At 45.6% G+C, this 69,952-nt stretch overlaps 1 protein-coding gene and 2 pseudogenes across 13 annotated transcripts; all 3 read right to left on the bottom strand.

Annotated features, from left to right (window-relative positions):
• Nucleotides 1-9,419: 9,419 nt before the first annotated feature.
• Nucleotides 9,420-26,511, bottom strand: LOC123387572 (HLA class I histocompatibility antigen, A alpha chain-like). Of its 13 annotated transcripts, none has more exons than XM_045065179.1 (8): nucleotides 26,356-26,496; nucleotides 25,869-26,144; nucleotides 24,954-25,580; nucleotides 24,403-24,678; nucleotides 24,182-24,286; nucleotides 21,144-21,377; nucleotides 19,877-20,045; nucleotides 19,654-19,787 (listed from the first exon to the last, which is right to left on the bottom strand). In XM_045065179.1, the coding sequence occupies exons 1-7, from the start codon at nucleotides 26,417-26,419 to the stop codon at nucleotides 19,900-19,902; spliced, it is 1,728 nt and encodes a 575-aa protein (XP_044921114.1). In that variant the 5' UTR covers nucleotides 26,420-26,496; the 3' UTR covers nucleotides 19,654-19,787; nucleotides 19,877-19,899. The 13 variants fall into 13 exon arrangements, with proteins under 13 accessions (XP_044921126.1, XP_044921114.1, XP_044921119.1 ...); XM_045065184.1 differs by having other exon boundaries at nucleotides 19,770-20,045; nucleotides 24,954-25,082; nucleotides 25,305-25,580; XM_045065185.1 differs by having other exon boundaries at nucleotides 19,770-20,045; nucleotides 24,954-25,082; nucleotides 25,401-25,580.
• On the bottom strand, nucleotides 9,570-11,150 carry LOC123387578 (annotated as a pseudogene).
• A 10,282-nt stretch (nucleotides 26,512-36,793) lies between the features above and the next one.
• Nucleotides 36,794-40,843, bottom strand: LOC123387587 (annotated as a pseudogene).
• Between the last annotated feature and the right edge of the window lie 29,109 nt (nucleotides 40,844-69,952).

Below are 69,952 nucleotides of genomic sequence, written 5' to 3'. Positions count from 1 at the left end.
TAGAGAAACAGTTTGTAAACTTTCAGTTTGCAAAAACTACTTCAGAAAAAACCAAACCAAAACAAAAAAACAACCTATTTCAGAAGATCTCTTTGAATGTTCTGGAAAGAACTAAGTAAATGTTCATTTCTTTTCTTCTAAGTTTTGGACCCAAAGAAGAAAGCTCAGAATCCCAACTCTGTCTCCCAGTCCTCCACACCTTACCACACCCCCAGAGTGTGAGGCCCCTGTAGTCCACACTTCTTCATTTTTCTTGGTCTTGTCCTCTTCATTCTGGCTTCTGCTTAGATTTCCTCAGGAACTCTGCGCTGGTCAGGATCACGAACTTACATACCTAGTATTGTCACTTCAAATGGCATCCTCTTCAGTGGCTTTAACTGCACTCACAACTCTTTCATTTTACTTATTTTGCTTAATTCCTTTGGATTTACTTCAAAAGTTTTATTACAAAGTTGTTCTAGCTGTAAGAAAATTGTAAAGAATTCTAAGAAAGATTTATGGAGTCACCAATCAGGTTTGTCAATTTTTAACATTTTTATGTTATGTCCTCTATGTAGAATACATAGTGAGTAATAGAGATATATGTCCTCATTTTGCATGGTTGTAATATGCATGTGCTTTGTTAACACTGCATAGGCAAGGGCTGCCTGGTGTGTGTGTGTGTTTGGTATATATCTATGGTTTTGGTTTTTTTTTTTAAAAGATTTTATTTATTTATTTGACAGAGATAGAGATCACAAGTAGGCAGAGAGGCAGGCAAAGGCGGGGGTAGGGGAGTGGGGGTGGGGGGGGGAAGCAGGCCCCCTGCTGAGCAGAGAGCCTGATGCAGGGCTCAATTCCAGGACCCTGAGATCATGACCTGAGCCAAAGACAGAGGCTTAACCCACTGAGCCACCCAGGCACTCCTATATCTATGATTTTATGAAGACTTTCATTCTATTTTATTCCTTAAAAGTAAACTCTAGGGACACATGTTTGGCTCAGTCAGTTAAGGGACTGCTTTGGGCTCAGATAAACCCCGGTGGGGCTTCCTGCTCAGCAGGGAGTCTGCTTCTCCCTCTCTGTCTGTGTCCCCACCCCTTGTGTTCTAGCTCTTGCTCTTGGTTAAATAAAATTTTTATTTTTTATTTTTTAAGTATTTTATTTACTTATTTATTATTATTTTTAGATGACTTTATTTGTTTATTTATTTGTCAGAGAGAGAGTGTGAATGAGAGTGGCTGCAGAAGGAGAAGTAGGAGCCCCCTGCTGAGCAAGGAGCCCAATGTGGCACTGGACCCAGGACTCTGGGATCATGATCTGAGCCGAAGGCAGACACTTTACTGACTGAGGCACCCAGGCGCCCCATAAACAAAATCTTTAAAAAATAAAAATAAAAGAAAATAAACTCTATGCCCATTGTGGTGCTCAAACTTATGACTCTGAAATCAAGAGTTGGCATGCTCTACCCACTGAGCCAGCCAGAAACCCCTTTACCAAGCCTTTTAAAAAAAATTTTTTTTTAAGATTATTTATTTATTTAATTGACAGAGGAAGAGAGAGAGAGAGGGAAGAGAAGCAAGGGGAGTGGGAGGGCAGGGAGCCCCCTGCTGAGCAGGGAGCCCAATGGCGAGGGAGCCTCAATCCCAGGACCCTGGGATCATGACCTGAGCTGAAGGCGGACACTTAACAACTGAGCCACCCAGACACCCTTACCAAGACTTTTTTTTTTTAAGATTTTTATTTATTTATTTGTTTGTTTGTTTGAGAGCGAGTGAGAGAGCATGAGAGGGAAGAAGGTCAGAAGGAGAAGCAACTCCTATTGGAGCTGGGAGCCCCATGTGGGACTCCACTGAGGGACTTCAGGAGCCAAAGGCAGTGGCTTAACCAACTAGCCTCCCAAGTGCCCCGCCTTACCCAGACCTTTTTTTTTTTTTTTAAAAGATTTTATTTATTTATTTGAGAGAGAGACAGTGAGAGAGAGCATGAGAGAGCAGACGGTCAGAGGGAGAAGCAGACTCCTCATGGAGCTGGGAGCCAGATGTGGGACTCGATGCCAGGACTCCAGGATCATGACCTGAGCAAAAGGCAGTTGCTTAACCCGGCCACCGAGGCACCCCTTACCAAGATTTTTTAAAGAATTCCTTTATTTAGCATGTTTTAAGACTTTGTATAAATTGTTTCTCTCTGAATGTATCATTCTATACCTTGCTTTTTCAGTTAACATTATATATGAGATGAATCCATGTTTGCACAAATAGTTCATGTATTTTCACTGTGAGAAGGGATCCATGCTATGCATATGCTACAGTTTATCCCCTCCACGGACCTTTAGTTTTTTCTATAATGAATGTTCTGGGGCTTCTCTGGTGTCTTGTGGGAGTTCCCCTAGGATATATTTATAGGAGTGGAATTACTGCACATTGCTACCTCATGATGCTAAATTGTTCTCTGAAGTGGCCCTATTATTGTAGAGTTCTGCTTCCCCGCCCCCCAGTCCAAACCCGTGTGCCTTATACAGCGCTAGTTTTCTTTGACTCCCTTTGCTGACTCACTTTCCTCTGAATACTGGCATGTTTAAGAACTGTATCTTGGCTGCTTGCTCTGTTTTTTTTTTTTGTTGTTGTTGTTCTGTTTTGTTTTTTTAAGATTTTATTTATTTGACAGAGAGAGATCACAAGTAGGCAGAGACTCAGGCAGAGAGAAAGGGGGAAGCAGGCTCCCCCCGGAGCAGAGAGCCCAATGCAGGGCTCTATCCCAGGACCCTGAGATCACGACCTGAGCCAAAGGCAGAGGCCTAATCCACTGAGCCACCCAGGCACCCCTGCTTGCTCTATTTTCACTGCCTTCTTAATCACTCTAGTTTCAATCTCATCCCAGGATTTCAAATATCATCGGTACACAAATAACCCCAAACATGCATCGACATATTTTCATCATTTAAAAAATAGCATACCCAGACAGGTACTCAGATACATTGCAGATGGAACTGCAAAACTGGTCATATTTTTCAGAAGGGTAATATGGCAATTTTTGTCCAAATTAAAAATGTGTATATCCAGGGGTACCTGGTTGGCTTGGTCAGTGGATCAAGCATCTCTTGATCTCAGGGTTTAAGTTCTCATGCTCTCTCTCAAATAAACAAATAAAATTGTTCCTGGTCTCACTCAGGTGGTAATCTCATGGGGCAAGGGATCCCACCCTTCAGAGGGCAGTCTGCTTGAAGACTCTCTCTGTCTGTCCCACCCCCACACACTTACATGAGTACTCTCTCTCTTAAATAAATAAATCTTTAAAAAAAAAAATACACACACACACACACACCCTGCAGTCCCACTTCTAGGAAGGTGTCCAAAAATAACTTGCATACCTATAAGATTGCTATATTCAAAATTATGTAGTGCAGCATCTATTTTTTTTTTTAAAGATTTATTTATTTGACAGAGAGAAATCACAAGTAGACAGAGAGGCAGCCAGAGAGAGAGAGAAAGAGGAAAGCAGGCTCCCTGCTGAGCAGAGAGCCCGATGCGGGACTTGATCCCAGGACCCTGAGATCATGACCTGAGCCGAAGGCAGCGGCTTAATCCACTGAGCCACCCAGGCGCCCCTGCAGCATCTATTTTAAAAACAGAAAAACATAAATAATCTCAGTAGGGAACTGGTTAAGAAGCACTGTGTGTTGGGGCACCTGGGCGGCTCAGTCAGTTAAGTGGTTAAGTGTCTGCTCTCAGCTCAGGTCATCATCCCAGGGTCCTGGAATGGAGCCCACATTGGGCTTCCTGCTCAGTGGGGAACCTGCTTGTGCATGCTCTCTCTCTCTTTCAGTCAAATAAATAAACAAAATCTTAAAAAAAAAAAAAAAAAGAAGCATTGTCTATCTATACAATGGAGTACCATTAAAAAATAAAGACACGAGGCTCCTGGGTGGCTGATTTAGTTTGGCATCCAGTTCTTGCTTTGGGCTCAGGTCTGATGGTCCTGAGATCTGGTAGGGCTGCACACTCAGGGAGAAGTCTGCTTGAGTTTTTTTTCTCCCTCTCCCTCCACCCTCCCCTCTGCTTTCTCTCTCTCAAAAAAATAAATAAATCTTTAAAATGAACAATAGAAAAGACACAGAAAACTCTTAAGATGTCCTTATGGGAGGGTATCCATGGTACATGGTTAAGTGTAAAAAAGCAAGGTGTGGGGAAGCAAATGTCAAAATTTGTGTAAAAGGGAAAATGTATATATTAGACATTATTATATTAATTAATGTTTGCTTGCATAAGCATAATGTGTCTTTGGAAAAATAAGCAAGGAACTAATATCAGTGGTTGCTTGTCAGGAATGGGAGAAGGGTAAGAGAGAGACTACTTACCTTTTTGAAGCTCTTGAATTTTGAACTAAATCAAAACATAAAACAAAAATAAGAACAAAAAAACCCCATAAAACAAATAATAATTCCAAATGAGACAAAACAAATGAAATTGGAAAACTTAAAATAAAAAAACTGGAAAATACATGACAGGAATAATTCCTTCACCTTTGTTAAGATAAACAATTGAAAATTATATCAGTCCTTGAATAAGGGTGTTTACTACCATTTTAACTCAGCATGTTCTTTTATTTTCTTTCTTTTTAAAAAAGTTTTATTGATTTATTTGACAGAGAGATATCACAAGTAGGCAGAGAGGCAGACAGAGAAGCAGGTTACCTGCTGAGCAGAGAGCCCGATGCAGGACTCAATTCCAGCACCCTGGGATCATGACTTGAGCCAAAGGCAGAGGCTTTAACCCACTGAGCCACCCAGGCACCCCCTCGTTATTTTCTTTTTAAACGCTTTATCTTTCTTTATATATTTTTCTTTCATTCTTTAAAATAAAGTAAAATAAGGACATAATTACTCGATAAATGTAATTTGGTTAAATAAGTTGACCAAATCTTGGTTTAAGCAGGAAAGCCCAATCTCCAAGACTTTTTTGGTGGTTAGACACAATCGCTTGTTGCTTTATAAATCTCAGGATGTCCATATGGGTTCAAAGTCTGACAGAATGGGAGAGGATGCTTGCATATGACGTGTCAGATAAATGGATAACATCCAAAATCCATCAAGAATTTATGAAATTCGGGCCCCTGGGTGGCTCAGTGGGTTAAGCCTCTGCCTTTGGCTCAGGTCATGATCTCAAGGTCCTGGGATTGAGTCCTGCATCAGGCTCTCTGCTTGGCAGGGAGCCTGCTTCCTCCTCTCTCTTTCTGCCTGCCTCTCTGCCTACTTGTGCTCTCTCTCTGTCAAATAAATAAATAAAAATCTTAAAAAAAAAGAATTAACGAAATTCAACATTCAAGGAACAAACAGTCTAATCAACAAATGGGTAGAAGACATGAACAGACATTGCTGCAAAGAAGACATCCAAATGGCCAACAAACACGTGAAAAAGGGCCGTAACTTGGCATCAGGGAAATAAAAATCAAAACCTCAATGAGATAACACCTCACACCAGTGAGAATGGCTAAAATTAACAAGTCAAGAAGCGACAGATGTTGGCAAAGGTGCAGAGAAAGGGAAACCTCTGGGGCGCCTGGGTGGTTCAGTGGGTTAAGCTTCTGCCTTCAGCTCATGATCGCAGGGTCCTGGGATCAAGTCCTGCATCAGGCTGTCTGCTAGGCAGGAAGCCTGCTTCCTCCTCTCTCTCTCTCTCCCTCTGCCTGCCTCTCTGCCTACTTGTGATCTCTCTTTGTCAAATACATAAAATCTTTAAAAAAAAAAAAAAAAGAAAAAAGAAAGGGAAACCTCCTATACTGCTGGTGGGAAGCTGGTGCAACCACTCTGGAAAACAGTATGGAGGTTCCTCAAAAAAAAGTTGAAATTTAGAGCTACTCTACCACCACACCAGCAATTGAGCAGCTGGCTATCTACCCCCAAAATGCAAATGTAGTGATGCAAAGGGGCACATGCACCCCAATGATTATAGCAGCAATGTCCACAATAGCCAAACTATGAAAAGAGCCCAGATGTCCATCAACAGATGAATGGATAAAGAAAAAGTGGCATATATATACAATGGACTATTAAGCAGCCACTAAAAATTGAAACCTTGCCAGTTGCAATGACGGGGATGGAACTAGAGGATATTATGCTAAGTGAAATAAGTCAATCAGAGAAAGACAATTATCACATGATCTCACTGATATATGGTATTTGAGAAACAAGGCAGAGGATTATAGGGGAAAGGAGGAAAAAAATGAAACAAGGTGAAGCCAGAGAGGGAGACAAACCACAAGAGACTCTTAATATCAGGAAACAAACCAAGGGTTGCTGGAGTGGAGGGGGTGGGAGGAATGGGGTGGCTGGGTGATGGGCATTGGGGAGGGCAGCATATGTGGTGGGGAGTGCTGCATATTTTATAAGACCGATGAATCACAGATCTGTGCCCCTGAAACAAATAATACATTATATGTTAATAATAAAAAAATTAAATTAAAATTTATACATTATCTAAAAAAAATTGTCTTTCATTCATAAAAGGGTAAAATAAGGGCATGATTACTCAATAAATGCAATTTGTTTGGTCAAGGAAGTGGACCAAATCTTGGTTTAAGCAGGAAAGCCCAATCTCCAAGACTTTTTTGGTAGACACAACCCTTGTAGCTTTATAAATCTCAGGACGCCCTCTAGTGTCCAAGTGGGTTGAAAGTCCCAGTGACTCAAAAATAAATCACTTCGGTGGTTTTAGTCTAGGACATCTTACTGAAGCCCTTTGCCAAAATATCAAGACCATCATTGTTAGCCCATTCTTTTATCTTTGTTAGCTGTCTTATAATTGTCAGGCTATGAAAAAGAAAAAAAATTATCAGGCTACTTTACCCTATATTTGGATTGGAAAGTATGCTCAGTGTTCCTCCAGTCACATCATAGGTCCCAGCAGCTGAGGTATGATAGAGCAAGGCCTGGAGGTCAATGTTGTGAGGGCAGGGAAGGGTCTGAGGGGCAGGAGCCCATCTGTAGAGTCCTAGGAAGCCCCAGGTGCTGTGTGTAAAGCACTGCTTCTGGATGACACTCTTAGACCTCTGCATCTGGGTGTGACCTGGGTGCCTGCCCTTCCTGGAACCCAAGGCAATCCACACTGGATATCTGCGGTGCGAGTAGGGTTCTTGAGGGAGGGGCAGGTATGGTTTAGTTTATCCTACACCTCTGCCCCAGTCCTTTTCCAGACCTCTTCTGATACTAGAAACCAAACCAGACAGGCTTAGGACTAAGGTTCTCAAAGTGGGCAAGCTGGGAAGCTCCCAAACTGGGAATTTGTGAGAAATGCAGATTTCAGGCCCTATAGAATCAGAAAGTCCAGGGGTCAGGGCCCAGCACTCTGCTTTTTAACATGCCTTTTAGCAGGATTTTGCTTTTCAGAAAAAATCAGACTCTTTCACGTTTCAACATGTAGTAGCTGTGACTTCTGAATAGTCAGAATTCAGGACACTTTCTTAACCCGAAAGCACCTGGCACCTCGGTCGGCTTCATCTGAATCCAGGCCTGGTCCAGGCAAAGACACTTCTGAACAGCATTCACTTGTGCTGGGTGTCCTTTGGGTTTCTACTCATGCCTCAAATGCGGCTCACATGTTATCTCTTTTATGAGGTTTTGGGACTCTTGGTTAGAGCTTGTGGTCTATGTATCTGTCCATCAAGCATGCATACATGTTGTACTTACCAATTTGTTGTTTCCTTACCCATCAAAATGCAAATCAAAACCACTTTGAGATGTTATGTCATACCAGTCAGAATAGCCAGTACCAAAAACACAAGAGGGAGCCTGACTGGCTCAGTCGGTAGAGCATGCCACTCTTGATCTTGGGGTTGTAAGTTTGAGCCCCCTTTAGTTATAGAGTTTGCTTTAAAAAAAAAAAAGGATAAGAAATAACAAGAAGAAATAACAAGTGTTGGGGATGATGTGGAGAGAAGTGAACCCTCATGCACTATTTTTTTTTTAAGATTTTATTTATTTGACAGACAGAGATCACAAGTAGGCAGAGAGGCAGGCAGATTCAGAGAGGGGGAAGCAGGCTCCCCACTGAGCAGAGAGCCTGATGTGGGGCTCAATCCCAGGACCCTGAGATCATGACCTGAGCTGAAGGCAGAGGCTTAACCCATTGAGCCACCCAGATACCCCTCTCATGCATTATAGCAGAAATGTAAATCAGTACAGCCACCATGGAAAACAGTATGGAGATTCCTCAAAAAATTAAAATAGAACTATCAGTAATTCCACTGCCTTTTTTTTTTTAAAGATTTTAATTTATTTATTTGACACACAGAGAGAGATCACAAGTAGGTAGAGAGGCAGGCAGGGGAAGGGTAAGCAGGTTCCCTGCTGAGCAGAGAGCCCGATGCAGGGCTCAATCCCAGGACCTGGGATCATGATCTGAGCAGAAGGCAGAGGCTTAACCAGTGAGCCACCCATATGCCCCTCACTGCTGAGTATTTTTGCTGAATAGTATTTTTTTTTTTAAAGATTTTATTTATTTATTTATTTGACAGAGAGAGAGAGATCACAAGTACGCAGAGAGGCAGGCAGAGAGAGGGGGAAGCAGGCTCCCTGCTAAGCAGAGAGCTTGATGCAGGACTCGATCCCAGGACCCTGAGATCATGACCTGAGCTGAAGGCAGAGGGTTAACCCACTGAGCTACCAAGGCGCTCTATTTGTTTTTTCTTTTCTTTTCTTCTTCTTCTTCTTCTTTTTTTTTTTTTAATATTTTATGTATTTGACAGACAGAGATCACAAGTAGGCAGAGAGGCAGGCAGAGAGAGAGAGGAAGGGAAGCAGGTTCCCTGCCGAGCAGAGAGCCCAATGCGGGGCTAGATCCCAAGACCCTGGGTTCATGACCTGAGCTGAAGGCAGAGGCTTTAACCCACTGAGCCACCCAGGCGCCCCTATTTGTTGTTTTTTTTTAATATTTTATTTATTTGAGAGAGTGAGAGAGAGAGCACGAACAGGGGGAGGGGCAGAGAGAGAAGGAGAGGCAGACTCCCTGCTTAGCAAGGAGCCTGGTATCGGGCTGGTACTTTTCCTCTGGTGGGAAGAAAATATCATGTTAGAGGCTGAGGACAGGGAGAGGCCATGAGATCCTAGAGGAAACTCCTAGTCCTGGTTGAAGTTGAAGTTTCCAGAATTGTGCCTGAAGACCCAGGACAGGATCAGGAAACACGAAGAATGAGGTGTGGGGTCACTGGGTTACCTAACTTGCTGGAGGTCTGTTCTCAGCAGGATCCTTCCTCTCTGTCCTGTGACTGCTGGGAGTCAGGTCCCCATCACCAGAACTGTCAAGATGAAAATGTATCCTTCATTGTCACAAGTGTTTGCTACAGAGTCAGTGTTAGTGATTGGCTCCAGAGTGGGCAAGTACATGTGCAAGGGATGGTACTTTCCAGTTACAAGGCAGGACGGTCTGCTATCTAGGAAACCCCCAGTGGGATAAGAAACCTCAGATCCTTCCACTCCATTCCCTACCTGAGCATTTCTTCCTCCAGATCACAGCTCCAAATACCACAGCGACCACAAGGAGAGCCGGACCAGCAATGATCCACATGATGGGGATGGTGGGACGAGGCAGCTCTGGAAAGGGAAGGGACAGTGGGGGTTCCAGACCTCTGGTTTGAATCCTGACCCTGCTGGAATTCTCCAGAAGGCCTTCTGCTTTCCCTGAGAAGAGGCTCGACCCCAAACCCTCCTTACCCCATCTCTCGGTGATGGGATCGGGCAGCCCCTCATGCTGCACATGGCATGTTTATCTGTTCTGCTCCATAAGGCACCACCTCAACCGCCCACTTCCTGGAAAGTTCCATCTCCTGCTGACCTGGTCTCCACAAGCTCTGTTTCCTGGGTCAGGTCCTCTCCCTCACTGCTGTCAGATCAGGGTGATCTCTGCAGGGTAGAAGCCCAGGGCCCAGCACCTCAGGGTGGCATCACGGTCAGAGATGGGGTGGTGGGTGTCACATGTGTTGGGGGCTTCTGAGGAAGAGAATCAGAAAATCCACCACACTCGGGCTTACCTTTATGGGCCACTGAAAGGGCATTCATGTGACCAGGGCCACTGTTTTTGGAAGGCAGCTATGCTCACCACTATACCACCAACGCTGGGCCACTGTTTTGGATTGAAGAAGCACAAAAGCCCAGTCATCAACCTAACTTTTGGGATCTCCTAATCTAGGAATTCTAGAATCATGGAGAGAACCCAGGGTAGGAGGTCTAAGAGGGAGACCACACTAGTAGTCCTGACTGTGGTGCAGGGTGAATGAGTCAGGAAACCCAGAGTCGGAACACCAAAGATGCTATCATTGGAGAAAAAGGCATTGAGAGGGGAAAGTCATGATTTCCAAGGTAGCTGCCAGGGTTAAAGGGAAAAGGCTGATGGGTTATTTCAGGAATGGCCTCCACCTGCCTCCTGGGAGAGACTGGTTTCCTCAATTGTCCTTTAGAGAAAAGCAGCCCTCTGGGTGAGTCACTCTCCAGTAGGAACCTGAACACCCAGGCGGACCTCCCTCTCCCCACCCGTGGGAGGGTGGTGTTCTGACATTGAGTCCATTTCCTCTCCCTGGAGGGAAGCCAGCCCCAGGGGAGGGGAGATCAGGGAGGCCCCCGTGGCCCCTCGTACCTGCTCGCTGCAAGGTCTCCTTTGGGTTCTCCAGGTACCTTGGGAGCCACTCTACGCCCCTGCCCTCCACGTAGTTCCTATAGTTCCTATAGAGCTCCGCGTCACCAGCGGAGTGTGGTTCAGGAGCGCAGGTCCTGGCTCACGACGATTTAATCCGCGCGGTGGTAGGAGTCCTGATTGTACCCGCGGAGTAGGCGCCCCTCCGGCTCCACGTCACAGCCGTACATGCACTGGTAGGTGTGAGACCCTCCCCGCCCCAACAGGCAGGGTTTTAAGTCCAAACACAAGTAAAACTGCCTAAACGTTACCGCTGGCTCGGGGAGGGCCAGAGTTCCCGGTAGGGTTCTCTCAATTCCCGGTGACGCTTGGAACTCGGAACCGTGTACGTGGGTGGGGAATGGGGGTCGTGATCTGCACCCGACCCTGTCGCTCACTGGCCTCGCTCTGGTTGTAGTAGCCCCGCAGGGTGTTCAGGTGTTCAGGTGTTGTTGTACAGATTCTGTACAAATTTTAAGATTGTTTTTTCCAGCTGTGTGAAAAATGTTGATGGCATTTTGATAGGGATTGCATTGAATGTGTAGATTGTTCTGGACAGCACATTTTAACAATGTTTATTCTTCCAATTCATAAGCATGGAAGCTTTTTCCATCTCTTTGTGTCTTCCTCTATTTCTTTTATATTTATTCTGTAGTTTCTGGAGTACAGGTCCTTTACTATTTTGGTTAGGTTTATTCCTAGTTATCTTATGGTTTTTGGTGCAATTGTAAATGGGATCAATTCCTTAATTTCTTTCTTTAGTCACATTGTTAGTGTGTAGAAATGCAACTGATTTCTTTTCTTTCTTTCTTTCTTTTTTTTAAAGATTTTATTTATTTATTTGTCAGATAGAGATCACAAGCAGGCAGAGAGGCAGGCAGAGAGAAAGGAAGAGAAGTAGGCTTTCTGCTGAGCAGAGAGCCTGATGTGGGGCTGGATCCCAGTGACCTGAGCCAAACACAGAGGCTTTAACCCACTGAGCCACCCAGGTGCCCCTGCAACTGATTTCTGTGCATTGATTTTGTATCCTGCCATGTTGCTGAATTGCTGTATGAGTTTTAGCAATTGGGGTAGGTTTTGGGTTTTTCACATAAAGTATCCTGTCATGTGTGAAGAGTGAGAGTTTGACTTCTTCTTTGCCAATTTGAATGCCTTTATTTCTTCTTGTTGTTGGGTTGCTGAGGCTGGGACTTCTAGTACGATGTTGAACAATAGTGGTGAGAGTGGGCATCCCTGTAATTTTCCTAACCTTGAGGAAAAGCACTCATCCCCACTGAAAATGATATTCGCTGTAAGGTTTTCATAGATGGCTTTTATGACATTGAGGTATGTTCCATCTACCGCTACACTTTGAAGAGTTTTAATTAAGAAAGGATGCTGTATTTTGTCAAATGCTTTTTCTTTTTCAAAAAATTTTAAAAGATTTTATTTATTTTATTTGACAGGCAGAGATTACAAGTAGGCAGAGAGGCAGGCAGAGAGAGGAGGAAGCAGGTTCCCTGCTGAGCAGAGAGCCCAACATGGGGCTCGATCCCAGGACCCTGGGATCATGACCTGAGCCGAAGGCAGAGGCTTTAACCCACTGAGCCACCCAGGCGCCCCTCAAATGCTTTTTCTGTATCATTGAGAGGATCATATGGTGCTTGTCTTTTCTTTTATTAATGTGACCTATCATACTGATTGATTTACAGATGTTGCAGCCCAGGAATAAATTCTACTTGGTCCTGGTGGATAATCCTTTTAATGTTCTGCTGGATTCTATTGGCTAGTATCTTGGTGAGTATTTTGGCATCCATGTTTATAAGGGATATTGATCTGTAATTCTCCTTTCTGATGGGGTCTTTGTCTGGTTTTGGGGTCAAGGTAATTCCGGCCTCATAGAATGTACTTCCCTCATAGGATCACCTTTGCTGTATCCCAAAGGTTATGATCCAGTTTGCTTTCATTCTCATTAATTTCGAGGAGTTTTTAAAATTCCTTTTTTTTTTAAAAAAGATTTTATTTATTTATTTATTTTATTATTATTTTTTTTAAAGATTTTATTTCTTTGACAGACAGAGATCACAAGTAGGCAGAGAAGCAGACAGAGAGAGAGGGAGAAGCAGGCTCCCCGCTGAGCAGAGAGCCCGATGTGGGGCTTGATCCCAGGACCCTGGGATCATGACCTGAGCCGAAGGCAGAAGCTTTAACCCACTGAGCCACCCAGGCGCCCCAAGATTTTATTTATTTATTTGACAGAGAGAGATCACCAGTAGGCAGAGAGGCAGGCAGAGAGAGAGAGGAGGAAGCAGGCTCCCTGCTGAGCAGAGAGCCCGATGCGGGACTCAATCCCAGGACCCTGAGATCATGACCTGAGCCGAAGGCAGCAGCCTAACCCACTGAGCCACCCAGGTGCCCCTAAAATTCCTCTTTAATTTCTTGGTTGACCCATTTATTCTTCAGTAAGGAGCACTTCAACCTCCAAGTGTTTGCGTTCCTTCCAAATTTCTTCTTGTGATTGAGTTCCAGTTTCAAAGCATTGTGGTCTGAAGACATGCAGAGAATAATCCCAATCTTTTGGTATTGGCTGAGACCCAGTTTGTGAACCAGTATGTGATCTTTTCCATGTGCACTTGAGAAGAACCAGTATTTTGTTGTTTTAGGATGGAATGCTCTGTATATATCCGTGAGGTCCATCTGGTCCATTGTGTCATTCAAAGCCCGTATTTCTTTGTTCATTTTCTGCTTAGATGATCCGTCCTTTGCTCTAAGTGGGTGTGTTGAAGTCCCCTACTATTATTGTATTCTTATCAATGTGTTTACTTTGGTTATTAATTGGTTTATATAACTGCTCCCATGTTGGGGGCATAAACATTTATAATTTTTAGATCTTCTTGTTGGATAGACCCTTTAAATGTGATATAATGCTGCTCTTCCTCTTTTACTACAGTCTTTGGTTTAAATGCAATTTGTCTGATACAAGGATTGCTACCCTGGCTTTCTTTTGAGTTCCATTAATGTGGCAAACTGTTCTCCACCCCTCAGTTTCAGTTTGGAGGTGTCTTTAGGTCTAAATGAGTCTCTTGTAGACAGCATATGGATGGATCTTGTTTTTTAAAACAATCTGATAACCCATGTCCTTTGATTGGAGCATTTAGTCCATTTACATTCAGAGTAACTATTGAAATATATGAATTTAATGTCATATTATGTGAAAAGTCCCTGTTCCTATAGATTGTTTCTGTTTCTTTTTAGTCTATGTTACTCGTGAGCTTTCTCTTCACTTACAAGGATCCCATTAATATTTTTGCAGGGCTGGCTTGGAGGTCACATATTCTTTCAGTTTCTGTCTCTCCTGGAACCTCTTTATCTCTCCTTCCATTCTCAATGACAGCCTTGCTTGGTAAAGAACTCTTGGCTAGGGGCGCCTGGGTGGCTCAGTGGGTTAAGCCGCTGCCTTCAGCTCAGGTCATGATCTCAGAGTCCTGGGATCGAGTCCCGCATCGGGCTCTCTGCTCAGCAGAGAGCCTGCTTCCCTCTCTCTCTCTGCCTGCCTCTCCATCTACTTGTGATTTCTCTCTGTCAAATAAATAAATGAAATCTTTAAAAAAAAAAAAAAAAGAACTCTTGGCTAAATGTTCTTCTCATTTAGTACCCTGAATATATTTTGCCAGCCCTTTCTGGGCTGCCAGGTTTCTGTGGATAGGTCTGATGTTAGTGTATGTTCTTGCATACACAGGAGGAGACTCCTGTTGAGTTGCTCTCAGGATTTTCTCTTTGTCTCTGAAATTTGCAAGCTTCACTATTATATGTTGGGCTGTTGATATATTTTTATTGATTTTGAGAGGGGTCCTCTCTGCTTCTTGGACATAAATGCTTGTTTCCTTTCCCAGATTAGAGAAGTTCTCATTTATGATTTGCTCAAATATACCTTCTGGCCCTCTCTTTCTCTCTTCATTTTCTATTACCCCAGTAACTCTGACATTGGCATGTTTCATGGCATCGGTTTCTCGATGCCATGAAACCCTTCATGGGTTATTAGATGTTTTTCTCTTTTTTCCTCAACTTTCTTCCTTTCCATCAGCATCTCTTTTAGATCATTTACTCTCTCTTCTGTCTCATTCACCATAGCTGTTAGAGCTTCCAATTAAAAAAAATATATTTTATTTATTTGAGAGAGAATGAGCAGGAGCAGAGGGAGGAGCAGAGGAAGAGGGGGAAGCAGGCTCTCCACTGAGCAGGGAGCCTGATGCAGGGCTTGATCCCAGGACCTTGAGATCATGACCTGTGCTAAAGACAGACATTTTTTTTTTTTTAATTTGACAGACAGTGATCACAAGTAGGCAGAGAGGCAGGCAGAGAGAGAGAGAGAGGAGGAGGAAGCAGGCTCCCTGCCAAGCAGAGAGCCCAATGTGGGGCTCGATCCCAGGACCCTGAGATCATGACCTGAGCCGAAGGCAGAGGCTTTAACCCACCGAGCCATCCAGGCGCCCCTGAAGGCAGACATTTAACCAATGAGCCACCTAGGGCACCCTTAGAGCATCCAATTTAGACTGCATTTCAGTTACAGCATTTAAAAAATACATATTTTATTTATTTGACAGAGATCACAGGTAGGCAGAGAGAAGGAGGGGGAAGCAGGCTCTCTGCTCAGCAGAGAGCCAGATGCAGGGCTTGATCCCAGGACCCTGAGATCATGACTTGAGCTGAAGGCAGAGGCTTAACCCACTGAGCCACCCGGGCACCCCTTAGTTACAGCATTTTTAAGTTGGCCTGATTAGTTCTCATTTCTTCCCTATGAGATCTTCTACTGTCTTTTATTCTTTATTCAAGCCCAGCTATTAACTTTATAATTGCTACCCTGAATTCCATCTCTGACATTTTACTTATACCCATCTCAATTAGATCTGTGGCAGAAAACCTTACTCTTGCTTTTTTCTTTCATTGTGAAAGAATGAATGCCCAGAGAAGAATGGGTGAGTGAGTGAGCAGAAGCAAAAATATCAACCACAACTCAAGCACAATGCACACTAGACAAATCCAAAGAGGTCAGAAACAAGAATAGAAAAGCAAACCAAACCAAACCAAAACAAAAAAGAGTAGAAGAAGAGAATATAATCTCATAAGGTGGACAAAGCAAGGTGATCCACTTGTTCCTGAGTGAATTTTGGTCTGTATGTTAGAAGACACTAAGTCCCAAAATTACAAAGAAAACAAAACCTATATATACAAAAATAAAATTGAATAGAGTAAAAAAAGACCAAAAATGAAGCTTTTATCTATAAAGTGTAAATGTAAAAAATAAAAGCTAAACGTGACTTAAAAACAAAGAGTAGTTAAAATAAGAAACTAGTTCAAGTGGGAAAAAAGAAAAAAAAAAGAAATGGAAAATTTTAGACTGAAAGATATAGGAATTGTAAGAAAAAACCTTGAGTTATGTATATTATTTCCCCCCAGTGCTGCAGTTTTACAGTCCTGTAGACTGTAAACCATCTATGCACCTGTTCTTTCCAATTGGTCTAGGGAAGGGGCCTGCTGCTGTGCTGCTTTTCAGGTGTCTTTACCCTGGGTGGTGATGCACCACTCCTTGCCAGGGCCCTGGGCCTCAGTGTAAGCTGGTCCTATGTGTGGCTTTTGTTCCCCTGAAGGCTCTCCATGCCTCTTTAGAGGATCAGAATGAAAATGGCTGGGTCCCAGTCTCCAGCCCTAGAACAGAAAGATCACCGTCCCCCCATCTCTTCAGTAAACTTTCTGGGGACAAATAGTCTTCACCTTTGTGTGGGCCCAAATCTGCAGACTCCTGTGGTGCATGCCCACAGCAGTCCCTCCCCAGGGGAGTCTGAGGGTCTCATGTTACTGCCTTTTGTAGTGCCCTGAGGCTGAGAGCGATTGGGGGCTTGAGGGCTTACCTGCTCCGATGCTCCCCAGGGACAGCTGGGTTTGCCCTGCTGTCCTTTATGGGGTTGCCACACTGTGAGCTGTTGCACAGTTTATAGGGGCCCCTTTTCCACCCCTCTTGGGGAATGGCAGATGGTCCAAGTGTTTCAGTCCTTTTCTGGGTGTGCAGGTGGAGTGGTCACCCGATCAGGCCTGGCTCCCGATTTATGGCGACCCAAGCTGAGAGTTCCCTCCTGGCTCACTGAACATAAACATTTCACTGCTTCACTGTTTGGGCACTCTAATGGCTTAGGCACCCCTGTTAGTTCTGTGACTCCTGGGAACTTGAGACCACACGGCCACCTAGAATTATGCCCTTTTCATCCCCTGAGTCCCTTTCAGACAGAGATTTCTCTCATTAGAGCAGATTTCTAAGGGTTCCCATTTTGCCCTCTGGGACTCCCAAAATGCATATGTTGATTCCCTTTATGGTGTCTTAGTGATCCCTTAGGGTCTCTTCACTTTCTTCAGTTTTTTTTTTTTTTTTAAGATTTTATTTATTTATTTGACAGAAATCACAAGCAGACGGAGAGGCAGGCAGAGAGAGAGAGAGAGAGCAGGAAGCAGGCTCCCCGCTGAGCAGAGAGCCTGATGCAGGAGAGGCTTTAACCTGCTGAGCCACCCAGGCGCCCCCTACCTTTTTTTTTTCATTCTCTCCTCAGACTTGATAATTTCAATTATCAGCAGTGCTACCTGTCTATACTGCCCATGTATTTGAAATATGAGTGCAGGAGTTACTCTTCATATTCCTGGTTCCTTGTTCAGGCAGCCAAGACCCAATATGTACATACTAAACTCACAAAGGAACTCATGCAGGTGCGTGCACACATACATACACAAATCATAAGAAACTCCTCATGCCAAATGCCCACAAACTTTCCTCTTTACAGCCCCAAAGCCAACTTTAAGGAATTCTGCCTACAACAATTCATCCTTACTCCCTCCCTCCCTTCCTTCCTTTAAGTATACTCCAGGAATGCCTCTGGGCCAGTGTTTGTGTTAGGCCTGGTAATCATTTAAGGAAACAGACAAAATACATATTGTCTTAATGCTTCCCATCTGACAGGAAAGACAGACAATAAATAAAATGTAATAATAGTAGTACATTAGACATTGCTGTTACCTATTGCTAAATAACAAAAAAAAAAAATCTCCAAATGGTACAACCACGTTTTATTCTCTCTCATTGTGTGAGTCAGCTAGGCCCAACAGCAGCTCTTCTGCTCTGTGTGATATGGGTTGGGGCTAGAGTCATCTTTGAGATCTGAATGGTCTAGAATATTCCAGAATATGTTGCCTCTCAGTGGGGATGCCCTGAGGTTGTCAAATGCTATTTGCTGCCATTATGGCCTGTTGGTGCCATCTGGTGTTAACCCAGGTCTTGAAGGCTAACAAGCTCATCGAGAAAAGAGAAACCAATAGAAGCCTATCTGGTGCCAAATATTGCCTTGTGTGCTTTGTGTGACTTCTCCTTCAGTTGTCCAAATTCAGCCTTGCCTTTATCTGAAGGAGCATAACACCCTCACTGTTTTCTCTCTCACACCCCTTTCCTCAGCCTTTGCTGGTCCCCCCCAACCCCGTCCCCACACCCCACCATGATCCCTCAGCATTGTCACCTGGGCCTGCTTCTACCAACTACCAGACAGGAACAAGAAAGTGCCCCACGGCCAAGGACAACACCCTGGAGCATAAACTCAATGCTTTCCCTCCTCTCAAGCCCTGACCCATCCAACTACAGAGCACAGGGCATGCCTGAAAGACAGGTATCTGTTACCTCTTCCTCCAGGCCAGGTAGTGGTCACATAGCATCTTCTCTCCGTAGCTGTCTGGATCCCCACCTGCATAAGCACCTGTGTACCTCCAGGCTGTTGTCTGCTTGTTGGCCACGCTCAGCCACAGGCACAGACCCCACCTACAGCTCAGCTTCATCCCTCCCCTGGTCCTGAGCCAGCAGCTCCTAACCAGAAGGGACATCAGAAAGCTCAGGAGACCAACAGGCCCAGTGTAGAAAAAGTGGCTTCCAGTGGAGTCTGTACTTAACCTGACTCAGAGCACTACATGCTCTCAGAGGCCTGGCCTTGTCCTCCATCCTCACCCCTGGCCCAGGCTCCCAAGCTGCATTTGGCCTTCCCTGCTCCTTCTTGGCCCACTTACACCTGGAATCACAGGTCCTCCCCAAATGCTGCTTGGTTGAGGCTGCCAGGGCCTTCCTGCCTCTTTCCTCATAGGGACTCCCCCAGGCAATTCAGGCAGTGCTTGTTGCAACCTTCTTGTAAATGAGGTGTAGGAAATTCTTGAGACCCCAGCCTGAGGCTGTCTGTCCACCCTTTGCATCCCGAAGCTGCCCTTGCCACCACCTCTCCACCACCTACCACATGGAAACATCCCTGGAAGAGCCCTGCTTAGCCTGAGAATAGAGACAGGGAAGGACAAGCTCAGAGCAGGGAGTCCCAGCCCCACTGTCCAACCCTCACTCAGAGCAAGGAGAGGCCATACTCACCACTCAAGGGCCCTGGTGTCCCTGGCTGTGAGCAGGGCTAAGGGTGGGGATGCAGACATGGCTCCCAACCCCTCTCAGAAATCTGACTTCCGGCTCCTGTTACAGAAGTTGTCTTTCCCTACAGTCTATGCAGAGGGAGACATGAGGGGCCCACATCCATGAGAGCCCCTCCCATCCACCCCCACTCCCCAGATTTCTCACTTGGGCTCCCATAACTGCTATTGATTTCTTGTTCTTGGAGAAAGAACACACACAATGGTGATAAAAGCAGCAGCAGCAGCAGCAGCAGCAGCAGCAGCAGCAGCAGCCAGGCAACTGTCTGTCCATACTGCACTAGGGCCTTTCCAGGAAAAGGGCCATATATCAACTGGGGCTCCCCAGGACCACAGGTCTGCTCTCTTCTCTTCACCCTGGCTCCTGACCCAACCAGAGTCAGAGCCCCCTCCATGATCACCCGAGGCCCACCGGAGTGCACAGGGTGTGCAGTGTTGTTCCCTGTGGCTTCCATGCAGCAAGTGAAACTCTGCTCCTTTCCCTGGGGCACCCTTATGGTCCTCCATGTCCAGTAGGTCCCATTTCCACTAGGCAGGACTAGGCATCCTGGCTCAGGGGTTCCTGATCCTGAAGTCAGGTCAGGGAGATATTCCCAGGAGAGAAATGGAAAGCCCAGCATATTAGGCTGACCAAGCCCTCCAAGGGCTGGCTGCAGAACACGTTCTCTGTTTGGGGCACTGGGGAGAAAGCACAGAGCCAGTGAGGCACATGGCTGAGCCCTGCGCCCCTCTAAGGGAAACAGAGAGAAGAGGGCTGCTTCTCCCACCTTTTCATCTCTTGCTGAGGCCTTCATTGACCCCAGACCTTCTCCAAGTTTGTTCTGCACCCTGGGGTCCAGTTCCTTTGGACTGGTGGAAGACCCTGGGATCCAGGCCTCACTTTCTTGGATCCACATGTTGATGCTGAGGAGGGGGCATGATGGGTGGGTTCTTGGGCTGAGGAGAATATAATGGAACTCTTTGTGACATGGAGGCTAGGCTTCCTCTCCTGCCTGACACCCACCTTCCTGGTTCAGTTTTCTGTAGCAGAGTCCACTGTCTCCCTGGACTATTAACACTGACAGGATTCAGATTTTTTTTTAAGATTTTATCTATCTATCTATCTATCTATCATCTATCTATCTATCATCTATTTAATCTATTTATAGAGTGCATGAGCAGGGAGGGTCATTGGGAGGGGGATAGAGAGAATCCCAAGCAGACTCTGTGCTGAGATCATGACCCGAGTTAAAAATCAAGAATTCGACATCAACCAGTTGGGCCACCCAGGTGCTCCTGAGAGAATTCACTTCTGGCCCCACATGATTGGTATCTCTATCCTTTATCCAGAGGCTTTAAGAGTTTAGGCCGATCACAATACAATGGGCCAAGAGAACATATGTGCATTCCATAGGACAGGGAGGGTTTCCTTGGTCAGGGTTTTGCAGGAGGAGGTTCAATGGGTCTAGGGGAGAGGAAGGCCTCTGCCCCAGGGCTGAACCTTTTTTTTCCCAAGAAGCCCATCCAGGACTCCAGATATTTCTGATGCTTCCACAAAGCTCTCCCTGCACATGGCTAAGGAATCCTGGCTTTGAGAGCCATCTACATCCCAGGTTTCTTGATTTCCATAATCAAGGTCAGTGTGGAAGAGCAGGGAACTGTCCATCCATGGGTATTCAAGTCATAGTAGAGGGAGGGCTCCCCATCACAGTGGAAATGCCTGAAGACCCTGATGCAGTTGTCTTCTTGGATCTCCCAGTCCCAGATCTCCTGGAGGAAATGCAAGCCGGCCACATCCAGCAGTGAATTTCCCAACCTGTGTCCCTCTGCCCTCCCCGCCCCAGTGACAAACTCCAGCCAGAGGAGGCCCTGTCTGCTCTTCTCCACATCTTCCCTGTGTTGGCTCAGTAATGGTCCCTGTAGGCTGAAGTCCGCAGACCCTCAGACCTCACCCCCACCCTCAGCCAATCCAGGGTAAGAGATAGGTCTCTGTTCTCTGCCCTGAACTTCCCTGGGAAAGGTTTCCTATCCTTTTTGCTCTGACCCCACTCTCACCTCTTCTTGGTGCCTGCAGGGTCAGGAGGTCTTCCAGACTCATTCTGAGTTCCTCGCCGGGGTCTCTCAAGCCCTTGGTCTCTGTTGCCCATGTCTCAGGTCCCCGGATTGCTTCGGCCCCTAATCTCTGTGACTCTGCCACATCTTTCTTGTTGTCATGGTGCAGGAAGGCCTGACCATCCCAGTATCTTTCAGCAAAAATTCTCCGATGCACAGATTCATCCTGGGACACCCCTGTGAGGTTATAACAAAGACCATGGGATCCTGGGCAGGGAGGATAACATGGATGAAACTGTCTTCTGGAAGTAACTGCATGTCTTATGTTTCTCAGAAAAGCTCAGCTGTCCTGACCTGCTTGAAGTATTGGGCATGCAGAAAATGCATCTGTACAAGGCACAGGAAGAAGGCTTTCTAATGCAGGAAGAGAGGAAAGGGGGCAGGAAGGAGAGGGGAGAAGGAATGGTAGAGGGGGCTGGAAATGGGTAGACATGCAGGACAGGAGCCAGGAGAGGGAGTCACAGGTCTCTGTGGGTAGGTGAAAGTAGGAGGTCAAGGGGAAAGGCTGGCCTGTAGGGAACAAGGGAGGGACAAGAAAGCCATGGTGAAGGAGTGGTCTTCTTGCCAGCTGGGAGGGAGGAGCAGTGGAGAGGCAAAGGTTGATTAATCCATGGCCAGAGCTGCCATGAAGCCCGGGGGCGGGGGCTTATGGTGGAGTGGAGAGCCAGAGGCTGCTGCCTGTGGTGAAGGCTCATCAGGGAGGAGATAGGGCGAAGGGAGGGAGAGACTCTGAGGCAGAGGACTCTGTTGTGGGAGGAGGTGGATTGTGGGCACAAGGGAGCTTAATGTGGGCCAGTGCCCATGGAGGAGGGCAAGGGTTAGGTCCAAGTGGAATAGTGGCAGGGTGAGTCCCCAGGTGGGGATGGGCTGGACCTGTCCGGGTCCCCTGGGGAGAGGCAGTAGGCAGGGGTTTTAGAGAGGCAGAGCAGGGAGCCCAAAGGGTAGTTTATATGAGAAAGGAGGGGAATGAAAGAGAAAATAGAATCAAAACACCGTGGTGAACTCCTTGGAGAAGGACCTGCATGGTGGGGGTGATACTGGGAAGGGAGACACGTCAGATCCCCAGAGAGGTTTAGGGGGGACATCCAGCCCAGGTCAGGCAGGCTGGGAGAATGCTGGCTGTACGGAAAGGCTGGAGCTGACCACGTGGTGGAAAGAGCCAGTTTGGGAACTAGGTGTCAGGAGTGAGGCCCACTGGGGTCAAGGAACCAAAGGAGGGATAAGGGCCAAGGATCTGGGCAGTTGGACCTGGAGCAATTTTCTGGTCTTTGGGGGAGAGGGGATGGCAAGTACCTAGGAATAAACATAACCAAAGAATTAAAAAATCTATACACTGAAAACTAGAAAACACTGATGAAAGAAATTGAAGATGGCACAAACAAACGGGAAGACAATCCATGCTCATGGATTGGAAGAACAATATTGTTAAGATGTCTATACTACCCAAAATCTACATATTTGATGTAATACCTATCAAAATACCAATAACACTTCTCACAGAACTAGAACAAATAATCCTAAAATTTGTATGGAACCACAAAAGAGCCTGAATAGCCAAACAACCTTAAAAAAGGAAAGCAAATCTGGAGGTATCAAGTTCCAGACTTCAAGTTATACTACAAAGTTGTACTAAGGGGTGCCTTCATGACTCAGTCGTTAAGCTTCTGTCTTTGGCTCAGGTCATGATCCCAGGATCCTGGGATCAAGTCCCACATCAGGCTTCCTGCTCCGAGGGAAGCTTCCTTCTCCTTTTCCCTCTCCCACTTCCCCTGCTTGTGCTCCCTCTCTTGCTGTGTGTCTCTCTGTCATATAAATAAATAAAATCTTAAAAAAAAAAAAACCTACAAAAAACTCACAAAGCTGCAGCAATCAACAGCATGTTACTGGTACAAAATTACATGTATAGATCAATGAGACAGAGTAGAAAATCCAGAAGTAAACTCACAGTTATATGATCAATTTGTCTTTGAGAAAACAGGAAAGAATATGCAATGGAAAAAAGACTATCCAAAAATGATGTTGAGAAAACTGGACAGCAACATGTAAAAGAATGAAACTGGACCATCTCCTTAAACCATACACAAAAGTGAATTCAAAACACATTAAAGAGTTAAATGTGAGGAAACCATATAAATCCTAGAATAGAGCTCGGGCAGTAATTTCTTGGACATCAAGCACAATAACTTTTATCTAGGTATGACTCCTGAGGCAAGGAAAACAAAAACAAAAATAAAAATAAACTATTTGGATCAAAATAAAAAGCTTCGATACAGTGAAGGAGGAGCCGACAGAATGGGAGAAAATATTTGCAGATAACATATCTGATAAAGGGTTAGTATCTAAAATGACAAAGAACTTACACAATTAAACAAAGAAAAAACAAATATTCCAATTAAAAAATAACAGAAGACATGAACAGACATGTTTCCAAGAAGACATCTAAGTGTCCAACAGACACAGGAAAAGATGCTCAACATCACTCATCATCAGGGAAATACAAATCAAAACCACAATGAGATATCACCTTTCACCCGGTCCTTTTCATCCCAGGGGAAGAAAATATCATGTTAGAGGCCGGGGACAGGGTGAGGCCAGGAGATCATAGAGGAAATTCCTAGTCTTGGTTGAAAATGAAGTTTCCAGAATTGTTCCTGAAGACCAAGGTAGGATCAGAAAACACGAAGAACAAGGTGTGGGGTCACTGGGTCACCTGACATGCTGGAGGTCTGTTCTCAGCAGGATCCTTCCTCTCTGTCCTGTGACTGCTGGGAATCAGGTCCCCATCACCAGGCTTAACAAGATGAAAATGTGTCCTTCATTGTCACAAATGTTTGCTACACACTGCGTGTTAGTGATCAGCTCCAGAGTGGGCAAGTACATGTGCAAGGATGGTACTTTCCAGTTACAAGGCAGGACGGTCTGCTACCTAGGAAACCCCCAAAGGGACAAGAAACCTCAGATCCTTCCACTCCATTCCCTACCTGAGCACTTCTTCCTCCAGATCACAGCTCCAATCACCACAGTGACCACAAGGAGAGCCGGACCAGCAATGATCCATGTGATGAGGACGATGGGAAGAGGAGGCTCTAGAAAGGAAGGGTGAGGGGTTCAGACCTCTGGTTTGAATCTTGACCCTGTTGAAATTCTCCAGAAGGCCTTCTGCTTTCCCTGAGAAGAGGCTCGACCCCAAAACCCTCCTTACCCCATCTCAAGGTAATGGGCTCAGACAGTCCCTCATGCTGCACATGGCATGTGTATCTCTGCTCCTCTCCAGAAGGCACCACCAGGGCAGCCCACTTCTGGAAGGTCCCATCTCCTGCAGGCCTGGTCTCCACAAGCTCTGTGTCCTGGGTCAGGTCCTCTCCTTCACGCTGCCAGGTCAGGGTGATCTCCACAGGGTAGAAGCCCAGGGCCCAGCACCTCAGGATGACATCATGGTCAGAGATGGGGTGGTGGGTCACGTGTGTGTTGGGGGGTTCTGAAGAAAAAGAATCAGAAATTCCACCCTTTGGTTTACCATTAAGGGCCACTGAAAGGGCATTCATGTGACCATCCTGAGGTGGATAGGGCCACTGATTTGAATGGAAGAAGCACAAAACCCAGAAACCAATGTAGTCTAAAGGATCTCCTAATCCTGGAAAGTTCTAGAATCGGGGAGAGAGTCCAGGGTAGGAGGCTGTAGGTCTGAGAGAGCACTCTAATCTGTGCTGACTGGGTGGGAAGGTGAATGAGTCACAAAACCTGGAGTCAGACCTCCAAAGATGTTCTCAGAGAACAAGGCCTTGAGAGGGAAAGCCACAGTTGCCAAGGTGGCTGCCAAGGTCATTATTTCAGGAATGGTCTCCACCTGCCTCCTGGGAGAGACTGGATTCCTCAATTGCCCTTTAGAGAAAAGCGGCCCTCTGGGTGAGTCACTCTCCAGTAGGAACCTGAACACCCAGGCGGAGGTCTCGGTCTCCCCACCCGCGGATCTCCCATGGGAGATCCCACCGATCTCCCCACCCGTGGGAAGGCGGTGTTCTGCCACTGAGTCCATTTTCCCTTCCTGGTGGGAAGCCAGCCCCAGGGGAGGGGAGATCAGGGAGGCCCTGTTGGCCCTGGTACTTGAGCGCAGCAGCGTCTCCTTCCCGTTCTCCAGGTGCCTCCGGAGCCACTCCACGCACGTGACCTCCAGGTAGTTCCTGTAGCGCTTTGCCTCACCCGCCGCCTCCCACTTGCGGCGGGTGATCTGCGCCGCCGTGTCCGCCGCGGTCCAGGAACGCAGGTCCTCGTTCAGGGCGATGTAATCCGCGCCGTCGTACGCCCACTGCTGGTACCCGCGGAGGAGACGCCCGTGGGCCCCCACGTCGCAGGCAGAAGTCCACTGGAAAGTGTGAGACCCTGGCCCCGCCCCCAGCCCGGCAGCAGCGGTCAGCCCCCAAAACCCTCCCCGCCCCTACCGGCGAGCGACTAAGTCCAAACACAAAGTAAACCCCATAGAGGTTCCCGCGCGCTCTTCCCGGGTCTGGGCACAAGTGGGTCCCGCAGCCTCACGGTGGCGCTCATACCCGGACACTCGGGGGCGACACCCTCCCATCGGTGGGGATGGGGGTCGTGACCTGGACCCAGGCCCTGTCGCTCACCGGCCTCGCTCTGGTTGTAGTAGCCCCGCAGGGTGTTCAGGCTCACTTGGAAAGCCTGCGCGTTGTGCTTGACCCTCCGCGTCTCCTGGTCCCAATACTCCGGCCCCTCCTGCTCCACCCACGGCGCCCGCGGCTCCATCCTCCGACTGGCAGAGTCGCTGTCGAACCGCGCGAACTGCGTGTCGTCCACGTAGCCGACTTCCCAGTACCGGGGCTCCCCGCGGCCGGGCCGGGACACCGCGGTGGAGAAATACCTCAGGTAGTGGGAGCCTGCGGGCGCGGAGGGCTGAAAACCCGCCCGACACTCCTCCCCGCGCTGGGCCTGGGGCCCAGGAGGAGGGTGGGGAGGGCCGGGGGAGGGGAAGCATCAAGTCTGGGAGAGCAGGGCGGAGGCGGGGAGGGACCGAGGAGCACAGGCCGGGGCGGGGGTGGGGGCGGCGGAGAGGCGCCTTCCCCGGGGGTCCCGCGTCCCCGCCCGGCGGTCCCCCCGCTCCCGCCCGGCAGAGGCCCTTTCCTCCCGTCCCCGCACTCACCCGCCCAGGTCTCGGCCACTGCCAAGGCCCCCGACAGCAACAATGCGAGGGCTCGGGGGCCCATGCCCCAGACCCTTAGGGTCTGAGGAGGAGAACTGAGTCCCAAGGTCTGGTAAAGACTTCAGAAGCTGGATCCGCGGTGCCGCTGATTGGCTTCTCTAGAAACCCGATGCCCAATGGGAGTGTGCACTGGGTTCGCGTCACGAGTATCCAGGTAGGAGGACATGATGCAGGTTGTGAGAGGAAGGGAAACCCGAGGAGATGGGGACTCCCTGGCACTCGGCTTCCTCGCCCCAGACACTGCCCTGGGATCTGAGACCCTGAGAGGCAGGTCCGGGGACCTGGGCCTTTGACCCGACCCCTCACATACTGCACGGCGCGCTCCTCGTGACTCTGTCTCCCTGAATTATGGCGCTGGAGCTGTTTGAATAAGTGATTCTAAAACATTTTGTTCACAGGGTATCTATATAGTTTTTACAAATTACCGAGGATCCCAAGAATATTTTTGTGTATGTCAATTTTGTGTTTGTGTGTGATGTTTACCATAGTAGGAATAAAACAGGGTTAAACATTTATTATTAATAAATTTATTAATTTATTTAGAATTATATTAAAAGCAGCTGACATGAAAACAGAAATACTGTTTTTATGAAAAATAACCAGTTCCCCAAATAAATAGGATAGCTAGAAGAGTGGATTTTCTTACATATTCCATTTTTACAAGTCTCTATCTTTCCTGTCTGTTTCCTTAGAATACCATTGGATGTTCAGATTTGCTTCTGCATTTATGGAGTTGTTTTTGGTTGAAGTATATGAACAAATTTACAGCCTTGCTGTAAATGAACAAATATTGAGAATATCATGTTTTATAGCCTTTTCAGAGAATTATTGCTATTCATCTTTGATACTATATTCAAACTACACAAGGTATTCATTCTCTAAGGTTACTTTTGAAGTGGAACCTGAAACAGTATCATTGACTATGTCCTTGTCTGTTACATTAAAATCCACAGGCCCAACTTGCACACCAGATGGATCTTGTACTAATGCATGATTAAAAAAAAATTTCTTTTTAAAATTTAAAATTTAAATTTTATATTTTTTTAAGATTTTATTTATTTATTTGACAGAGAGAGACAGCGAGAGGGGGAACACAAGCAAGGGGATTGGGAGAGGGAGAAGCAGGCTTCTCATAGAGTAGGGAGCCTGATGGGGGGCTGGATTCTAAGACTGCTGTGGGGCATTATCCCAGAACCCCAGGATCATGATCTGAGCCTAGGGCAGTTGCCTCAGATGCCTAATGACTGAGCCACCCAGGAGCCCCTGTTTTTTTTTTTTTTTTTTTTTTTTAAGAAATATGGAGGCGCCTGGGTGGCTCAGTGGGTTAAGCCTCTGCTTTCCACTCAGGTCATGATCACAGGGTTCTGGGATCGAGTCCTGCATTGAGCTCTTTGCTTGGCAGGGAGCCTGCTTCCTCCTCTCTCTCTCTCTGCTTGCCTCTCTGCCTACTTGTGATCTCTCTTTGTCAAATAAATAAAGTCTTAAAAAAAAAAGAAACCCACCATAAAAGATAAATATTAATAAAAGAAATATGTTGTTTCACTTTATTTAGTTATATATATGTTCCAGTATTGATGAGAGTGAATCGAATTATCAAAAATTCATGTTTGTTTCAATATTACCACCAATCCCAAGGAGAAAGTTTGTGGGTACTGAGAAGCTGTCAAGCTTATTAGTGGATCATAAGTTTTCCAAAATTCTGATTTTCTGTTGGGAGATTACATTTTATCAAGGCAGAAAGTACTGTCAGCTATCATATGTGAGCTGATTTTCGTGAAGTGATAGGTTTGTGTTCATTTTCAAGAAACTGCCTGTGGGGACGCCTGGGTGGCTCAGTTGGTTGAGCAGCTGCCTTCGGCTCGGGTCATGATCCCAGCGTCCTGGGATCGAGTCCCACATCGGGATCCTTGCTCGGCGGGGAGCCTGCTTCTCCCTCTGCCTCTGCCCGCCATTCTGTCTGCCTGTGCTTGCTCTCTCCCCCCCCCCCTCTCTCTGATAAATAAAATAAAAAAAAAAAGAAACTGCCTGTGAAATATCCTAGTCTAAAAAATCCAAGTTTCTCTGTCATCATTCATTTCTTCAAGCAAAAATGGCATTCCATAAAAAAAAAAAAGAGAGGCCAGTTATGTTCACACCCAATTATTTTCCTTGGGGCTTAGGGATGTAGCAGAAGTGCTATACATCCCATGTTACAAATAAGATGTTACATATGGGGATTTGAGAATAATTTAGTAAAAATAATAATTTTTATTTTTTTTTATATATTTTATTTTATTTTTTTTAAAGATTTTACTTATTTATTTGACAGAGAGAGATCACAAGTAGGCAGAGAGGCAGGCAGAGAGAGAGGAAGGGAAGCAGGCTCTCCGCTGAGCAGAGAGCCCGATGCGGGACTCGATCCCAGGACCCTGAGATCATGACTTGAGCCGAAGGCAGCGGCTTAACCCACTGAGCCACTCAGGCGCCCTATTTATATATTAAAAAAAAAATATTTTATTTATTTATTTGACAGAGAGAGATCTAAAGTAGACAGGCAGGCAGAGAGAGAGAGGTGGAAGCAGGCTCCCCGCTGAGCAGGGAGCCCAATGCAGGGCTCGATCCCCAGGACCCTGGGATCATGACCTGAGCTGAAGGCAGAGGCTTAACCCACTGAACCACCTAGGTGCCCCCCAAATAATAAATTTTAATACTTCAGCCCAGGTATTTTTGTTCTTGTGTGTTTTCATCTTGCTTTTTCATGGTCCATGATGCCAGCTGAGATTGACAGTACATTGAAGCCAAATTGGAGGGATCATTCTGCCATTTTTCTAGGTCTTTGAGTTGTATATCAAATCTGGGGATGCTTGGGGTGCCTGGGTGGCTCAGTTGTTAAGCGTCTGCCTTTGGCTCGGTCATGATTCCAGAGTTCTGGGATTGAACCCTGCATCAGGCTCCTTGTTCAATAGGAAGCCTGCTTCTCCCTCTCCCACTCCCCCTGTTTATACTCCCTCTCTTGCTCTCTCTCTCTTTTTCTATCAAATAAATAAAATCTTAAAAAAATATGTAGTTTGATATAGGAATTGTTTCTCCAGTTTTTGTTTTGATGTCCATTAGCATGGGAAGTTGTTCTCTACCACCTTGCTTTGAATCTGGAGGTGTCTTTGAGTCCTCTGGTAGGGGATGGGTCTTTTATGCTGAGTGAAATAAGTCAAGCAGAGAAAATCAATTATCATATGGTTTCACTTACTTGTGGAACATAGGGAATAACATGGAAGACATTAGGAGAAAGGAAGGAAAAGTGAATTGGCGCAAATTAGAGGGGGAGACAAACCACGGGAGACTGTGGACTCTGAGGAACAAACTGAGGGTTTTAGAGAGGAGGGGTGTGGGTGGAGGGTGAGCCTGGTGGTGGATATTAAGGAGGGCACGTATTGCATGGAGTGCTGGGTGTGGTACATGAACAATGAATCTTGGAACACTGCATCAGAAACTAATGATGTATTTTATGGTGACTAACATAACACACACAAAAAAATCCATTCTGATACCCTATGTCTTTTGATTGGAGCAGTTAGTCCTTTTCCATTCACAGTAATTATTGAGAGATATGAAGCTAGTGCCATTGTATTACCTAGAAATTTGGTTTTTCTGTATATTGTCTGTATTCCTTTCTGGTCCTTGTTTACTTTTGGGCTCTCTACACTCAAAGGATCCCCTTTAAAATTTCTTGCAGGGCTGGTTTATTGCTCACAAATTCCTTTAGTTTGTTGTTGTTGTTATCTGTTTTTTTCCTGGACAGTCTTAATCTCTCCTGTTCTGGATGACAGCCTTGCTAGATAAAGTATTCTTGGCTGCATACTTGTCCCATTTAGCACATTGTATATACCCTGCCTATCCTTTCTGGCTTGCCAGTTCTCTGTGGACAGATTTGCTGCTTAACCATCTGAGCCACCCAAGAGCCCCATGACCAAGCTTTTTTATCTCAGCCTGTGACTGACTTTCAAGTCTTCAAATTTTACATACTCCTGAAGCGTGGACTTGCACCGTTCCTCCTGGGGGAGGGAGAGGGGTCTTGCCTTGTTTTTCCTTTTGCTGAGCTTTTGAGAGCAGTGTAGGAAAGACATAGTGGTTCACAGTTTATGGCAACACTGGACAGAAAGTTGGCACCTAAGCTCGCTCTTTTCAATCAGCTTCCCTGTTCTGATGCCCTGGGAACTCTGCCACCCTCAGGCACCCCTATTCTTCTTGTGACCCCAGGATCCTGAGACCACATCGTCCCACCTAGCATTCTGCCCTGCCTTGCCACATGAGCACCTTTAAGCCAGGGACATCTTTCATTGCAGCATACTTCTGGAAGTTCTTCTGCTTCTATGTTCTGCTGCTTATAATACTTTGCAGTAGGCTCCTTAAGGAAGCTTTCTCCCCCCTCTGCCATGTCCTTTGATATATGGTCCCGATTCCTGTCTCCGCACCTCCTACCCTGCAAATAGTGGTTGCTTTTCTATTTGCTGAATTGCAGCAATTCTTTTCTCAGATCTCTGATTGATTTCGTAGGTGTTCAAAATGAGTTGGTAATGATCCAGCTGAATTCCAGGGACCAAACTTAGGGTCCCCTACTCCTTTACCACCTTAACTTCTTGCTGGAATAATGAAGCTGTTTTCTTACTGTCATTATTGGACCGTTTATTGAAAGTGTATGGCGAGGTGCCTGGGTGGCTCAGTTTGTTGGGTATCTGCCCTTTGCCTCAGGTCACGATCCTGAGGTCCTGGGATTGAGACCCATGTCTGGCTCCCTGCTCAGTGTAGAGTCTGCTTCTCTATCTCCCTCTCCTTCTCTCCCCAACTTGTGTTCTCTCTCAAGTAAACGAATAAATAGGTAAAATCTTTTTAAAAAATTTTATGGAAATGTAACTGATTTTTGTGTCTTGACTTCATATCCTGCCCCCTTGCTGAAATTATTAGTTCTGGTAGCTTTTTAGTTGATTCTGTAGGACTTCCTGTGTACAAGATCATGTCATCTGCAAACAGAAATAATTTTACTTTTTTTTCTTCCCAGTCAGGATGCACTTTATCTTATTTCTTTTTGCTTTAGAATGTCTAGCACAAAGTTTAATAGAAGTGGTGAGATTGGACATACTTTTGGTGTTCCTGATCTTAGCAAGAAACAGCCAGTATTTTTCCATTAAGAAATTGTTAGCTTAAGGGTTTTCATAAATTATTTTATTTTTTATTTTTTTAAAGATTTTATTTATTTGACACAGAGAGAAATCACAAGTAGGCAGAGAGGCAGGCAGAGAGGATAAAGCAGACTCCCTGCTGGCAGAGAGCTTGATCGGGGCTTGATCACAGGACCCTGAGATTGTGACCTGAGCCAAAGGCAGAGGCTTCACTCACTGAGCCACCCAGGCACCCCCATAAATTCTTTTAATCAGTTTAAAGAAATTTCCTTCTGTTAATAATTTGTTGAATTTTTATTACAAGAGGGTGTCCATTTTTTGTCAAATGCTTCTTGTCCATCTGTTGAGACAACTGTGTGGCTTTTGTTTTTTTATTATATTAATATGGTGTATTACATAGATTGATACAGATATGAAACCAGTCTTTCATTCCTGGATTAAATTTTCACTTAGTCATGGTATACAACTCTTTTTATATATTGTTGGTTTTGATGTGGTACATTTTGTTGAATTGTGTGTGTGTGTCTATATTCATAAGAGACATTGGTCTGTAGTTTTCTCTCTCTCTCTCTCTCTCTCTCTCTCTCTCTTTTTAAGAGGAGAGAACAGTTGAGTTCAGTATGCTGGTCTAGTCTAGCACATGAAGGCTCTGCCTTTGGTCTCTCTCTCTCTCTCTCCTTTTTTTTAAGATTTTATTTATTTGACACAGAGAGAGAGATATAGTGAGAGAGGGAACACAAGCAGGGGGAGTGGGAGAGGGAGAAGCAGGCTTCCAGGGGAGCAGGGAGCCCGACCCCAGGGCACCCCTGTCTGTAGTTTTCTTGTCTCACAATATCTTTGTATCTGCATAATACTAGCCTCACAGAATGAGTTGGGTTCCCTCCTCTCCTTTTGGGAAGGGGTTGTAAAGAATTGTTATTAATTCAGCACTTGGTATCTTTCACAAGTGAAGCCATTTGAAACTGGGCTTTTTTTGTGGAATAGTTTTTTTGACAGTTAACTTGGTACCTTTTTAGGTGTACCTACTTTCTCATTTTAGGTGTATTAGATGGTCTACTTCTCCTTGATTTGTCAGCTAACTTACATGGTTTTGGGTCTGTTGAGTTATTATGTGAGTTATATAATATATGTTTTAGAATTGTTTCATCTTTCTGACGATTTGACCATTTTATCATTATAAAATGATCCTGTTTATCTTCCTCGCATTTTTAAAGTCCCCTTTGCCTTTTTTTTTTTTTTTTGGCACAGTACACAGAGTTCTCTGTCCAGCTTTCTTATGGTTGTTTTTGCCTGAGATAACTCTTCCATCCCTTTAATTTTTAATCTATTTGTAACTGGGATCAAGTATGTCTACTGTAGACAGGATACTTGGTTCTCATTTTGCATTCATTCTAACAATCTGTGCTTTGATTGGCTGCTTTAAGCCACTTAGATATAAATGTCAGTGTACTGTAATGTACTGTTGGATTTATGATGGCATTTTACTTTTTGCTTTTTGTTTTTCATGCCTCCACTCATTCATTCCTCTTTCACTGGTAACACCAATCCTTATTCAGTGAATAAACTATAATATTTTTTCATTATTTAATTATTAGTCACTATTTTGTATCTAGTTTAGTAAGAGATTTTTTGCTTTTGCCATTTTTTTCTACATTTATAATTCTGTGATTTTTTTCTTTTCAAAGATTATTTAAAAGACTTTTAAAAAATTTATTTAAAAGAGAGACAATGAGAGACAGAGCACCAATGGAGGGGGAAGGGGAAGAGGGCGAAGGATCTCCTAAAACATTGTGATTATAGCTGTTTATAGAGCTATCTCTGTTTCAAAGATGAAGTAGAACAGTGTCTACACTGGAAAGGGTTTTTCAGACTTTTATGAAGGCCATATAAAACCTAATAAAAATTATGGATACTCTCCCCAGAAAAGAAGTGCATGTATAAAGAAACATAAAATTTCAGTGGATATATGTAGATCATCTGAAGTGATACAGATCTGGGTTTTAATCCCAGGAAGAGACAAAGAATGAAGAAGACATGTTGAGCAATCACTTCATGACCCAACAATGCTACTGTACCTATCTGTGAATAGGGACTGGAGTGGAGAAACCTGGGCCATAACAACCATCAAGGGAATAAGTTGAAAGATGCCATTTATGAGTCACTCCTCATCCAAGCCGACTTGAGTGCCTGCAGTGTCCAGATCAAGTTCTAGTCTCAGATCATGGCTCCAAATGTGTTCCTTTCTCTTCTATGGCCTTCGCCCTTCCTGGTGACCTCATCTCTGCTGTAGGCTCTAAACATCATTTATGTGCTGTCACCTCCCAAATCTATTTCTCCAACTTAGATATCTCTCCAACCCTGCACTCTGTATCCGCCAACTTAGCTTGCATTTCTTTCTTTCTTTTTTTTTTTTAAATATTTTTACATATTTATTTATTTGACAGACAGAGATCACAAGTAGGCAGAGAGACAGGCAGAGAGGGAGGAGTGAGCAGGCTCCCCGTTAAGCAGAGAGCCCGATGCGGGGCTTGATTCCAGGACCCTGGGATCATGACCTGAGCTGAAGGCAGAGGCTTTAACTCACTGAGCCACCCAGGCACCCCTTAGCTTGCATTTCTAATAGACATATTAGATTCACCATTTCTGAAGTGGATGACTGTGATGCTGCTTCCCTAAATGTGCTTCTTACAAAGTCTTCCCATATCCAAGGAAGGCACTCCACATTTCTACTTGTAGTCTGAAATCCTGGCTCCCTTCTTTGATTCCTCCTCATCACCCAGAGTGAAGCCATTAGGAAATGCTGCAAAGTCCTTCTGTAAATATCTCCAGGACGCAGTCGATTCCCAGTGTCTTCTCTCCTGGGACACTGTACTGGTCTCCTACAGTTTCCCTACTGGTAGCTCACACTGCACCTCTCAATTCTGCACAGCAGAAAAACAGGTGCTGCTAAGGAAAGTCAATCCCATTGATCTGTTCATTCTTGTAACTCCACACCTCACTCAGAGAAAACTCAAAACCTTCTAATATCTTCAGACCTCCATGATGAGACTGACCTCTGACCTCATCTCACCTGTTTTCTGTTCCAGCCACAGTGGCCTCCTCATTCTTCCCTTGAACACAGACACACTCCTGCCCTAGTGTGTGTGCACTGGAGGCTCCCTGCCTGCAAAAGAACTCCCCCCTGACCTCCTTTTACACAATTCTTTCATGTCCTTCAAATCTCTCAGAGGTCAACCTCTTAGTGAGGCTCCCCCGATCCCTGGAGTAAAGGAGCCATTGTCCCCATCCCAGCACAGGTGCTCTCTGGGTCACCTTCCATGACACTGGCTTGTATGGTGCATGTTCACCTGTGTGTGGACTTTTTTTTACAGTAATTACTGTCCACGCATTTTCTCTTCTTTGTGATTTTTTGAGTAATTTTTTTGCAGCTTCATTCATTGTTAGAATACTGTTTTCTACATGTAACATAAACATGTGTTAAGTGACTCTTCATGCTATCAGTGAGGCTTCCACAGCAACAGTAGGCTATTAGTTCTTATGTTTGGAGGGAGACAAAAGCCATACTTGGATTTCTGACTGCTCGAGGGGGTCACTATCCCAATTCCCACCTTGCTCCAGGGTCAAGTGGAGTCTACCCCCTTACCACTAGAAATATTCTCCACAAGACCAGCACATTTTCCCTTTTCTTAGTCGCACTGAGGTGTCCCCAGATATAAACACAGTGTGTCCTGTATGTGGCACATGACAATTATTGGTTGAATGAATGAGCAGCTAAAGGACTCCCCCTCTTCTAGATAAGTCTCAGGCGCAGCTGTTCTGTGGCAGCTCCCGCCCCACGTGCACCCACTTCACCATCTGTGCTGTCTCTCTCCCCTCACAGTGCTGCCCTCCCCTCCCTCTCTCTGCTCAGCCCCTCCCCCCATACCATCTCTCCTGCACAGCACAGCACACAGAGTTCTCTCTCCAGAAACACTATACTCAGGCTTTATGGATCTTTTTCTCCAACCACACAGACATCTACCTAGACTCTGCTTTATAAATTCATGACCTTGGATCTAAGCCAGCACTAGGATCACTAGAACTAAGGGCCAAGCAGCAGGGAAGGCAGAAACTAACTAAAGTTTAATAAGAAGGAGAACCTCTCAGATTCCTCCTCTTCCTACTTCCAGAACCCAAAGAATATTCCAGAAAACAGGTCCAGAGTGAGGGGAAGAGATGGATGAATCTGAAAGTTCATATCTTCATACCACAGAGACTCCTGGGTCAGGGGATGACCTGGGCCTGTGGGAACAATAGCCTAAAGGCCACCTGCTGCTGTAACTGACAGGGTCATCCCTGGGAGAATAGACAAAAACTCATACACAAGAGCAAGAACAGGCCTGATGATCTAGAGAAACAATTAAAAAACAAAAAACAAAAAACAAAATGGGGGCTGTGGTGTGACCCAGGCCTGAAGTGAGACTGATCCAGTCCACAGGAATTTTTGCTGCACAAGTTCCTGGTGACAGGTAACATCTAAGTCCATGTGATCACAGGTCCTGGTAGATAAGCGTCCACACAAAGGGCAAGGACACGGAGTGTAGAGATCACTCAGCTGAGGGGGGAGCACTTAACGCCCATGATGCACTGAGCACAGACTGGGAACAGATCCTGTCGCCACTTGGCTCCTCACAGCCTACTCCTGTCCCACCTGCAACAGACTCAGCATAGCAAACACATGGATTCTGGAAGGTTCTCAGTGTTTCCATTTATTTGTGTTGTCTCAAGTTTATAAATCTCCTCTTTTATTATTACCTCATCAACCCGCACATGGCAAAGAATTAGGAAACACAACTCATATCTGCATTCTCATTTTCAATAGGGAAGGAAGTCATTTGTACTCAGCCCAACATGAAATAAAGACAGGGATGGAGATGGTCCAGCCCTGCCTCTGCTGGAACAGGAAAGCACATTTAAGAAGAGAACGCAGATCAGTATGGGGAGGGGTCTGGTGGGCAGGGTGGGCCAGTCTCCCCACCTCCTCATGTTTTGCTCACAGGAACACAGACACATCTGACATCTCTGCACAAAGAGAAGTAAGGGGTTGCTGATGTCACCAAGTGGGAGTGTGAACACATCTTGCATTGCTCATCCCCGACAAGGCAGCTGGCCTCACACTCTCAAAAAAAAAAAATGTACAAATTTAGGTCAATCACATAAGTGATCAACAGCTTTCCACATGCTCAAAGTGTCCCTAGTGACTCGATTCCTATGCACTGCTGGGTCTCCAAGGTCTCACCTTTAGGAGCCATGAGAGACACATCAGAGCCCTGGGCATTGTCATCACCTAGGGGAGAACAAACAGGATGTGGTCAGAGCCCAGAGGAGAGGTGACTAAAGGAGGAGCTATGGGTGGGTGAGCTCCTCATGGGGTCCTGTCTATACTAGGGTCTCAGGGATCACCCCTCCATACTTACATCATGCTTGAGACTAGCCTGGTCCTTTTCCTCCTGAAGGAAGAAAATATATCATGTTAGAAGCTATGACAGGACTGGGCCATGAGATCCTAATGGAAGCTCTTAGTCCTGATTCAAAACGAACTTTGAGAATTGTGACTGAAGACCTAGAACAGGATCAGGAAAACATGAAGAATGAGTTGTGGGGTCACTGGCCCACCTGACTTACAAGAGGTCTGTCCTCAGCAGGATCCTTCCTCTCTGTCCTGTGCCCACTGGGCATCAGGTCCCCATCACCAGAATTAACAGGAAGAAAATGTGTCTTTTCATTTTCACAAGTGTTTCTACTACAGAGTGAGTGTTAGTGATCAGTTCCACAGTGTCCAAGTACATGTGTGAGGATGGTAACTTTCCAGTTACAAGGCAGGACAGTCTGCTACCTAGGAAACCCCCCAGTGGGACAAGAAACCTCAGATCCCCCCACTCCATTCCTTACCCCAGCAGAGCTTCTTCCTCCAGATCACAGCTCCAAACGTCACAGTGACCATGAGGAGAGTCAGACCAGCAATGATCCATGTGATGGGGGGTGGTAGGAAGGAGGTGGCTCTGGAAAGGGAAGGGATGATGAGAGCCCCAGACCTCTGGTTTGAGTCCTGACCCTGCTGAAATTCTCCAGAAAGCCTTCTGCTTTCCCTGAGAAGAGGCTCTACTACCCCAAACCCTCCTTACCCCATCTCAAGATGATGGGTTCGGGCAGCAGCACATAGCATGTGTATCTCTGCTCTGCTCCAGAAGGTACCACCATAGCTGCCCCACTTCTGGAAGGTTCCATCTTCTATAGGCCTGGTCTCCACAAGTTCTGTGTCCTGGGTCAGGTCCTCCCCCTTGCACTGCCAGGTCCAGGGTAAATCTCTGCAGGGTAGAAGGCTAGAGCCCAGAACCTCAAGGTGAAGTAATGGTCAGAGATGGGATGGCAGGTCACGTGTGTGTTTGGGGGGTTCTGGGGAAGAAAAAATCAGAAAATCCACACTTTGCTTTACCTTTATGGCCTATTGAAATGGCATTTATGTGACCATCTGGAAGTGGACCCAGCAGTTTCTCTGGATGGAAGATGTGTAAAGCTTCAAAGCCCAGTCACCAACCTAGCTTTTTATTTATTTATTTGTTTTCTTTTTAGTTTTATTTTTTTTAAATTAACATATAGTGTATTATTTGCCCCCAGGGAACAGGTCTGTGAATCATCAGGCTTACACATTTCACAGCACTCATCATAGCATATACCCTCCCCATTGTCCATAACCCAGCCACCCTATCCCTACCCCACTACTACCCCCCAGCAACCCTCAGTTTGTTTCATGAGATCAAGAGTCTCTCATGGTTTGTCTCCCTCCTTATCCTATCTTGTTTCATTTTTCCCTTCCTACCCCCCACAACCCACAGCCCTGCCTCTCAAATTCTTCATATCAGAGAGATCATATGATAATTGTCTTTCTCTGATTGACTCATTTCGCTCAGCCTAATACCCTCTAGTTCCATCCACGTCCTTGCAAATGGCAAGATTTCTTTTTTTTGATGGCTGCATAGTATTCCATTGTATATATATACCATATCTTCTTTATCCATCCATCTGTTGATGGACATTTAGGTTCTTTCCATAGTTTGGCTATTGTGGACATTGTTGCTATAAACATTTGGGTGCACGCATGCCCCTTTGGATCACTACATTTGAAGATTATTTATTTATTTATTTGACAGAGAGAGAGATCACAAGTAGATAGAGAGGCAGGCAGAGAGAGAGAGAGAGAGAGGGAAGCAGGCTCCCTGCTGAGCAGAGAGCCCGACGCAGGACTCGATCCCAGGACCCTGAGATCATGACCTGAGCTAAAGGCAGCAGCCTAACCCACTGAGCCACCCAGGCGCCCATGGATCACTACATTTGTATTTTTAGGGTAAATACCCAGTAGTGGGATTGCTGGGTCATAGGGTAGCTCTATTTTCAACTTTTTTTCTTTAAAGAATTTATTTATTCATTTGACAGACAGAGATCACAAGCAGGCAGAAAGGCAGACAGAGAGAGAGGAAGGGAAGCAGGCTCCCCGCGGAGCAGAGACCACAATGGGGGGCTGGATCCCAGGACCCCGAGACCATGACCTGAGCGTAAGGCAGAGGCTTCAACCCACTGAGCCACCCAGGCGCCCCTATTTTCAACTTTTTGAGGACTCTCCATACTGTTTTCCAGCGTAGCTTGCCCAACCTAGCCTTGGTGATCTCCTAATTCAGAGGTCCTAGAAGCAGGGACAGAGCCCAGGGTAGGAGGAATCTGTAGGTCTAAGTGAGAGAGCACACTAATGATCCTGACTGCAATAGAGAGTGAATGAGTCAGAAAACCTCGAGTCAGAACTCAAAGATGTTCTCACTGGAGAAGAAAAAGGCCTTGAGAGAGAAAGTCAGGGTTTCCAAGGTGGCTGTCAGGGTCAAAGGGAACCGCTGATGGATTATTACAGGAATGGTCTCCACCTGCCTCCTGGGAGAGACTGGATTCCTCAATTGTCCTTAAAAGAAAATTGGCCTTTGGGTGAGTCACTCTTTAGTAGGAACCTGAACACCCAGGCGGAGGGCTCGGTCTCCCCACCCGCGGATCTCCCACAGGAGATCCCACCGATCTCCCCACCCGTTGAAGAGCGGTGTTCTGCCACTGAGCCCATTTTCCCTTCCTGGTGGGAAGCCAGTCCCAGGGAGGGGAGATCAGGGAGGCCCTGTTGGCCCTGGTACTTGAGCGCAGCGCAGCGTCTCCTTCCCGTTCTCCAGGTGCCTCCGGAGCCACTCCACGCACGTGACCTCCAGGTAGTTCCTTTCATGATCTGCCTCACAGGCCGCCTCCCAATTGCGGTGGTCGCGGTGGGTGACCTGTGCCTCCCTGTCCGCCGCAGTCCAGGAGCGCAGGTCCTCGTTCAGGGCGAGGTAATCCGCGCCGTCGTAGGCGTCCTGACTGTACCTGCGGAGGAGATGCCCGTCGGGCCCCACGTCACAGCCATACATGCTCTGGATGGTGTGAGACCCTGGTCCCACCCGACAGGCAGGGGTTTAAGTCCACACAGAAAGTAAAACCGCCTAAAAGTTCCCGCGGGTTCTTCCGGCTTAAGGATGGGGGGACAGGGGTGGGGATGCGGGAAGGGTCCCTTATACTCGGGGTGACACTCAGACCCGGACACTCGGGCTACCCTGTGGGGATCAGAGTTGTGACCTGGACCCGGGCTCTGTCGTTCACCGGCCTCGCTCTGGTTGTAGTAGCCCCGCAGGGTGTTCAGGTTCACTCGGTAAGTCTGTGCGGCGTCCTTGAGGTTCCCGGTCTCCTGGTCCCAAAACTCCGGCCGCTCCTGCTCCACCCACGGCGCCCGCGGCTCCATCCTCAGACTGGCAAAGTCGCTGTCGAACCGCAGGAAGTGCGTGTCTTCCACATAGCCAAAGGCTATGAAGCGGGGCTCCCCGCGGCCGGGGCGGGACACGCGGGTGTAGAAATACCTCAGGTAGTGGGAGCCTGCGGGCGCGGAGGGGCTGAGACCCCGCCCGACCCTTCTCCCGGCGCGGGGCCCAGATGAAGGCGGCGGGGAGGGCAGGGGAAGGGGGCACCGCACTCCCGACAGGGCCCTGGTGCCTGAGAAGCTGACCCAGGGACCTCGGACTTTGCCCGCGACCCCCATCACCTACTGCACAAAGCGCTCTTTGTCATACCGTCCCCCAGAGCAGTGGCCCAGGACCTGAGTCAGTGATTCTCAAACATTCTGTTCACAGGGTATCTGCACAGTCTCACAGATGACTGAGGATCCCAAGGATCATTTTGTGTCTGTGGGTTATCTCTATCAGTATTTACCGTAGTAGGAATAAAAGAGGTTTAAAAATTCATTAATTCATTTAGCATCGTATTAATAATCCATGGCATGAAAATAGAAATATTGTTTTTATGAAAAATAACTATGCAAATAAACAGCATAGTGAGAAGGGTGATACTGCATTTCACATTTCTTGTCTGTCTCCTTAGAGGACCCGTGGATGTTCAGATTTGCTTCTGCATGTAATTTGTGGTTTTGGTTGAAGTCTATGAAAAAATGTACAACCTTGCATATTAATGGGAGAAGAGTATGCTTCATGACCTCTTCAGATAATTATGTATATGCGTCTTAGATACTATATTAAAAACGACACAAGGTGTACTTTCTCTAAGGTTACTGGCAAAGTGGCACCTGAAACAGCATCATCGACTCTGTCCTCTGTTGCATTAAAATCCACAGGCTCATCTCGCACACTGAATGGATCTTGTTCTAATGCATTATTTTTAAAAAGAAGTGTGTTGGTTCACTAAGTTGCATAGGTTTTCCACTGTTGATTAGACTGGAAGTGAATTATCAAAAAGTCATATTTGTTTTAATATTACCACAGATCCCAACAGAAAAGTTTGTCAGTACTAAGAAGCTGTAAAATTTATTGGTGGATCACAAGTTTTCCAAAATTCTGAATTTCTCTTGAGAGTTTACCTTTTATCAAGGCAACAAGTACTGTCAGCTGTCATATGTGAGTTGATTTTCATGAAATGATGGGTTCATGTTTATTTTTCAGAAACTGTCGGTCAAATAACCTAGTGTAAATAATCCAAGATTCTGTGTCATTCATTCTTTCAGGTAAAAATGGCATTCTGCAAAAAGAAGAAAAAGACCAGTTAAGTTCATACAAATTATTTTCTTCGGGGCTTATGCATGTAACGGAAGTGCTGTGTATCCCATGTATGAGAAGTTTAAAAATGGGGATTTGAGAATAATTAATGAAGATAATATTTTTTTAATGCTTTAACCAGGATATTTTAGTGTGATACTAGTTTTGTTTGGTTGTGTTTTTGTTTTTGAGGCATTTTATTTGCACATAGGTATTACGTCCCTAGAAAAGGGATCTCAGGATTTTCCCTCCTGAGTGTTTTCATCTTGCTTCTTCATGGTTCATGAAGCCAGCTGAGGTTGTCAGGACAATGAAACCAAACTGAGAGGATGGGAGCAGGTTATTCTGCCATTTTTCTAGATCTTTGAATTGTACACTAAATCTGGGGTTGATAACTCCACACAGGTTTAACCTGCCCGTGAGATTCACAACAATGTTCTCAGCTTGGTGATCAGCAGTGATTTCAAATTCCTGCTTCGTTATCACAGTTAGAAATGGGATGTTGACTTTGGAGTATGGCCTAAGAAGGCCCACCTTTGCCTCTCTTCTAGGCACTGCTAATGATCTTGAGAGCATCTGCAAAGATATTCCTGTATCTGTTAAGGTGGATCAGAAAGATGGCCAAAAGAGTGTTTTTGTTTTTTTGTGAATATAAGTAGTGATGAAGAATATCAACTATTACTATTTGCACCTATATCCTCCATTCTTGCTAAGTTTTACCTCAGTGCTAATGTCAACGTGGTGAAAAGGCAAATAGTATCTAAGTGATGTTGTGAAAATAGTTTAACCTCATGGATTCTGTGAAAGGGCCTCAGTGATGTCAGCTGCTCCTTAGGCCACACTTTGAGAACAGCTGCTCTGAATAACCCTGAGAGAGTCTCCTGCTGGTCCTGCCCTGGCATCCTCCTCACTCAGCAGAATCCCTTTCCCTGAGCTGCACTTCCTGCCTCTGAAAACCCACCTCTGACTTGAGCCCCTGAGTGCATCTAGAGGAGACCTCACCTCCTGGAAATGTGATGGCAGAGAGGGTCCCAAGTCTGGGAAGGGAGGTGGAGGGACAGGGATTTCCCTTTTGTAACTGGGGACAGTTTGTACCTAAAGACACCAGACCCAGGCATAACCGACTTTGATTTTGTGACCCACCAGCTTCATGTGTATTCAAATCCTAGACAGAAATCTGATGTTGTCTGTAAGAGAAATCATATTTGTCTTTTCACTTTACCTGTGTCTCATGCATCTGACTCAAGACCCACAAAGCATGAAGCACAGCACCTTCCAGTGCAACAGTCTGTGCGGAAGGAATTGCTCTGTATCTGCACTGTCCAGTCTGGTGGCCACGAGATGCATGTGGCTCTTGAGATGCAGGTGGCACTTGAAATGTGCTGAGCAGTTGCATTTTTAATTGTTGTAAATGAATGGAATTTAAGTAACTGTAAGTGGATTACTACTATTCAGACAGTACATATCTAGAACGCTCTAGTTACTGTGTGACTCATAGTTACATGTGTATTAAATTTACCTTTATTATTTTGTTTGTTTGTTTGTTTTATTAAAGTCATTTTTAATTTTCATCTCACAGTTACATTCTTTCCTTTCAATGTATTTAATTTTACTTTGGTATATATGTAAGTATTTCTTTCCTTACAATTGTAAAATGTGTAATTTCTTTTAACAAACAAAACAAAAATACACTCAGGATATGGTGAATTGTTCTCACCTGTCTGTATATACACCTTACTTTTTGTTTGTTTTTATCTTTTTTTTAATTTTTATTTTTTATAAACATATATTTTTATCCTCGGGGGTACAGGTCTGTGAATCGCCAGGTTTACACACTTCACAGCACTCACTTTTTTTTTACCAAATCACATTCACCCTCACAATGTCCATAATCCCACCCCCACCCTCCCTCCTTCAAACCCCCTCCCCCCAGCAACCCTCAGTTTGTTTTGTGAGATTAAGAGTCACTTATGGTTTTGTCTCCCTCCCAATCCCATCTTGTTTCATTGATTCTTCTTCTACCCACTTAAGCCTCCATGTTGCATCCCCACTTCCTCATATCAGGGAGATCATATGATAGTTGTCTTTCTCTGCTTGACTTATTTCGCTAAGCATGATATGCTCTAGTTCCATCCATGTTGTCGCAAATGGCAAGATTTCATTTCTTTTGATGGCTGCATAGTATTCCATTGTGTATATATACCACATCTTCTTGATCCATTCATCTGTTGATGGACATCTAGGTTCTTTCCATAGTTTGGCTATTGTGGACATTGCTGCTATAAACATTCGGGTGCATGTGCCCCTTTGGATCACTACATTTGTATCTTTAGGGTAAATACCCAGTAGTGCAATTGCTGGGTCATAGGGCAGTTCTATTTTCAACATTTTGAGGAACCTCCATGCTGTTTTCCAGAGTGGCTGCACCAGCTTGCATTCCCACCAACAGTGTAGGAGGGTTCCCCTTTCTCTGCATCCTCGCCAGCATCTGTCATTTCCTGACTTGTTGATTTTAGCCATTCTGACTGGTGTGAGGTGATATCTCATTGTGGTTTTGATTTGTATTTCCCTGATGCCGAGTGATATGGAGCACTTTTTCATGTGTCTGTTGGCCATCTGGATGTCTTCTTTGCAGAAATGTCTGTTCATGTCCTCTGCCCATTTCTTGACTGGATTATTTGTTCTTCGGGTGTTGAGTTTGCTAAGTTCTTTATAGATTTTGGACACTAGTCCTTTATCTGATATGTCGTTTGCAAATATCTTCTCCCATTCTGTCAGTTGTCTTTTGATTTTGTTAACTGTTTCCTTTGCTGTGCAAAAGCTTTTGATCTTGATGAAATCCCAATAGTTCATTTTTGCCCTTGCTTCCCTTGCCTTTGGCGATGTTCCTAGGAAGATGTTGCTGTGGCTGAGGTCGAAGAGGTTGCTGCCTGTGTACTCCTCAAGGATTTTGATGGATTCCTTTCGCACATTGAGGTCCTTCATCCATTTTGAGTCTATTTTCGTGTGTGGTGTAAGGAAATGGTCCAATTTCATTTTTCTGCACGTGGCTGTCCAATTTTCCCAACACCATTTATTGAAGAGGCTGTCTTTTTTCCATTGGACATTCTTTCCTGCTTTGTCGAAGATGAGTTGACCATAGAGTTGAGGGTCTATTTCTGGGCTCTCTATTCTGTTCCATTGATCTATGTGTCTGTTTTTGTGCCAGTACCATGCTGTCTTGATGATGACAGCTTTGTAATAGAGCTTGAAGTCCGGAATTGTGATGCCACCAACTTTGGCTTTCTTTTTCAATATCCCTTTGGCTATTCGAGGTCTTTCCTGGTTCCATATAAATTTTAGAATTATTTGTTCCATTTCTTTGAAAAAGATGGATGGTACTTTGATAGGAATTGCATTAAATGTGTAGATTGCTTTAGGTAGCATAGACATTTTCCACAATATTTATTCTTCCAATCCAGGAGCATGGAACATTTTTCCATTTCTTTGTGTCTTCCTCAATTTCTTTCATGAGTACTTTATAGTTTTCTGAGTATAGATTCTGCGCCTCTTTGGTTAGGTTTATTCCTAGGTATCTTATGGTTTGGGGTGCAATTGTAAATGGGATGGACTCCTTAATTTCTCTTTCTTCTGTCTTGTTGTTGGTGTAGAGAAATGCAACTGATTTCTGTGCATTGATTTTATATCCTGACACTTTACTGAATTCCTGTACAAGTTCTAGCAGTTTTGGAGTGGAGTCTTTTGTAAATTTACCTTTAAATGGAAGTTATAGATTTGTCTATGTGGATCTGAAACATATGCTTAAAATACAGCATGAAAGTGTAATTATCATGCACTGAGACAGCTGAAGTGTACAGACATGAACCAAAACATGAAGTATCACATCTAGGTCTTAAGTGTCCAAGATGTCCATCTCTGGAGCTCACTGTTGTCTCTATTGCTTTGGGTGTCTTGGTGTTGGTTGTGTTCACCTGGTAAACATAAGGAAGCTCATAAATCTTCACTGAGCCCAGGTGAGAGGGGTATATTGGCTATAACATGTACCTTGTAGGCTCTGTATGTACTTGCAAACATCATAAAGCAGAAGATGGACATCTTAGTTTCCACTATCTTAGACTCTTTTACCTCTTGCTCCTCCCCATACTTTTGCCCAAATTCAAATATTCTCTGTTTCCCTTCACCCTTGAAACCCTCTGTTCTTCATTTTTACAAAGGTGAAAGTATACATGAAACGTTTACAACTGTGGGATGAAGAGTTCCCTAAGCACGGCCCAATGATGAAAACCCATAAAGAAAAACACAAAAATTTGTCATTTCAACCACACACTCACAAGATACAAATACATATTACGATCAAGCTAAAAGACACAAAAATAATTTTCACAGATAGAAAGGTAACATGCTTCAATGTTCTTCTGCCAAGACCACCAGGAGCACCTGTGAGCATTCAAGTTGGATCTATTGATCTATTACCTGTTGCAGTGAGAGAGAACGCACCCCTTTGGGGGCCACGGGGCAAAGCCCTATGGAACAAGGGCTTTGTATGGGAGTTTTGGAGAGGATCCCTGAAAGTGGGGCCCACTCCCGACTGCGTGTTGTCAGGACGTGTGGGCAATCCCATGGTTGAACATCTCAGTGAGTCCACTCTCCAGCAGCCAGACCAGAGTGAGGAGAGAGCAGTCATGGTGGAGAAGCAGCGATTGCTCACATTGGCTGACACAGGGAGATGTGTGTTATTCTGTGGGTTGTACGGTGCCTTGTTTTGTCTGTAATGACACAGGGTGATGTTGTGGTTTCAGAGCGTCCTTGTCTGATGCTGATGTTCTGTGAGGTGACTGATTCATATCCCATAGGAGAAGAATATGGCCAAGTGGTGGACATTCACCAGCTTCTGACCACAGAGTCCAGCTGTCAGTTTTGGACCAGCTCCCAATGTTGGGGGGGCTGCTGTTTCTTTCCTGCTAAACTTTGTATATTTTTTCTTTTCTTAAAATTTAATTTTTTTTTCAGTGTTCCGAGATTCATTGTTTATGCACCACACCCAGTGCTCCATGCAATATGTGCCCTCCATAATACCGACCACCAAGCTCACCCAACCTCCCATCTCCCTCCCCTTCAAAAACCCTCAGTTTTAAAACTTTGTATTTTAAAATAACTGCACCCCATTCAAAATATCATAGAATTGGTGTTTCCATTTTCTTTGGGAAATACCCAAGAGTGGAATTGTTGGATTATATGGGGACTCACTATGTTGTACACCTTAGGGGGGGTAACATTATATGTCAAATGCACTCAAATAATAAAAAAAAGAAAAAAGAATTAAAAATATTAGAAAACATTTTGGAGAGGAGGGAATGAAATGTCAAACAAATTTGTACAAATAAGTTTGTAAACAAATTTACAAAAACAAATTGTATTTGTAATAAGTAAGCAAAAGCAGATGTGAGAATATAGAATAAGTAATGGGAGTAAAACTTAGGATCTATGAACTTTGCAAACAGGAACATATGGGATGAGAGTGTCTATCAGAAGGTTGGGAAAATACTGTCATAAAGGTTGATGGGAGTGAACACTGGGATACAATTTTGAAACGGGGCTTTGAATTGTCTTTACAAATGAAATGTGCTTATACTGTGACACAGATATTTTCTTTGAGGATTTTCCTGAGAGATAATAAAATATATTCTCAAAACTATATTTTCAAAAATGTTTCTTGACTTATGGTTTATAGAGAAAAGAATGGAAATTATGTAAGCGCTATAAACAGTATGATGATGGTAAGTGCAAATAGTAGAACAGTAACATGTCTCTGGGATAATCACCAAGTGATTTAAAGAGAGGGCCACAGTTCTTCATGAAAGCAAACCCAGGAGGCACCCCATAGAGGATCCCTTTGTGCAAACAGGGTATGGGAGAATGTTTGTTCTCAGAGGGCTTGTTGTCTAATATATCAATGTTCCCTGTCCATCAGGAGGTGGGTATGACTGGGCACTCCATGCAAGTGAGCTGTTGCAATGTTCCAGAATGTTCTGTGATGGGAGGCTGCTGAGCTCAGAGCCTAGGAGGACATTAAGGATCAATGTGACTCAGCTGCTCAAATCACACTAAAGTCCATTATCCAGTGGATATCTTGAGGCCTCCAGGGACTCAGGATCATCTGGCCTCTGGAGCTATAGCACAGAGCAAGGGTGACATTCTGGTGACAGGGCACTGGCAGGGTCATGTGGGAGATGAGCATGGAGCAGAAATGACAGAAGGAAAAGTAAGTCACTCCTGAAATGAGTGCTGTGTGGAAAAAGTCATGATATCACAAAAGCAGAAATCAGGAGACCTAGCAGGGCCCCTACCACTGGGATCAGTCACAGGCACATCTACAGGATGCAACAGGCATTTGGAAGTGAAACAAAAACACAACTCCACACAGTGCTGTACAATCATAGAACAGGAAAGAGCTGTGGGGAAATAACAATATGACCATAGAAATGAATAATTGAAGGGATACATTGGATGATTATAGTTGTCCTTCCCCAAAGTTGTATAATAGGGAGAAAGGAGGGTGATGGCAGCAGGAGAAAAGACCTTTTCATTTCTTTTCTTTTTAAGATTTAATTTATTTATTTGAGAGAAAGAGCACAAGCCGGGGAGTGGCAGAGGGAGCAGGAGAAGCAGGCTCCCCACTGAGCAGGGAGTCCTACACAGGGCTCAATCCCAGGACCCTGGGTTCATGACCTGAACCAAAGACTGCCTAACTAATTGAGCCACCCAGGTGCCCCAGGAAGAGGGTGGAAGGGCAGATACCCTGAAAACTCCAAGGGGCAACAACACAGGCCTGGGGGATAGAAAATATGATGCAAGGCCTTCAAATCCTGAGGACAACTCTGTCCAGTACAGAGTCTCTGTCACATCACCATGTGACTCAGGACAAGGGTGGCCTAAAGTCTCCTCCTCAAATATGAGAGTTTCTGTTCTACTTTCCACCCCCCCCACCTTCCACAGGGCACTGGTAAGTGAAGTGGGACAAATGGTGGAGAAAACCAAACAGGGGGAGCACATGAGATCCTGGCCACAGGGATCTAGCAGGAGAGAGGCCAAGGGCCCCCAGGAGGAGCTTCAAGGGGTCCAGGTGTCAGCCCTGCCCCAGGGGTTCAGACATCCCGTCCCCATGGGGCAGGACTGAGGGCTGCGGGCTAGGCCACTGCACAGACATGAAGATGGGAGAGGAGTGGATGGGCTCGAGTATGTTCCTGAAGGTTTACCCTTCATGCGGTAAGGGGGCAGGGGAAGGATTTAAAAGACCACAACAGAAACTAAGGAAATGAGGGGATAAGATATTTATATACTCTAGTGAAAATAAAAAGTAAATTCAGGGAAGCAATCATAATCATAGTCTACTGAATGCTCAGTTGCTATTAGCATTTCATGGTCATAATCATGCAAAGACTGCACACTGAACTCATCGAAATTGTCAAATAATTATATGGGGCAGATGGGAGAGTGTGAAAGAGGAGCCAATTCACTCAAGATGATGCATATACCTGAAGACCAGAGAAGGGGTCTGAGAAGCAGGCTACTTAGAGGCACAGAAGCAGTAATCAGAGAATCAGCCAGAAGAACTAAAGCAGGTGGTCTCTGAGATTCAGGAAGTGGAGGGATGGAAGCTTGGGGATGTCTGTCTTTTTTTTTTTTCTTTTAAAGATTTTAATCTTAAGTAATCTCTACATGCAACAAGGAATTGGAATTTATAAACCCGAGATTGAGAGTCACGTGCTGCACTGACTGAGCCAGCCATGTGCCCCTGAGGATATCCGTCTTAATATCAAGTACTGCAGACATATTTGACTTTTTTGGACGCTGCCCCTCTATCCATTTGTTACAAAGACAACATGAGGGGTGAGATGATGCATCAGGGCGAGTTCTGCACGGAGACCATAGAGATGGGACAGGAGCTGGAGGAATCATGGTATCAACCGTTGGGTTTTTATGGGATGATTTTGTTTTGATTTATTTAGTTTTGTTTCATGTTATTGAATGAGAGTCATCCCTGCATGTTTGTAGAGGAACAGCAGAGCCAGGAGGGAGGGGGAAGTGCATGATGCAGGGGAGTGAGGAGCCATGTGTGCCCTCGTGGAGGGGCAGCCTGAGGCAGGAGGGGTCCCTCCCTCATCATTGCTTAGAAGTTGAGGACATAGGTGCAGATGTGGGGGGACAATGGTGAGGGTGTGCAGTTCTCTCAAGTCCTTCTTTTCTGAGTGAGGAGCAAATGAGCTCATCACCTCAGAGAGGGGAACTGGGAGGGTGTGAAGGAGGCTGAGCAGGGAGGAGGAAGTGAGAGGCAGCCCTCTTAGGAGGGTGACCGGAAGCTGACTGGGGAAATGGCATCTGGAGAGGGTGGGGCTGGGGCTCCTGAGCTCTGTGCTCATCACCTTAGAGAGACTTCCAGCAGCAGGAGGATAGATAACAGACTAGAAGCAAGTGCAACAAAATACCTCAGGGGTGAGAATTACATCTTTATACTTTTATAACTTTTACCATTTATAATTTTTCTTCAGTGAATAGACATGACATCATATATATTGTAGGTCATACACAAACATCAGAATCAGAATGTTAAGGCTTTATTTACACTTTAAAAGCAAGGAGAAGGTAGGAAAGTCAGCAGCTCAGGGCACAGAGCTGGAAAAGCTGGGCCTGCCTGTCTGTGCTCTGGACAGGGGTTGCAGAGCCTTTGCTCCATTTCTCAGGACCCTACTCTCTGGGGGGCCAAGCAGAGTCTTTCCCTTCTTTTTAGGGTGTGCTCATAGTTTCATTTATTACTATCTTGTCAATTTTAATGGTTTTAAGACATGAGTTTTCTGTTACATGGCGTTTGAAGGTTATTTTAGTGTGAGAATCCCTCCATACAATCTACAACGCCTGCTTCAGAAACTGAAATATAAAGGCAAAATAGTTTGGTGAAAAGATGATTGGTCATAAAGTGGAAGATCAGAACCTGAGTCTTCATTCAGGGTCTGAGGTTGATCTGTCAGGTGTAGGGATATTAAAGTAATTTATTTTTGAAAACCTTATTCATGCACATATGAAATAATTCAATAGATACTAAAAAATGTACAAAAATAGTAACATGGTATCCCCTCATCCCCTAGTCATCCAAGTTCTCTACCCAAAATCTGTCATAGTCAGCCATTTACCTTGTCTTGGAAAATACACCTGTGCCCTAATGTCTACTGTTATATCAGGAAACAAGCTCTGGCCACAGACTGGCAGAAAATATTTGCAAATCACATAACTGATAAAAGAAAAAAAGTTCTTTTAGAATATTCATAAAATCCTTAAATAGAAACAATGAGAAAACAACTCATTAAAAAAATGAACAAAACTCTGAGCAGACACCTCACCAAGAAGATGTACTTATGGGTAATAAGCACTGAAAAGATGTTCAGCAGCAGGTGTCATCAGGGAAATGCAAGTGACATCAACAGTGATCTGCCATCACACACCTGTTAGATGATGGGAATCCAAACACTGATAGTGTCACCGGCTGACCAGGACAGGGAGCCACAGAAAGCCTCAGTCACTAACAGTGGGAAGACAAAACAGCACAGCCGCTCTGGGAGACAGTCAGCAGGTTCTTACAAAGTCAGGCACAGACTAGGCATCCAAGCTGCTGATCCCCCTGTAAGGTATTTACCCAAGTCATTTGAGAACTCATGTTTGCACAAACAACCTGCATGCAAATTGTCCCAGCGGAACAGTCCTCACCTGTGGGCTGCACATCCGGACTTCCTTCCAAAGACTACTTTATGGGAGGGGACAAAGCCAAAGAAGGAACTTCACAGGGAGTATCTGAGTTAGATGAGCTTAGCCAGGGGTGAAGGTGAACTTCATCCATGATGAGTGAGCGATCACTGTATGTTCTTGCTATGTTGTGTGGTGAACGGCCTGTCCAGATGTGTGTTCCTAAACCCCACAGCATCCATCAGCCTGATTCACAATGAGAGACAGTCTACAAAGTACCCGAACCATCTCCACCAACATTTCAGACACGGTCACAGCCAGAGGAGCCCGAAGGAGCCATGATGAGACTCAATGAGGCAACTTGGATGGGATCTTGGGAGAGAAAACAAAACTGTGACAGCAAATCTGGCGTGGAGATCAGTAGAAATGTGTGAATATTGTGTCATTAGCTGTGACAAATGCATGACGGTGAGATTGGGGTTAACGACAGGGCATTGAGAGTGTTCGGTGCTCAGGAACTCTGCACTAACCTTGTCACTTCTCTGTCCTCTCCAACTGTTTTAAGATAAAAAGAGTTTCTTTTGTAAACAAGCCCTCAGAGAGGAAATAGTTCCAGGAAGAACAAGGATCTACTTTTCAGTTTTCCTGGACTTGTGACCCAGGGGCTGGAGAGAGGGGTTGTGCGGAGGACAGATGGCAACTCAGACACGGGACAGTGCTCCAGAGTGCTCCCCTCCACTGATCCCAGCTCCATCGCTGCACCTGCCCCCAGGGCTACTCAGAAAGCTCCCTCCTCCGTCCCCACTGGACGCCCAGCGCCCAGCCATCGGGACCTGACTCAACTCAACCCAGTGCGCCCCCTGGCGGTGAAGGACCGGCGCGTAGCAGACTCACGGCCCAGGCTCCTGCCTCACATTTTCCCCAGGACCCAGATGTGTCCCCTCCTCTCTCCCTAGGCCTGCAGGACCCAGGCATCTGAATACCATGCCCAAGAGGGCCAAGGGGGGAGGCTCCTGTGCAGGGTCAGACCCCACCTTTTGGAACCTTGGAGGGTGGCCCTCTTCCCTCCAGCCTGGAGGACCCAGGATCCTGGTGTGTTGCCTCTGTATGGCCACAGGCTGAGAGCAGGGGACCTGAGGGGTCTTTGGGCTTCTCCCTAGGGAACTCCCCATAGTCTCCTTGGGCTCCCAGCAGCGGCACAGGGCTGTGCACACAGGAGAAGCTCCCAGCTAGTGTCAGGTGTGTCCAGTCTGAATTGTTTCTCCAAATACACACTGATACGGGTGCTTTCTCCCCATTGAATGACCATGGACTCTGGCCTCAGGGAGGAACCAGTCTTCAGGCCATAACAGCTGGTTCCCAGGTCCCCAGTGGACACCACACACATACTGAGTGCCCTCAGTCTCCTGCTGGGAACTTGACTTTGGAGTCCCTGTAACTTGTTCCTGCTATTGCTTCAGGGCTAACAGGTCCTCCTCCAGGGAACCAAGTCTGGAGTCTCAGTTTCTAAGGTCAGGTGGAAGGGAGGGAGAAGGAGGGAGATCAGCTCCCCTGCGTGATGGTCTGGGACCTTGGGATGCTCCTGGAGGAGTGAGCAGAGGGAGGAAGTAGTGACATTAGAGGGTGGGGGCCAACAAGAGGGAAGGTGGTAGAACCAGGGATGAGAGGGTCAGAGGAAGGGGTCATCTTAGGGGGCCTTTGTGGGGGAAGGATGGGTTCTGTCTGGAAGAGGCACAGGGGCTTCTGGCTGGGGCTCTGGGGGCATCAAGGAACTGAGAAGAGGGCAGAGTGAGGCCCTTGTGCCCTGAAGGGCCAGCCCTGGTTTCTGATTCTGGAGTTTCCAGATTCCCACTCCCCCTGGGCTCTGGTTTCACCATTGCCTGCCATCCACCCTTGTTTCACAGCCTCTGCTACCTGCAAACATTCTCTGCTTGTGAGGACACTGGAAGCCCTGCTCCAGGAAGAGCAGCCCCAGGGCCTCAGACTGGGAGGGGTCCAGAAGCTGGAGCCAGGGAGATGCGATCCTGGAGCTTGGGGGCAGCACATAGGATGGAGGCTGGACACAGCCGTGGCACAAGGAGATCAGCCAGGACTCACGGCCCAGGCTCCTGCCTCACACATTTTCCCCAGGACCCAGATGTGTCCCCTCCTCTCTCCCTAGGCCTGCAGGACCCCAGGCATCTGAATACCATGCCCAAGAGGGCCAAGGGGGGAGGCTCCTGTGCAGGGTCAGACCCCACCTTTTGGAACCTTGGAGGGTGGCCCTCTTCCCTCCAGCCTGGAGGACCCAGGATCCTGGTGTGTTGCCTCTTCTACCCCTTGGTGCCCCTGAAAACCAGGGACCTGCTGTCTGAATCCTTCAGGCCTGGCTTCCTGGCCCTGCAAACTGGGAAATGACAAACTCTGTTCTTGTTGCATCTGCAGATCCCACATTCTCATTTCTGTACATGGTCACTCAGGTGAAGAGACGTCCCTCATGATAGCTTCTCTTAGCCATGATTATATGTGCTTTTGAAGTGTGTTACTAATTTCCAAATATTTGGTATTTTTCCAGAGATCTTCATGTTATGGGTTTTTTATTTGCAGTCACAGAATATAGTCTATAACCTTTCTGTTTTTACATTTGTGAGACTTATTTTAGGGTCACTCTGTGGTCTGTTTTGGCTCACAGTACGGTTGTGGTCCTCTAATCCTTATTTGTTCTATTAATGCGAGAGGACTGTTGATCTCTAAGTGTAATAGTTAATTGTCCATTTCTTTACAGTTCTGCCCTTTATGTGTCATTTATGCTACAACTCTGTAATTAGGTTTTTCTCATTCATTAATTTTGTCTTACTGTGATGCTGATCTGTTTCCTCACAGAAAGTCCTCTTTGTCTCTAGTGATGTTCCTGATATGAGAGCCTATTTTGCTTCATAAAAATGCAACATTCCTGATTTCTTATGCTTTTTATTCCCATGGGATATTATTTAACTCTTTAACTTATTTTTGGTTTTATATTGCAAGTGTTTCTACTCTGCATACCATATGGTCTATCTTGATATTTATGCAGTCTGGCAATCTTCACCTTTTGTTTGGAATCTTGGTTGGTTTTTATTTTTTATGATTCCTGATATGGTGGGATTTGGTTCTGTCATTTTGCTATTTGTTTTTGAATTGTTCCTTCTCTTTTCCATTCTTTTGCTTTCTTTCATATCTTCTGGGTTTCAAGCAAATTTTTTTACTGATTTGATTCTTCTAGTGGCTTTTTAGCTGTATTTATTTCCATTATTTTTTACTGATGTTGTAGGAATTGAAACTTACATCTCTGGGGGCGCCTGGGTGGCTCAGTTGGTTAAGTGTCCAAATCTTGATTTTTGGCTCAGGTCATGGTCTCTGAGTCCTGAGATCGAGCCCTTCTTTGGGCTCCATGCTGAACAAGGAGCCTGCCTAAGATTCTCTGTCTCCCTCTGCATTTCCCCTCAAATCATGTGCACATGCAGGCGGGATCTCTCTCTCTCGGAAAAAGAAGAAGAAAAAGAAACCTGCATCTTTAACTTTTCACAGTCTACTTAAGGAAACACTGAACTCCATCCAGTAAAGAGAGGAAACGTGTAACAACAGAGTTCCATTTAGCCTCCCTATGCTGTTACAGGCATGTATGTCACCAACACACAGTGTAAGTCAGAGAATATCATGAACTACTTAGTGTTTTGAAGTCATATATCTTTTAAAGAAATTAAGAAGAAAATGTACAAAAACAGCAGGGTACCATTTCTGCTGTTCATTATTCTGTACATGAGACCATCTAGTGTCACTTCCCTTTGTCTGCAGGACTTCCTTTAAAATTAGTTCAGGAGAGCTCACAATGAATTCTCCTAGTTTATATATTTATCTATATTATATTTACTTAAAAATTTTCTGCTTATTTATATTTACCTAGTTTATATTTATCTTTATTTTGCCATTTTCCTCCCTACTTTCGTCTTATTTCTATGGTTTTCATATGAGAAAATTTTCCTAACCCTAATTGTACAGTTCGATGAACGTCAATCATTGTTAAGACTCATGGAACTAGTCCGATGACGAGTATGCAGAACAGGTCCCTGGTCCTGCTGACCCTTTGCAGTGGGTCCTCTCCCCCGTCCCCAGCCTTGGGCCACCGCTGGTCTCCTTCCCGTCTGTACTTGTGACATGATCATTCTGTTAGACTGAACACAAAGGGGATCTCTTCATCTCCAACAATGCATCCTATTCTCAAATCTCTTTTCCTCCTGATGTTAATAGAGCTGCTCAGCCTCCTCACATGACAGTTTGCCTGGCACCGCTGTTCCATCAGGTCACGGTCCCCCTGTGTCTCCATAATGAAAGCGCATGTGGTGTATAGAGCACCTGGTAGGCGTATTTCTTAGCTTCTCTGCGCAGGCGCTGACGCATCTTTCCAGGACGTGGAACTGTGTTTGCAGTGACTAAGTCTTCAGCTGCTTCTCCCCAGGAGAACTGTAGGGCTCTCGAGGCCTCTTTTTCCTTTCCTATTGTGTCTCTGCCCCTTTCCTGAAAAAAGTCCAGCAGTCCTGCTGATCTGTTTCTCCTAAACTGTGACCTCGAAGTCCTCCCGACTGCACCTCTGCCCCCGCTCCAGAGCACCTGCCTCGTGCACGGTGCGTGTGCTGCCAGCACCCAGTGTCCAGGCTCCGGCGTCTGTGAGAGTGTTGCGGAGTAACCAAGTGTAACACGATTCAGCAGCGCCAAGTGTCATCATCATGGCAATAAATTCCCGAGGCTCCGACGTGTGAGGACAGGGGAGCTGGGCGGCTCCAGCCGAGGCTGCTCATTAGGTTGCCGTCAGGATGGGACTAGACTCCCGGTGACGCGGAGATGTGACACGGGCTGGAGGGTCTGCGCTCCCGCTCCCACGTATGGCTATGGCGGGAGCGACAGTCCCTGGCTGGCTCTCAGGGAGGGAAGCCTTAGCTCCTCCATGCGTGGGGCTGTCCAGGATGAGGGTCTTTCTCATATGGCCCCTGGCTTCTCCCAAACCCATGATATGAGGGAGGGAGAGAGAAGAGGAGAGCAGAGCACCACCGTCCCTTCGCGACCTAATCTCTGGTGTCACACAGCCTCACGTCCCCGTTACTCTGTCCATGAGAAGGGAGTCACTGAGCCCAGTCCCCACACAAGAGGAGGAGTATTGGTTCTACTGCTTCATGGGAGGAGAGTCCGTGAATCCGTGAACATTTTCAAACTACCACGCCCTGTGCGGAAGGTGTCGTGAACTCTCGTGGAAGATTGTCTTCTTGATTCTCCTCGTGGGGACAGAGATGAGCCTTGCTGTGGTGTGCTCTTGCTGCTCTTCTGGGGTGAGTGACTTGGATCTATATGCACAAGGGTTTTGCACCAAATTGGAGGAATTTTGACACAAGATTTCTTCAAATTTTATCTGCTCTTTTTTTCTTTTTTCTCCTCATTTTTGGACTCTGTCTATTTACCTTTTTTATTCTCCTGTGGATTCCTGAGGTTTTAGTTGTTTCCAATCTTTTTTTTTTTTTTCTGTGATTTTTGGATTGGGTAATTTCTATCTGTTTATATTCAACCTCATTGATTCTTTATTCTGCTTTCCTAGCCCTTCAGTGGAGTTTGCACACTGAACTTTTATTACACTTAATTTCTTTTCAGTTCTAGAATATCTATTCGGTTTTCTTTGTACATTCCACTTCTTCATTATGATTTCCTTTCTGCTCACCATTTAATGACAAGATTTTCTCACATTCTCTCCGTCCATATTTATTCAGTCCTTTGAGCATATTTCCTGAAGCTGCATGGTCATGGTCTCTGAGTCCTGAGATTGAGCCCTTCTTTGGGCTCCATGATGAGCAAGGAGCCTGCCTTTAGTGCTGATTCCGCATCTGGATGCACTGGGAATATGTTTCTGTTGTCTCTCATTGGAGTCACACGATTCTGTTTCTTTATATGTCTGACAATATGTACTTTAAAAGTGGACTTGAGTTTTGTGTTTTAGCGAATCTGGAATCTTTTTTTTCTTTTTCTTTCTTTCTTTTTTTTTTTTTTTTTAATTTTGCTTGTTTCCTAGAAGTGTATACCCCTCTATGACCTGACCCTCTGCAGAGCTGACAGCTGTTTTCTGTGCCCATCTCAGCTGCTTAAGTGAGCTGCCCCTCCATCCGGGTGACTTAGTTGTCCATTCAGGTTTTGTGTGGTTTGTACTCAGACTTTGGTGCTCATCTTCTCTGTCCTTGCCTTGTTCCTGGGATTTCCCCTAAACTTCCAAATACCCTGGCTGCCACAATTCTGACCTTTGATATGGTCACCCAGTATGATTGGTTGTTTTTTTTTTTTTTTTTTTTTTTTTTGGAGTAAGCTCTACACCAATCATGAGGCTCGAACTGATGACCCTAGAACTAGAGTAGCATGTTCTACCAACGGAGCGAGGTTCCTCTCGGCCAGGACAATTGTGTCTTTAAAGCTAGACCTCACTCTGGTTATTTCTGTTTTTTTGTTTTGTTTTGTTTTTTTCCCAGCAGTGTCTCCTGATTGTCCCCCAGCCCTGCAGAGTATAGTGATCATGCGGGGATTTTGACTCAGCTTGTGTTCAGATTTCACATCTCAACCCTCTGCTGCTGTCTCACTTTCAAATTTAAGCCTTTAAATGTCTAGCTTCTTGGCACTGTGACTGCTGTCCTTCACCCATGGGTGCTACAGCCTTGGGGCTGCAGTTATGCTGGGTGAGGGGAGAACACGCACAGGGAGGAAGGCTACAAACTTGCAGTTCATACCCATCCTAGTGGTAGTTATTCAAGATTGAAGTTCTCTCATGTTTCTGCCTGCCCTCATTTACTTTTCAGTGACTTCAAATATTTATTTATTTACTTACTTGGTTTTTAAGTAGGCATCGTGCCCAGTGAGGAGCCAATGTGGGCCTTGAACTCATAACCCTGAGATCAAGAAAAGGACAGAGGTCAAGAGTCCGATATTTAACTGACTGAGCCACCCAGGCATCCCTCAAATATTTATTTTTTAATGTTTTTTCTCCAGTTTTCATAATTGTCTTCTGGGGAAGCCAGAAGTCAAGCCTTTCCTCCTGCCATTACCAGAAGTCTCACCTGAGAGAGGATTTGGGGCGAAGAGGGGTCACAGCCTGTGATGTGATCTTGTGAGACCAGTGAGGGTTCAGGCACTTGGGATTCTGTATTCAGTTTTCTCCAACTGAAATACATGGTGGCCTGGGATCTGGGCTCACAGCTGGATGCACCCACCCCAGCTCCTATCTCACTGCTTCTTACTGTGGAAACAACATGTACCGCCGCACGTGAGAATTTTCTTTCATTATCTGCACCAAGTCCCCAGAGAAGCAGCTACATTTGAAGGGAGGCCTGTGGAGTGTTGAGTTAAATCTGAAACAAGCTCTGCCTTGTCCTCCATCCTCCTCAGAACCAGGAACTGACTGTGACTGTCCGCAATGTGACAGCTGCTACAGCCTTCCTCAGTGAGATGCCTTATTACTCCATGTGCTCTGGGCATTGGAACTGAACGCTTCTCTCTGAGTCTGACAGCTCACCCTTGGAGATGCACGTGCATCTGAGTGACCAGACCCCTCCTGAGTACCACTTGTTCTGCCAGAGAACAGCTTGGGATTTCTCATTTCATCAGGGTCTTCTCACATTCTCAGAGGGATGAAGGTACAGAATGTCCCCTGTGGGAAGTGGAAATGGCGCATCTTCTTGAGGGCACAGCCCGTCCTTAGCAAACTGCACAGACCGTGGGTAGGTGGAGGGGGTGCTCGTTGGCTGCTCTCCCCAAACCACTGGCCACAGAGGGACTGGGCCACCGTTGTGCCAGCAGATAATGAGGCGTGGTTCATGTTCCCGCGGGGCGGAGGGGAATGCAAGGAAGCCCCACAGCCCTGCACCGCGTGGGTGGGAACCTGCTCACAGCCCATAGCCATGGTGACACTGATACCCAGAGGACACGCAGAGCAAAAGGGACTGAAGCACAGAGATTCCTGAGCTTTCATGAATGGAACTGCTCCCCCTGTCAGGCCATTTGGCTTGGATACTGCATTCTGAAGGGCATGTCACCTGGTGAAACCCCTTATAGAGAAGGTTAGGAAAATGAGACTAACATTTCATCATTATTTTCCATGCTCATGCCCCGGAGAATGGACTTCAGGAACAGCAAAACACTCACAGGATCAGGAGCTACATTAAAAAAAAAATTATTTATTTATTTATTTGACAGACAGAGATCACAAGTAGGCAGAGAGGCAGGCAGAGAGAGATGGGGGAAGCAGGCTCCCAGCCAAGCAGAGAGCCCTATGTGGGGCTTGATCCCAGGACCATGGGATCATGACCTGAGCCGAAGGCAGAGGCTTTAACCCCACTGAACTACCCAGGCACCCCCGGGAGCTGCATTTTAAGCACGATTTTTTCACTTAATTTGTTTATATGCTAGAACTTCAAAAGCATACTTCAGGAATATGTTCCTTTGGCTCTGATCTCCAGGCACCTGGAGCAACACTCCAAAAGCACAGGAAGGACCTGGTCTCGGAAGCAGCCCAGCACATTCTTGTCACTCTCATGTGGCCACATGGAGAGTCACTCTAGCTGTCCTTCCGTGTCTCTGGTGTGGCTGCTCGAGTAAGCATGTGATTCTCCTTCTGACATAAGGTCCAAGGGTCAATAGTAGCCTAAAGCTACGTCCCAAGGTCAACGTCACTCCCCTCCCTCCTCTCCTCCTGTAGGCTCACATCTGCACAAGAAGAAGGATGAGTGCAGTGCAGTCAGAGTAGTTGAGAGAGGCAATGCAAATATTTTATTGCCCTATTTATTGTTTTATTTGTTCTATTTTATTACTATTTATTGCATGGATTTATTACTGTACCTTATCTATAAATTAAACTTGATCATAGGTGTGTAGTACATAGTACATTTAGTGTCCTGTCCTCTCCACCATTCCAAGCAGCCCCTGGAAGTCTTGGAACCTATTTCCTGCAGAAGAAAGGGCCCACTGTAGTTCAGAAACTATGATTTCCCCCAAACCTCTACATTCTCTCTGTGCAGTTCTTCTTTTATTGATTCTCCTTCTAATTTGACCTTGGCCATGTTATTAGACTTAAAAATGTCCCTGGATCTGATTGTCCCAGGTGTTTCTTTGTTAGTCAGGTTGGAGCCCCTGATCTTGTGGTTGGAAAATCTTGGAGCAGGTGTTATGTGCAGACAGATTCTCAGTGATATGACAGACTTCCAGTTCTCTAATCTCTCAGAAAGTTTTCAGAAAACCAGTGAATCAAAATCCATAGAAGTAAAGAAGGTGCCTTTTGGTGCAAGAGCTATGAGTCCCTCTCACTGGACCCTGATTCTTAGAAATCCTTAGGACCTCAGGGAAGCTCCTCTGTCCCAGGACTGTGGACAGTGCAAGTGTCAAAAAAATTCCACGAGGCAGGAAAAGGAGGAGGCCAAGAGCTGCCTAGTCTCTCTACACAGAGTGGGAAGGAAAAAGCACTTCCTCATTCATGATACCAGGTGCAAACTCACTCTCCTTAGTGCCACAACAAATTTCACCTTGGCTGTTCTGGAAGCTTCTTCCTGGTTCTCTGATGGTTCCCAGATTTCCCAGGTGTTGCTCCAAGTCAACTGACATGGGCCCTGGAAGATGAAATGAAGGATTGATCACCGTGGAGCCAGAGTTCAGTGAGAAGAGGAAGATGGTTCAGAAAATGTTGCCTTGAGCTGCCCTGCCAGGAGCTGAACTCCTTCAGGTCCCTCCTTCCTCCGAGACTCATGGAGTTGACTGATGTGTGTGGTATCTGTGGGGTCACTGTGAACAGTTGTCGAGTGTGTGGCTACAAAGAGCACCTTTCAAGTGAAGGAACACTGGGGTTGAATCCTGTTTCTGCCTCTGAATTGTGCAGCCTTGAAGGGATTTTAGAATTTCTCTAGGCTCAGTTTATCATGAGTAAAAGAGGATCGTAAGTGATGTGAGTAGAAAAGTTGTTCCCTAAGTTTCTTATAGTTTCCCCACTGATTTATTGATCATAAATGACGTATCTGTGAGTTTGATCCCCAGTACAGAACATGCTGTTTTCCTTCCCCTAAAGGGCAATGACCCAGCATCTCACACTTCATTATAAACTCCGCATTCTCATCAGGTAGAAGGGAGAACAAGCGTCTACACCTAATACCCTTCTGAGCTCCAACCTGTTTCTGGGGAGCATATCCGTGATTTCAGGAAGTCCCTTTTCAAGGGCTAAGGACCCAGCTGTTGGGGCTGTGTCCATTTCTACCTGAGGGAAGGACAAGACAGTGGTCCCATGACCCCGAGACCTTTCTCAGAGTGAGAGGATGCACAAGTGTGAGAGACCAGCATTGTTGTCGTCTGTGAGGAGCCTTAGATAAAAGGCCTCTCTCCTTGCTGACAAGTAGAAAAACCAGAACAAAGTAACCAGAAGGTCCAGTTGTGGAGGCTAAGAAAAACAGGCTGTACCCACCCCAAGTCTAGCCTTGACAAAGAGTACAGCCATCTTGGCCCCGGCAGCCATTTTAGGTCTCCAAGACTGGTAAATGACCCCTGGCACCGGGAAGACTGTCTGGAGCAAATACAATGAATAGGACAGCTCCAGGAAGACTGACCAGAGCCAACACAATGATCAATCAGGAATAGGATGGCTTATCGTTGTAATAACACATGTCAGGAATAACATGGCTTGATGTTAAAAATAGATCACATCAGAAAGAAAAAGGAAAAAACAGGAACAACACATGGTTTGACATTGTAATAGATCATGTTAGAAAGAAAAAGGAAAAAAATAGGAACATAGGGCTAGTAGTCATAGCCCAATCACCTACTGACACCCCTGCTCTGCCTTTAAAAACTCTGACTGTAGTCTGCTCCCTACTCCACTGTGTCGGGTATACTTGGGCCCAAGCTTAAGCTTGTCAAATAAACCCTTGTGTAATTGCATCGGTGCTTGGCTCCTTGGTGGTCTCTCAGAAGTGAAAACTCAGGCATAACACAGTGACCCTTTTAGCCCTGGTAGCATGGAAGTTGAAGGGCGTAGCTTAGTGCGAAAGCCACATGGCTCCTTCACACAGAAACCCAGACTCAGTCAACTCCCATTCCATGGTGACAATGCAGGCCCAGGACAGCCCTTCCTGGACAGGTTGCTGCTCCTCTTCCAGCAGGGAGGCCCCGAGGCCAGAGCCTCACTCCTTCCCTGCTTTTCCTTATCTGTCTGCTAAGACAAAGAGCTTGAGTTACATTTTATTATTTTCAGCCAAAAAAAATCTGGTGAATATATGAAGGTTACACTTTTTCTAGAAACAACATAGTGTTTTTATTTGCCCAAATAGTATATATGACACAAAGAAAAGCCACGATTCAAGCGACTGATTCAAAATTCTGTTCTGGAAATTCCTCTTGAGAAGTAGAGAGGAAATCTGTCATTCTTTGTTGGCAGATTGAGAGGGACAAACCTTGAAAGGGCTAAGAATAGTCTGCACAGGTGATTGGTCTGAAAAAATGATCCAGTACAGAGAAAAGAAGAAATAAGAGATGGGGAGCTTCTAGCTGCACTCCAGACCCTGGTTCCAGTCACACCGAGGACAGTAACATCCTTGCTAGTTTTTTTCTTTTTAATATTTTATTTATTTATTTGACAGACAGAGATCACAAGTAGGCAGAGAGGCAGGCAGAGAAGGGGGGGAAGCAGGCTCCCCGCTGAGCAGAGAGCCTGATGTGGGGCTAGATCCCAGGACCCTGAGATCATGACCTGAGCCCAAGGCAGAGAGGTTTTAACCCACTGAGCCACCCAGGCACCCCTTATCCTTGCTAGTTTTATTTGTTCACTAAGACACCAAACCTCCATTCTGAGATTTCTCTCACTTTCAGCCAAAACATACTTATTGAACATATAAAAATTTTGCTTCTTTAGAAATAGCACAGGTTTTCATTTGTCCAAACAATACAGCCCACCTCAAATAAAAGCCCTATTTATCTATAGCCTTTTTCTTTACAATTTTGTGTCCAGTGATGCTTTCTTCACACTCAGAAATCTCGAGATGTGGAGGGTGTGTGAAATCTTAGAGCAACACCAAAGGTTTCTCATTTGACAGAAAGACAGACATATTGTAATGCCTTCTGGTGCTTGAGAATTCTAGAAGTGAAGTCCTATGCATTCACAAGTGATTTTTAACAGTAGAACCCAGGATTGAAAGGGAAGCTTTTTATTCCATTGTTATGTGTAGAATACAGCAGATTACTTTTCTATAATGGTTCTGTCCACCCAAAATGAACAAATCTTACTGAATTTCTAAAACAGAAGTAGAGCATTTCCCTAGAGCCCATGTGTAGGCAGCTGCCCAGGACACACAATTCTAACAAAGAAGAGTGCTGAGGAGGGAAGGAACACTTGGGGCAGGGTTATAGATCTGTGTACCTAAGGAGTTACAAACCTTCAGGATGGAAGACATTCCAGAAAGTTATAAATTTCAACTATGCTTTCACTATGTGCAAGTTGTGGACTTCAGAGGCATGGGAACCAAACTTATAGAGATTTTACTCTTATCTGTAGTTTGATATGTTTCTTTTAGGTTATTTGCTAATGCATCAGAGGCACAATGCAGGCTTAGGCAGAAATAGAGCCCCTGCTTTGAAGTTTGGTTAAGTCATTCTGACCTTGGTAAATATTAAAGGATAACTTCCTTTGGACCTCCAAGCTGGGCCCATGACTATTAAAAGTTGAAAATTTCCTTTATAAGTTCTAAAGTCAATAAGAGTGCAAACCACTAAAGATCTGTCCAAATTTAGACAAGACAGCATAGGGCTCCCGCCTCCTAGACCCAGCGTCTTCCTCCCTCTGAAGCACCCAGTGGCATTTTGCTCTATGAGATACTACAGACCACACACAGGAATGCGGGTCCTCCCAACAATAGCAAAAGGCCCTTTCCTTGTGCTTCTCACAGAAGTGCACTGAAACATGCCCCAGAGCAATCCTGAGGTGGAAACTAGGAGACAATGTGAAGCTGGGTTTTCAGAGAACTGTTTCTCCCCAGAGAACAAGTGTTTCTTTGCACTTTCCACCAGCTGTCCCTGCAAAAGCCTGGGCTCAAGGTCCACTGATAGGTTCCAGCCTATGAACAAGCAGGTCTTGCATTCCTCATGGGGCTAAGGAGCCCAGGATCCTCTCTGGTTTATACCTGCTCTCAGAGCATGCCCAGAGCACCTTACCCTTGTTCAAAGAAAGCTTCGTGATGGGGCTATTTTGCCCCTTCTGAAGTTGTCTATGTCCAGTGCTGGACTCTCCCTCTTGGGCTCCCATTGTAGGAGAATGGACACCACCCTGGCCAGAGTCCCATTGGGCCTGATGTCCTGTTGTAAAATGGCTTCATTCAGGATGGACAGCCCATGGGTCCCTCGGTGGCTCTGGGAATGATATAGTCCTTGGTCATGTAGGCCTGGAGATGCTGTGGCCACAGAAGATGCTCCCAGGGTCCTTCCTGTGCTCCAGGCAGACACAGCAGGTCACATCTTCTAGAAGGTTCCATCTAGCTGGCCCAGGCACCATCACTGCTGCCCAAGGTGTGCTCAGTAATTCTTCTCACCTCACATGGACCTGTGATGGGAGGACGATGTGGTGAGGAGTGTGAAAAGAACTAGAGACAGCAGAGGGGTTATTCAGAAGGGAGAGGGTGGACATAGATCACAAGTGCAGAGCCCCAGCTGTGGCCTCCTGACATGTCCCCGCAAATACTCTCCTCCTGCCCCATCTCTTCTCCACACAGCCTCCTCCACATAGCCACATGCCAGGCACAATTCTGAGCACATCACAGCTGATCCTTTATAGCATCAGCCACAGGACAGGGAGGAGGCTGAGGTGTCCATGGGTAATGAACGTATTCAGGTCCTACAGCTCAGCAGGCAGTGGGGAACATTCTGGAATTCAAGTGGTCCAGGTCCAGAGCTGCCCGCTTTAGCTCCATGCTGCCACTGCCGACCACTTCCCTGTGCTCAGTCCGTCCTGAGAACAGGCCCTGCTGTCCAGTAGCCAGAACTTCTCCCCAGCTGCTGACCTCGATCCACCATCCCTCCTCTGTCAGCTCCTGTCCATCCTGGGGGCTCAAATCACATGTCCCCTCTCAGGGAGGAGGTCCTGAGCTGCTCCCAGGATGGGGTCCTTGTTCTAGGTTCCAGCTGCCTGTCTCCTCAGGCTGCATATTGAATATATAAACACACCGAGCCTGTTTCACCTGCTCCCAGCAGCTTCCCCCTGCCTAGGGGATATCAGGACCCAGATAGAGATCATCAGATCCATAAATTAATTAGTCTCATCAGAAAGGACTCTGGGAGAACCTCACATTTCAGGTGATAGTGGGCTGGAGGAATCACATCAGCCTTCCTACTGTAAACAGTTATTTTGTGTTTGTTTTTATGCTGGTGGGATATACCTTGCTCATGACGAGTTCAGATATTTGAAGGGTGCCGTGTGAAGGCTTGGACTTATTCTGTTTGACTCCAGGAGTCAGAAATGGGTCATTTCCCTAGAAACTTCAGGGAGAGAATGGGGCATCATCATAAGGTTTTTTTTTTTTTTTAAATTTGTATTTAAAAATTAACTTAATTGGGTGCCTGGGTGGCTCAGTTGGTTGGACGACTGCCTTTAGCTCGGGTCATGATCCTGGAGTCCCGGGATCGAGTCCCACATCGGGCTCCCAGCTCCATGGGGAGTCTGCTTCTCCCTCTGACCTCCTCGCTCATGTTCTCTCTCACTGTCTCTCTCTCAAATAAATAAATAAAAAATCTTTTAAAAAAATTAACTTAATTAACATATAGTGTATTATTAGTTTCAGGGGTAGAATTTAGTGATTTATCGTTTGTAACACCCAGTGCTCATTCCATCACATGCCCTCCGAATGCCCATCCCCCGATTACCCCATCCCCCTACCCACCTCCCCTCCAACAACCCTCAGTTTGTTTCCTAGAGTGAAGAATCTGTAATGTTTGTTTTTGTTTTTTTTTTTTTTTTTGTTTGCAAATTAGACTTAACACTTAAGACTTCCTTCACAGGTGGTGAGTCCTCCATCACTGAGAGGATTCCACTCTGTGGGGTTGGTGCTGCACTGGGAACTTTGGTGTCATGAGGGACTCACCGTGTATCCTCTAAACCCCCTTCCTCCTTGGAGTTGCCACAGAAGATGGGGCCCTGCGTGGGGGTCACAGGCTTGGGCTCCACGAGCTCTGTCATTGGGCACTTCTGGTTGCATTCCTCACATGGGATAGTTATGTTGTGAAAAGAAAAGTGGTTTAACTCATCACAAGCGCTTGACTCATCATAGAGTTAAACATGATTTAAACCCTGTCGCACACATTTTAAGATTGTTTGTTCCAGCACTTTGAAAAATGCTGATGCTAAGAAACAATAAATGTTGGAGAAGCTGTGGAGAAAGGGGAAACCTCTTACACTTTTGGGGGGGGGGTGCAGCCACTTTGGAAAACAGTGTGAAGGTTCCTCAAAAAATTAAAAACAGAGCTACCCTATGGCCCAGCAATTGCACTACTGGCTGTAATTACCCCAAAGAAACAGATGTAGTGGAAAGAAGGGCCATATGCACCCCAATGTTCATAGTAGCAATGTCCACAACAGCCAAACTGTGGAAAGAGCCACGACGCCTCTCAACAGACAAATGGATAAAGAAGATGTGGTCCATATATATACAATGGAATATTACTTAGTCATCAGAAAAGATGAATACACAACTTTTGCATCAACATAGATGGGACCAGAGGAGATTATGCGGAGTGAAATAAGTCAAGCAGAGAAAGTCAATTATCATATGGTTTCACTTACTTGTGGAACATAAGGAATAGCATGGAAGGCATTAGGGAAAAGAAGGGAAAACTGAAGGGGGGAAATCAAAAGGGGAGAGGAACCATGAAAGACTATGGACTCCAGAAATCAAACTGAGGGTTTTTTGGGGGGGGGGTGGGATGATGGGGGGGATGGATTACCCTGGCTATGGGTATTAAGGTATTAAGGAGGGCACTTATTTCATGGAGTACTGGGTGTTATACACTGTAAAGTTTTTCCGGCAAGATAAATACAACACCAGGCAAGGTAGGTGCAAGGCAAGATTTAGTAAAAACAGACCATAGTCCATAAAAAAGCTAAAGTAGGAGGAGTCAAGATGGCGGAGAAGTAGCAGGCTGAGACTACTTCAGCTAGCAGGAGATCAGCTAGATAGCTTATCTAAAGATTGCAAACACCTGAAAATCCATCGGCAGATTGAAGAGAAGAACAGCAATTCTAGAAACAGAAAACCAACCACTTTCTGAAAAGTAGGACTGGCGGAGAAGTGAATCTAAAGCGATGGGAAGATAGACCCCAGGGGGAGGGGCCGGCTCCCGGGCAAGCGGCGGAGCAACAGAGCACAAAATCAGGACTTTTAAAAGTCTGTTCCGTTGAGGGACATCACTCCAGAGGCTAAACCAGGGTGAAGCCCACACGGGGTCAGTGGGGCCTCAGGTCCTGCAGGGTCACAGAAGGATCGGGGGTGTCTGAGTGTCGCAGAGCTTGCGGGTATTGGAACGGGAAAGCCAGCTACAGAGACAGAGCTGACAGTGAGCTCACAGCTCGGGGTTACCTTGAACTGGTCACACACTCGGTGAGCTCGGAGCGCGGCCGGAGGGGTCAGGCAGATGGGAGTAACTGGGCGCGCTGTTCTCTGAGGGCGCACTGAAGAGTGGGGCCCCGGGCTCTCGGCTCCTCTGGGCCGGAGACCAGGAGGCTGCCATCCCGTCCTCCGGAAACTCTATGGAAAGCTGAAAGCGCTCAGGGAACAAAAGCTCCTGAAAGCTCCTGATTACTCCTGAAAAGTAATGGTGAGCGGATTACTCAGCCGAGCCCCTGGTAAGGGCGGTGCAATTCCGCCTGGGGCAAAGACACTTGAGAATCACTACAACAGGCCCCTCCCCCAGCAGATCAACAAGAAATCCAGCCAAGACCAAGTTCACCTACCAAGGAGTGCAGTTTCAATACCAAGGAGAGCAGCAGAATTCCAGAGGAGGAGAAAGCGAAGCACGGAACTCAAGGCTTTCTCCCTGTGATTCTTTAGTCTTGCAGTTAATTTAATTTTTTTTCTTTTCATTTTTTTTCTCTTCTGATAAAATTTTTTTTAACTTTTACCCTTTTCTTTTTTTAAAAGTTTTTTTAACTAGTTTATCTAATATATATATATTTCTTTTTTTTTATACTTTTCTTTATTTGTTTTATTTTTTAAAATTCTTTTCTTTTTTCTTTCTTTCTTTCTTTCTGAACCTTTTTTTATCCCCTTTCTCCCCCCTCACGATTGGGATCTCTTCTTATTTGGTTAAAGCATATTTTCCTGGGTTTGTTGCCCACCCTTTTTAGTATTTTACTTGCTCCTTCATATACTCTTATCTGGACAAAATGATAAGGCGAAAAATTCACCATGAAAAAAAGAACAAGAGGCAGTCCTGAAGGCTAGGGACCTAATCAATACAGACATTGGTAATATATCAGATCTAGAGTTCAGAATGACAATACTCAAGGTTCTAGCCAGGCTCGAAAAAGGCATGGAAGATATTAGAGAAACACTCTCGGGAAATATAAAAGCCCTTTCTGGAGAAATAAAAGAACTAAAATCTAACCAAGTTGAAATCAAAAAAGCTGTTAATGAGGTGCAATAAAAAATGGAGGCTCTCACTGCTAGGATAAATGAGACAGAAGAAAGAATTAGTGATATAGAAGACCAAATGACAGAGAATAAAGAAGCTGAGCAAAAGAGGGACAAACAGCTACTGGACCACGAGGGGAAAATTCGAGAGATAAGTGACGCCATAAGATGAAACAACATTAGAATAATTGGGATTCCAGAAGAAGAAGAAAGAGAGAGGGAGCAGAAGGTATACTGGAGAGAATTATTGGGGAGAATTTCCACAATATGGCAAAGGAAACAAGCATCAAAATTCAGGAGGTGCAGAGAACGCCCCTCAAAATCAATAAGAATAGGCCCACATTCCGTCACCTAATAGTAAAATTTACAAGTCTTAGTGACAAAGAGAAAATCCTGAAAGCAGCCAGGGAAAAGAAGTCTCTAACGTTCCATGGTAAAAATATTAGATTGGCAGCAGACTTATCCACAGAGACCTGGCAGGCTAGAAAGAGCTGGCATGATGTATTCAGAGCACTAAACGAGAAAAGCATGCAGCCAAGAATACTATATCCAGCTAGGCTATCATTGAAAATAGAAGGAGAGATTAAAAGCTTCCAGGACAAACAAAAACTAAAAGAATTTGTAAACACCAAACCAGCTCTACAGGAAATATTGAAAGGGGTTCTCTAAGCAAAGAGAGAGCCTACAAGTGGTAGATCAGAAAGGAACAGAGACCATATACAGTAACAGTCACCTTACAGGCAATGCAATGGCACTAAATTCATATCTCTCAATAGTTACCCTGAATGTTAATGGGCTAAATGCCCCAATCAAAAGACAC

This window comes from Mustela putorius, unplaced genomic scaffold (assembly GCF_011764305.1).
Source record: "Mustela putorius furo isolate JIRA1106 unplaced genomic scaffold, ASM1176430v1.1 tig00003856_pilon_pilon_pilon, whole genome shotgun sequence".
Classification (NCBI taxonomy): Eukaryota; Metazoa; Chordata; class Mammalia; order Carnivora; family Mustelidae; genus Mustela; species Mustela putorius.
This window is presented reverse-complemented; position numbering and strand designations above follow the sequence as displayed.

Coding starts and splice junctions, on each gene's coding strand:
- LOC123387572 (XM_045065179.1), bottom strand. CDS start 26,419: ATGGGCCCCCGAGCCCTCGCATTGTTGCTGTCGGGGGCCTTGGCAGTG. Junction 24,679..24,953: donor CTCTGAGAACATCTTTGGAG/GTCTGACTCCAG, acceptor CTTTTTCTTCAG/AACCCCCCAACACACACGTG. Junction 24,287..24,402: donor GCCCATTACCTTGAGATGGG/GTAAGGAGGGTT, acceptor CTTCCTTTCTAG/AGCCTCCTCTTCCCATCGTC.